General features: G+C 33.5%; 4 protein-coding genes across 9 annotated transcripts in view; 2 read left to right on the forward strand and 2 right to left on the reverse strand.

The window, feature by feature from the left end:
• Positions 1–17943: 17943 nt before the first annotated feature.
• On the forward strand, positions 17944–31930 carry LOC134275715 (uncharacterized). 3 transcript variants are annotated; one of them, XM_062757988.1, is made up of 12 exons: positions 17944–18312; positions 18723–18861; positions 18960–19116; positions 19203–19389; positions 19782–19973; positions 20031–20238; positions 20401–20450; positions 24305–24393; positions 24505–24632; positions 24778–24930; positions 27533–27669; positions 29764–31930. In XM_062757988.1, exons 1-12 carry the CDS (start codon positions 18192–18194, stop codon positions 29952–29954), a joined length of 1752 nt encoding a protein of 583 aa, XP_062613972.1. In that variant the 5' UTR covers positions 17944–18191; the 3' UTR covers positions 29955–31930. The 3 variants fall into 3 exon arrangements, with proteins under 3 accessions (XP_062613972.1, XP_062613970.1, XP_062613971.1); XM_062757987.1 differs by having other exon boundaries at positions 17974–18312; positions 19782–20238; positions 29764–29870; positions 29955–31930; XM_062757986.1 differs by having other exon boundaries at positions 17950–18312; positions 19782–20238.
• A 3219-nt stretch (positions 31931–35149) lies between these two features.
• LOC134275716 (dopamine beta-hydroxylase-like) lies at positions 35150–43556 on the reverse strand. Its single transcript, XM_062757989.1, has 9 exons — positions 43353–43556; positions 43050–43188; positions 39392–39524; positions 38389–38490; positions 38124–38294; positions 37834–38006; positions 37473–37716; positions 35990–36086; positions 35150–35852 (listed from the first exon to the last, which is right to left on the reverse strand). The coding sequence occupies exons 1-9, from the start codon at positions 43424–43426 to the stop codon at positions 35237–35239; spliced, it is 1749 nt and encodes a 582-aa protein (XP_062613973.1). The 5' UTR covers positions 43427–43556; the 3' UTR covers positions 35150–35236.
• A 4658-nt stretch (positions 43557–48214) lies between these two features.
• On the reverse strand, positions 48215–49482 carry LOC134275735 (uncharacterized). The gene is made up of 2 exons (XM_062758015.1): positions 48869–49482; positions 48215–48779 (listed from the first exon to the last, which is right to left on the reverse strand). Exons 1-2 carry the CDS (start codon positions 49480–49482, stop codon positions 48215–48217), a joined length of 1179 nt encoding a protein of 392 aa, XP_062613999.1.
• A 14997-nt stretch (positions 49483–64479) lies between these two features.
• LOC134275717 (NEDD8 ultimate buster 1-like) overlaps positions 64480–72089 on the forward strand; it is a 9930-nt gene continuing 2320 nt past the window's right edge. The window contains exons 1-14 of one of the 4 annotated variants that reach the window (XM_062757990.1): positions 64480–64536; positions 64766–65012; positions 65178–65348; positions 66000–66167; positions 66316–66445; positions 66561–66634; positions 66825–66931; positions 68888–68997; positions 69149–69225; positions 69310–69417; positions 69580–69631; positions 69771–69871; positions 70419–70507; positions 70614–70719. In XM_062757990.1, coding sequence (XP_062613974.1) covers positions 64884–65012; positions 65178–65348; positions 66000–66167; positions 66316–66445; positions 66561–66634; positions 66825–66931; positions 68888–68997; positions 69149–69225; positions 69310–69417; positions 69580–69631; positions 69771–69871; positions 70419–70507; positions 70614–70719 — 1422 coding nt within the window. In that variant the 5' untranslated portion in view covers positions 64480–64536; positions 64766–64883. Of the gene's footprint in view, positions 64578–64671; positions 64701–64765; positions 65013–65177; positions 65349–65999; positions 66168–66315; positions 66446–66560; positions 66635–66824; positions 66932–68887; positions 68998–69148; positions 69226–69309; positions 69418–69579; positions 69632–69770; positions 69872–70418; positions 70508–70613; positions 70720–72089 lie in introns of those variants that run through there. The other 3 variants (XM_062757992.1, XM_062757991.1, XM_062757993.1) reach the window with 3 other exon arrangements.

Raw genomic sequence — 72089 nt, forward strand, 5'->3', positions numbered from 1 at the left:
TTTATAGCTATTTCATGTGAAAACCACCGCATATAATAATCACAAATCAAATCATAACAATCAAATATTAGATGCCAAAATGTGGATATGGCTAATGTTGCTCCCGATTCTTGGTCCTGTGGATCAAAGCAGCGAAAAGCCTCTGTTGATTTTCTCCTGATTGAATTTTAATTTGTTAGCTACTAGCTATGCAATACCAATTAAGCATTATCAATGTTGTGACATAAATTTACAGTATTCAATTTCTTTTCAAATTTTTCTCACAGAAACAATGGATGTATTTTTACCAAAAACAAAGAAAAAAAAGTACATTTTGGTTTGCAGTTTGAAAGATCTTTTGTATAATCTAATCCGGTGATTAAGGATCTGAAATTTGACAGTGCTTGTAAAAGAGTTGTTTTGATAAGTATTTAAGGATAACCTAGCTGATACATTCCAAATCTTCCTACATTGTAGTTTATCATTGAGGACCACAAAGACATGGCCATTGTTAGGTAGTCTAGAGGGTATAGCTTTAATGTATTCCACAGATATTGTTATATACAGATTTCTATTTTATATGTTATTTTTTTCGGCCTATTGGTCATACTTAGAAGGTATACCAGAAACCTACCAAACATATCTATAGTATTATAAGTGTGCTGTCATTTTTGTTGTCATCATTGTGTGTGTATGTTTGTTTGTGTGTTCCCATGGGTTCATTAAAATCAGAAATATGTTTGTTTTTTAATCATTATAATTATTTTACCTGTACATGTATATTTTATTCTTATAAGTTGACATTCTGAATTGAGCAACATTGTCTTGAAATTTAATGATTTTGTGTTTAGTTCGTATTGTCACTATAATTGTATGCTGGTTTGATTTTTGTGCTATATTTCCCAATATGCTGTTTATGTAGGTGAATATGTTATTTTAATCATATCAAGTGTTGTCCCTTAGATTTATAAGAATATTGAGCCCTGATACTCCAAATAATTGTTATTCATTATGTACAAAGGAAATATATTCTTTGACCTATAAAGTTCACTATGTAAGCACAAATGCAATGTTGGTAAAGTGCTTGATAAATATTGTGTTTTATAGATTGTATATTAAACATTTCATGTAATGATCTGAGAACATGTTTATTTTTAGTTAATTATGATAAAGAAATATTAAGAAAGCATCTCCATTCATTATATGTAACCCCATTTTTGTACATTCCATGTTATTTCTTGTGCTTTTCTCTAAAAGAGAGAAATTATTGAATACAAACTGAAATAAATCCTGCTCTAGATTAATATGTGTATTAATTTATATGTGTTATTCAAGTACCCACAAAGAGAGAGAGAGAGAGAAAAAAGAAAATTGTGCCAGAAGAACCAATAGGCGAGAGGTCAACATTACCATAACTATGCAAAAAATTTCAACTCATTACCGCTATATTTTTTTAATTTTAGACTGATCAGCTCATTACTTCTACATATATAATCAGTCAGGTATGGTACAAAATATGAGTTCCAAACACAGTTCTCATCCTAACATTTTTTAAGCAATTGTACTGCTTCAAATATTTTAATATTAATACCTCGTCCATGATTTGTTGTATGGGATGTTTATCGCATCCTACATACATGTATTTTTGAGGTGCATGTGAATGTGGAATTTTGTATTTCAATGTATTCTTATAAAACATAGGTAATCAGAGATTACAGAGCTCACCTCAACGAATGTTGTCTTTAAATAAGGCAAAGTCACACAATTAACCAACAAAAAATGTACATTCCAAAAATGAAAATATCTAAGCAATTTTGATCTGATACTTTGAAGTAGACCAACATAAAAAATTTAAAGTAGTTCTTCTTCATGAAAATGTAATTCAGCATCTAAAGCAAATTTTAGTTTTCATCTCTTGATGCAAGTTTGGTTTATAGAATGTTATAAAAGCCTTAAAGTTTTTTGGTAATAGACCTGCAACCATAACTTTACCCTGGTCTATTATCTGAAATATATATATGTCGAATTCAGCATCCGAAGCAAGTCCATTAGTGTGCATCCTAAGATGTATTGTCCATGCAAGTTTGCACATTATAAGGCTCATACATGTAGTTAATTGGAAATGAAACATACATCAAAAACTAACATTTTCACTCATCCACAAAATGTAGGTCCGATTCAGCATCCGAAGCAAGCCTGGTAGTATGCATCCTAAATGTATCATCCATGCAAGATTGGTCATTAAAGAACTCATAGTTACTTGGAAATGAAACCTGCACCAAAAACTTTTACTTGTTCACTCAACCGGAAAAGGTAGGTCAGATTCAGCATCCGAAGCAAGCCGGGTAGTGTGCATCCTTAGATTTATCATCCATGCAAGTTTGGTCAACATAGGGCTTAAAGTTACTTGCAAATGAAACCTGCTCCAAACACTTTAACCTGTTCACTCAACTGGAAAATGTAGGTCAGATTCAGCATCCGAAGCAAGCCCGGTAGTATCCATCCTTAGATGTATCCTCCATGCAAGTTTGGTCAACATAGGGCTTATAGTTACTTGGAAATGAAACCTGCACCAAAAACTTTAACCTGTTCACTCAACCGGAAAATGTAGGTCAGATTCAGCATCCGAAGCAAGCCTGGTAGTATCCATCCTTAGATGTATCATCCATGCAAGTTTGGTCAACATAGGACTTACAGATACTTGGAAATGAAACCTGCACCAAAAACTTTAACCTGTTCACTCAACCAGAAAATGTAGGTCAGATTCAGCATCCGAAGCAAGCCTGGTTGTATCCATCCTTAGATTTATCATCCATGCAAATTTGGTCAACATAGGACTTACAGATACTTGGAAATGAAACCTGCACCAAAAAACTTTAACCTGTTCACTCAACCGGAAAAAGTAGGTCAGATTCAGCATCCGAAGCAAGCCCGGTAGTATGCATCCTTAAATGTATCATCCATGCAAGTTTGGTTAACATAGGGCTTATAGTTACTTGGAAATGAAACCTACACCAAAAACTGCACCAAAAATGTTAACCTGCTCCAAAAACATTAACCTGGTCATTCCTTTGCTAAAATTGCAGCATCTGAAACTCTGACTGGTACAATGAAACACACTAGAACCATCTTCCATGCATGTCTAATCAAATATAGGACATAGAAGTACTTAAAAAGAAAACTGCTCCAAAAAACTTAACCTTAACCCGGGACGCCGACGCCGACACCGACGCCGAGGGTATTACATAAGCTCCCCCAACTTCGTTGAGGTGAGCTAAAAAGGAAACTAAAAGCAAAATATGAAAGATGCGAAATTACAAGACAACAGTATGTCAAGCAAATGGCATTCAAAGCTTAACCAATTGTGTAAAGACAGTTTGAACACTATGAATTTTATCTATGAACAGTGCTTGATTTAAAGAAATTTTAAAGTGTTTTACGTATAAAATAAAATATATTTTAAATAATAAAAGAAATCCTGTTCAAATCCTTGACTATTTTATCTCCCCGTGGTGAGTAGGGGAAATAGGTCTTATGCATGTATATGTTGTACTTTACGTCAATCTGTACACCATTACATGTAAGTGGCTGGCTAATGAAGAGGCAATGTAGAGGTAACGTATACTTTTATATGTAGCGGTAATGAAAATTTCGAAAATGTAGCGGTAATCATACACATCCAAATAGGCATCGTAGGGGAATGAGAGGAATATTTTCTAGATGTGATAAACATCATGCCTGCTTAAAGTGCTAGGCTATTTATAGGACCTTGTGTGGTCGATTTTGACCGTTTTTGATTTCTTATAAATTGTTCATTTTTGTTTCATTTCAGCAAGGAACCATAAGTGTCGTAAAGCCACGAATGCCCCCGCAGGCAGCCAAAATTTTAAATTTCAAATTGTATATTGCACATTTTAGACGAAATAATGATTAGAAATTGTGAACTTTTAAATATTTTCCAAGTTCAAGGGGGATGAATGTCAAAAATCACTGGACCAGGAACAAATTCGAACTTGACCTGCAATTTTTTGTAAAATATCCGCATATGCAATTTCAACCTTATACATGTATAATTAAAATTAATTATACACAATTTAAATTATAGGCTTTAGTAATGACTGCAATGTAGACATTAGTAAAATCTACAGTGTTATCTTAAAGGCTTGAATGACGTCTACTGTTTTCACTATTTTATCTCCTCCTGCAAAACCACAAGGTTCTGGCTTCTACAAAACTTGCCACAAAGCATCTTTGGGTGAATAGAATTCAAGTCCATTCAAATGAAGACCCAAGTAAGATTTTTCCTACACATTATAATGTAAAAATAAACATTATAATGTAAAAATTTGATTCCCTAATGTGGCTCCACGTACTCTACCCCAGGGGGAGAGGTTGTTATGAACAATTTAGAATCTAAACTATCTCAGAAAGTTTAGACATAACTTTACCATTTTAGACTCTGTTGTTCTTAAGAAAGTTTTCAAAGATTTTTCCTATATAGTATGTTGTATAATTTGATTCCCTATCGTGACTCCATCGTAACCTGAGGTCATGATTTGAACAATTCAGAATCTACACCAACCCAGGAAGCGTCCACAAAAGTTTCGTCATATATGGCCCAGTACAGGGTTCTTGAGAAGATCTTATAATGACTCCACCCCTTTAATGCCTTTTCTTGATTATCTCTTGCAAGGGGGCTTGGCTCTTCATTTTAACATTTTAAACTCTCCTTTACAAAATCATGCTTTGTACCAACTTTTGTTAAAATTGGCCCAGTAGTTCATGAGGAGAATATGAAAAGTTAACAGATGGACGGAGATAACAGATGAACAGATGAAAGTTAATAGGAAATAACTATGGCACGCCAAATTCACAAAAATGGGCTAAACCTAGTTTCACAATTGATAAACTAGGTTTATCGACTGTAAACTATAGTTTACAAACCGTAAACTATAGTTAACGATTCGTTAAGTATAGTTTTCATCTGTAAAACTATATTTAACGGTTGTTAACTATAGTTTACGAATGATAATCTAAGTTTATCTGTCTGTAATAAAACGTTAACAATAGATTTTGTTGATAAACATAGATTCACGTCTGTAAACTATAATTTACGATCGTAAACTATAGTTAAGAGTTGTAAACCATAGTTTACAAATCGTGAAACTGTATTTATCAGATAATCTATGTTTTGCAATTGCAAATGATTGTTTTCGGTGTAAAGTATAGTTTACGGTTATGAAACATAGATTATCGCGTTAACTATGGTTTACAAATGTAAAATAGAGATTAACGTTGTTAACTATAGTTTTACAGTCCGTAAACTATAGTTTACAACCGATAAACCTAGTTTATCGACTGTGAAACCATGATTAGCTCATTTTTATGAATTTGGCGTGCTAAACATAGTTTCACAATTGATGAACTAGGTTTATCGACTGTAAACTGTAGTTTACAAACCGTAAAGTATAGTTTACAATTCGTTAAGTATAGTTTTCATCTGTAAAACTTTATTTTACGGTTGTTAACTATAGTTTACGAATGATAATCTAAGTTTTTCTGTCTGTAATAAAACGTTAACAATAAATTTTGTTGATAAACATAGATTCACGTCTGTAAACTATAATTTACGATCGTAAACTAAAGTTAAGAGTTGTAAACCATAGTTTACAAATCATGAAACTGTATTTATCAGATAATCTATGTTTTGCAATCGCAAATGATTGTTTTCGGTGTTAAGTATAGTTTACGATTGTGAAACATAGATTATCGCGTTAACTATAGTTTACAGATGTAAAATATAGATAAACGTTGTTAACTATAGTTTACAGTCCGTAAGCTATAGTTTACAACCGATAAACCTAGTTTATCGACTGTGAAAATATGTTTTGTTCATTTTTGTGAATTTGGCGTGCCATACATAACAGTTGATCAGAAAAACTCACTTCAGCTTCCAGCTAAGGAAATAACGAACAGTTACCAAGTTCAGAAGTCCATTAAAAAATACAAACCAGGCAAAAAAACCATGGGCCTCCAGAGTGTGTAAGTAAATTGCTTTACAATTAGCATGAAAGATGCATTCAAAAGTCAAACAGATTATGTATGGTTAAATCATACTGACAATAAAATTTTCGAAATGTTGACTTTAAAAAAGACTGTAGCATCCATGAGTGAAGCATTTAAGGAGGAATGCCACACCAACTTTTTATGTTATAGATCTCTGAGTCAACCTTTTTAAACAATGGTTTCAGCATTGAAAGGCCGCTCTTAATTATTTTATATGATTTTTTTTTTTTTTGGTATTTTTTCAAAGAAAATTCAAAAAATTATTTACATCCAAATAAGATGCTTTCTTGTAAAAATTTTGCTGTAAATGAATGCATCACATGAAAACCTAATAAAATATGTAAAGAAAAGCCGTATAGATATTAAATTTTTTTAAATAAAAAAGATATTTATAAAACACATAATTTGTGCCTATTTTTTAAACTTGTAGTTAAAATCTTCTTAAAACCGGTCACAACTAGGGAGAACATGTTAATTAACCATATTTTAAAAAGAAATTGAATCAAAATAGCCAAATTTTAGAGAATTATTTTTTTTTTTATTTTGGCCAATCCCGATCAAAATTAAACCGATCCCAACCATAATTGTACAATTACTGGAAATAAATAACATTTTCCCAAGAACACTAGTCTCATAGGTGCTATAAGGGTTAAAACATTATTAAACCTGACAATAAAATAGATTTCTTCATTGTAAATACATGAAGAGGCAATAAATTAGCATTCTATTCATTTTGTGTTAATTTTTATTTTCATAAATAATTTTTTTATTTAAAAAAATTTTAAAAGTCTAACCAGCCTTTCTTTACATATTTTATATGATATTCATATGATGCATTCATTTACAGCAAACTTTTAACTCGAAAACAACTTATTTGGATATAAATGATTTTTTTTTCATTTTCTTTGAAAGAATACAAAAAAATTAATATAAAATAATTGAGAGCTAATATCGGCTTTTCAATGCTGAAACCATTGTTTAAAAAGGATGACTCAAATATCTATAAAATAAAAAAATGGTGTGGCATTCCACCTTAATTAATATTCAATAAAAGATAGAACATGTCTTTGCGTATCAAATGAACTGGCAGACATAAACTCCATATGCCGGGGTAAATTACAACATAATAATGTTTTTTCACCAGTCCTATCTTATTGCTTTTTTGTTAGGTTATCATTAAATTTCTAGGGAAATCTTTAAATATTAAACAGATGTATATATGTGATATATTTTGTGTTTTCAAATTCACTGGAATAGATCGAGTTGACATATGAAAGGAAGTAACTAATTTTACTTGATAATGCGTCGTCGATGCTAGTATATCAAAATGTCGAGTTAAATTCTGCTTCGTATAAATAGAAAAAATAGGTCTACTAATCCGCGGAGCAATTGATACTCATGGAAATTCCGATAGATTGTTGGGAGACATAATTTCTAAAACCTTCATTGATATTGTTAATTAAAAAAAACGGAAGCATAATTCTAATATCAGGTCAGGGGACTTTTTTTTTTATACAATTGGATTTTTTAACAGCATTGCAAATTTCATTTTAAAAAAGGAGCTGTTTATGTTATCAGATTATTCAATGGTGTAAATAATAGCCTAGCAGTTAGTTTGAAAACGTACGTCAGTCAGCATTTTGAGTTTATGATATTTCAAGGTCATTGTATCGACCATAGAACTAACAAAATGAAGACTTTAAACGAGACTGCTTTTCTTGTTTCATCAACATATTGGCAAATAACTTTGCTCTTTAAAGAAATTGTACATACGTAGAGTTAGCTGCAGATCTGTAGCTCTCCAAAAAAATATTGATAGACCGGAGAGCTACAGAGCCACCCATTGAAAAAGCTGTATATTTATTGCGCACAAAAAAATGCGCTCGGTTATCGATTTATTTCTCCATGTTTTTCAAAGCTGTAATCTCAAAATATTACTAACCGTGTGTTCCTAACATATTCTTTGACTCTTTCCACAACAAAACATAACTCATAATTGTTGTTAATAGCCCTTCTGGTCCTGATATTGCAATTATCGGACATTTCGCTTATTTATACAGCCATTTTGGTTTCAAAGATAATTCGGTCCAATATATGCTTCGTTCAGATGTCAACTACGAGAGTACTTGATTGAGGATAAAGGAATGTTTTAAAATCTTTCCTTTTTTGCAATTGAGGTAAGAATTTGGAAGAATTAATCAAGAACCGAGCGCACTTTTTTGTATAAATATACTTTTTTTCAAATGCAGCTCTCCGGTCTATCAATATATTTTTTCGAAGAGCTACAGATCTGCAGCTAACGTAGAGTATATTCGTGCGTATCGAATTAACTGCGAGATATAGACCTTATATGCAGGTGATAAGGGTATATAATTAAGGGAAGTTGACGAATGAAAAGTTAGAGCCATCACATTTATCAGAAGGTTACCATAAACGTCTATTTCAAGAAAAATATCAAAGTAAGACACATTTGCACCAGACTCTTTCAGGCACGTAGCAACCGGGGGGTGGGGGGCTGTACCCACCCCACCCCCTTCCCCACTTTTTGGCCCGATACTACTTAGACTATAGGAAATGTTCATGGAAACTTTTTGTGATATAAAGAAGTTGTAGTATTGTAGTTAAGAGTCAAAATCAGCAAGCATCGAGCATTGAATGGAAAGTCAAAATTTTATTTTTTCAAAAGCTTTTGGTATATGAAAGATTTTGTCTTACCTAATGCTAAAACACTATTAAATTTTTTTTCTAACCTATGAAGGGACTGGTATCCAAAGAAATTCATTTCCTTAGCAACGGGTTCATAAATCCATATGAAAATCAATGATTTTTAGACATTTTTCTACGAATATTTTTTCTGAACGTGATAAGATAAGGTATTTTGGTTACCTTATTTGTTAAAAGATGGAATTACTTTATTCTCCAAAAATAGGAAAAACAAAATTTCTGTAGTGATATTGTTGCCATGACAACGGGAAAAGAACATGGCGTCAATGCTTATTTTTTTGAAAAAAGTTACATATGTTTATCACTTTATTCACAAAATCTACAACCACTGCTGGAAAAAAAATAATCTATTCATATTATACAATAAAATTTGCAGGCAACTTTAGCAGAAAAAGGTTACAAATGGTTAAAATGTGTGAAAATCTGGCATTTATAAGCTTTTTTGAAGGGGTTGGCTAATTTGTATACATGTTCAGTGTCCATTATATTGGCCATATTGGTTCTGATCAAAGCATACTCATAACTTTTTTGTTAATAAATAAAACATTCAATTTCAAAAGGAATTTTATAAAACACAAAATCACCTTGTTGATCCATATGTATGTAAAATTTTTTGTTCATAACATTTCAATGAAGTGCCACTGAAAGTTCATACTTGATATAAGAACCGAGAGATGTGTCAAAAACTTGACTCAAGGTCATTTGAACAAGTTCAAGGTCATTAAAAAGAAAAATGAACCTTTCAAACATAATGAAAAATTTTCATCTTGGGAATTATTTTTTTAGGTTTGTCATTACCTTGACCGAAATTCATTTGAACATGTTTGCCCTTGACTCAAGGACATAGCTTTTCAAGGTCACTGTAGTAAAAGTGTACTATATGAGTTTGGCACATTTACATATTTGGAAATGAAGGGAAACAATTTCAACACAACGGTTTTACTACCTATGACTTGAGTATTTGTCATAGTCATTTTGGTATGTATATCTGCACTAGCAAAATTTTAAAAGGTTTCAAATTAGTATTTAGACCTTTTTTGTAATAAAAAACATTTAATGCAATAGCAGGAGGGTTGGTATCATTTTATTAGCTTGCTCACAATAATTCTCATTTTGTGTTAATTTTTATTAAAACCATGTCAATCAGGCATGTAATTTTTTTATTTAAAAAAATTTTAAAAGTCTAACCAGCCTTTCTTTACATATTTTATATGATATTCAGAATGAGCTTTTGCAATGAAATTTAGCAGCAAACAGTTACTCCCTATGGACTAAAAACAACTTGATTTTGTGGATATATAAATGATTTTTTGTTATAACACTTTTCTTTCCACAGAATACAAAAAAATTAATATAAAATGAAATTTGAGATAACAACTCCCCGTGGCCTTATGAAGACCCCTATTGATTTTGTTTAAAAAGGATGTAAATTTATAATTCTCTCTGTGTGTAAAATAAAAAGAAGATTTTGAGTGTGCAATGTCCACCTTAATTAACCTCTCTATTCAATAGTTGTTTTATTAGTATTTATAGCATTACATGTCGCTATTTTTAGCACAGGGGCATGAGGAGAGTTATTGCGTATCAAAACAACTGGCAGAATTTATATATCACATCTACCAGAACTGTTTAATAAAGGTTGAATTAGACACCATGTTTTGTGTAAATTTTTGACGATATCAAACGTAAATATATACATGTATGTGACTTCATATTTGCATATAATTGTGAAATTGTACAGCAGTTCCGTGGCGCTTATCTCCCGCTTTTTTGAGAGGTTATCATTAACGATCATTTTTTTTTCTTTAGGGAAATCTTTTATTAAATAGTATTCAGCATATGTGAAAAAAATTTGAGGTCTAGCTATTTCAAATTCATAAAATCATCATTACGTTGTGATAAATAATCCACATAAAAAGAATCTTCTATACACATGATCAAATCATTATATCAATATCAAAATGTACATTTAAAAATTCTACAAATTCGTATAAATAGAAAAAATATGGTTTACTTTTTACTAAGCGGGGGACACAAATTCTCTGAATTAGCTTGTTAGATTTACATCAATAAAAAAATGCTAACAGACAAACAAAGAATGTTACTTTTGGATTGAACATTTTTATTTGATCCACTTTCATGAATACACTGTACAATTTATATTGTTAATTAAAAAAAACGGAAGCATAATTCTAATATCCACTCACTTCCAGCATCAATGGTCTGTACTGTTTTTCTCATAATGATATGAAAAAGTGATAAAATTTTAATAATAGCATTGCAAATTTGCCTTCAGAAAAGGACCATTTCTAGTTGAGCTTGCAATGATGATGAATGCAAAGCATGTTTATTGGAATCAATTAAATTGCAAGAGATCTCAATGGTTTAGTTTATCATTTTATTTTAAAAAGTTAACGTTTTTACTAAATGTATTATTTACATGTTTTTCCTGTCTAATTCTATATCAGCTCATCCAATTCTGTTTCTGCTTCTTTCCGAGTTTGGCTTCAAAGTGGCGAATTTCATTCTAAAAACAGAAGTATACAACACAAAGTTGAGACGGTATTGATTTAGATATTCTTTAAATTTATAAACTTGTAATAAAAAGGTCAACTAGGTTTTGCTCTTTAAAAATTTTATTTGAAATTGACTTAAATTAGTTCAGTGGTACCGGTGAAAATGTTAGCTGAATATGAATTTTCTTTCATAAGTAAACACTGGATGACATCAGCAAAAACCTTTTTTTTTAATTTATTATTTTACTGTGGTATATATATATACAATTCAGTTACCACTAGTCCACTATATTACATACTTGTCTGTATATATTTAATTTCGCACTAAAATATAAAAATGACCCCCTGCTTTTTTTCGGTCATAACAAAAGTCATTCCATTTTACAAATACTTCATAATAGTGTTTTTCAAATTTTTTGATCTAAAAAATATTATCTTAACCGTGTGTTCTATTACTATATACAGAATTTTTATTTACCCTACCATCACTCAAGTTATAATCATTATAGCTGGTGATAATTGTACACACATGCTGTGAATACAACAAATCAAAATTAAACTAAATTCAAATTAAACTTTATAATTTGGGATACAGTTATGTAACTGATCATGACCAACTTTTTATCGGCCCGCAGAAACATCTAAGTTGGGAAATTTAATTTAATTTTATCATTATTTTAGTTTAATATCGGCAATATTGTCGGGGAATATATCCTCTTGGTTCCTCAGCCCATGCATAATCTTTTCTTTTTAGTTATAAAATACTAAAGTAATGCTAACATATATAATCAATCAGAATTAAATTGAAATGTGCAAAAAAACACTTGCCAAGTGTTACATTTTTTGCATGGTTAATTTTTGTTATACATTCTTCAGAAACTGTTGTAATGGTAAATTGTAAAAAATTCAGTCACTAACCGTAATTTTTTTCATGAAAACGCCAAAACTGAGGCTCAATGCTACAAGTTTGTTTTTCTTCTAGTCTTCTGTACACTGTTATTGAAAACAATGTAAGCAATATACCTTTTATTCCTCCTATGTTAGAGAGCTATACCAAAGGGAGGTAATTTGAAGCAAAAAAGACAGAAAATTATGGATTTAAATCCGTTATCATATATAAATGCTTAAGTTGCCTGCAGATTTTTTTCTTGATTCTTCTAGGACAAATACTGTTTAATATATATTTTATGTTGATAAGCTTTATTGTGGTTGTAGATTTCTTATAGAGTACTGGAAATTTGCTGTTTTTTAAATCAAAATAAACCTCCAAAAACTAGTTTTATGTATCAAAAGGTGAAGAGAATTTCAATAATCAACAATTGTTAAAATAAAGTATTTTTAGATAAATAGAATAATAATTTAAAAAGCTTTTATTAATGACTAGTAATAAAAATATTTGTTTAACCATAAATTCAAGTGTCATGATAAAGTACAAAACACGCTATTTGAAAGGCGCGTGGTTTCCATAGCAACAATGCGAAAAATTATTTTTGGCTTGCTTTTTTCTATTATACCCTTTGTTCTGAAAATTTATATATGAGTTTTAACCAAATCTGTTTCTATGCCACTTTCCACATTTTTTAACTAAATGCTCGATGCTTGCTGATTTTGACTCTTAAAAAAGAAATTGGTATTGAATGAAGTTGGCATTGAAAAAAGTTGGCCTCTCACCCCACCCCACCCACAACGAAATAGGATTTTCGACTTTGGGCACCCCCTTTTTTTACTTGTCAACTTTTTCAGGTAAGTTAAAAAAAAAAAATTTCTTTGGCTGCCCCCCTTTCAAAAAAGATGCTACGTGGCTGTCTCTGGTATGTTTAGTTTCCAGCTCACTCGTGTCGACAAATGAATGGAAATAACTATATTACTAATTGATAAAATTTCACATTTAAGTGTCGAGTTGAAGACCACAGCAAGTGTTTTCTTCTTCTCATAAGATTTTGAATAAACTCTGCTTCATATGAATATAAAAATAAATTGGTATCAATAGAAATTCCAACATATTATTGAAAGACTGGATCTCCAAAAACCAAAAATATTGGTAATCAGAAACCCAGGCATCTTTTTAATATCAACTTCAGATCATTTGTTTTTACAATCAGAGTGTTTTTTTTTAAATAAAATAATTTGGCAAATGACCAATGACAAGAAAAAGCAGCTGTCTATGATGTCAAAAAGCCTGGAATGAAGTTTATTTTGGAGAATGGTTGTATTTGGAGTTGAAAAGTCGTAAGTTTCTATCTTGTTGATTTAGTTAAAATTTTGTGATATGAAATTTTCCAAAATTTCCTTGGATTTTTTCAGTATCCATATACACCACTTCTCGGATATTTTGTTGCACAGTAATCCTGAAGTAAAGTATATCAAACGTTGCAATATTCGATCTTTTCCATTTGTTTTGTTTAATTTTGATTTGTATTCTATGATTTTCCATTTATATTGTAAAATTTTCCATTTGTATTGTGAAATTTTGATTTGTATTCTACAATTTTCCATCTGTAATCTACATAATTTTCCATTTGAATTTTATATATATATATTTTATTTTTATTCTATATTTTCCACTTGTATTGTAAAAAAAGTGAAAAAAAAAAACATTTTAATTGTATAATTTTTTCATTTGCATTCTATATTTCCATATGCATTGTTTAATTTCTTAAATGTATTGTAAAAAAAATTCATTTGAATTCGAGAACTTTTCAAATGTATAGTTTAGGATGATTGTTTATTTACTAGTTTAAACCCCCTACCAACAGTAACACCCACCGTGTGCTCCTTGTCACGATCATTGTATCGACCATAGAGCTTACGAAATAAAGACTTCTGATATTCTTGTTTCATCAGCTTGTTTATCAATAAGAAATTACCTCATTGTTCACACGTAGAGCTTGCTCTTGCGTATCGAATCAACTGAGACATATAAACTCCGTATGCAGGTGACGAAGGTATATTAGTATATGTTTCACACCTCGAACAAAGGGTTTTTCTGCTACCACATCACTTGGTACACCCCAAGCCCAAGCTTCATGGTTGGGTGACTCTGCCATTGTGTGCATAATTATTGAGCCAATCATTACTAATGATAGGTTACAATCATGGACACAGGGCAAGGTCACAGACAATGAATAATGGACCTGGTGCGCTACATAGTCAAAAAAATATACACAGTTACAAAAATTAGTACAGGAAGAAAGATCTCTCTCTCTCTTCCCTTGTCTTTCTTCCTGAAATATTCAGTTTTAGCCAAAATGGAAACTTAAAAAAAAATGAAATTAATGTCAAAATTAAATGAGAAATGTCTAGTAATCTATTTAATTTTTATGATTTACCATTTACATTGGTACTTACCGTACTTTCAGAATTATCGCATCAAAAAGTGGGAACAATAAGATTTACTTACTCTTTGATTTTTTTCTTCGATTCCAATTAAACAGATATGGACTGATTGGGACACAGCAAAAAGTCTATTTATGATTTTTAAAGATGTTCAAATTACGCAGGAACCGTCCTATATTGTTCAAGTAGTGTACATGTACATCCAACCGTAAACTTCCTTTTCCTGCTTTTCGTTTTCAGTGGAATTCTTTGCTTTTCAGGAGAAATTTATAAATTATAGCACCAAAAAACAAATTTTTAATAATTTTTACAAAACTAAAATGCTCCATACTTAAATCCATTTAAATGACATGACTATCTTCATACAGAGATTTTTGAATCTGTAGAAATGAACCTGTATTGTGTTGAAAACTACTCACTGTAGACCGTGATATTACCCCGAGGGTATAATTATCACATCTGGTCCTGTATAAAATGGCAGCAGTCAGGGTATCTTGATTAAATAATAAGAAACACACAAAGATTTAAATAGACAGAGACACAAAGGGCTTAATTACTCGTGTGAATCATGTACTAAGTATGTTGTTAAACTTTTCCCTCGCCATTCGATTTGGTCCCTCGCTTCGCTCGGCACCAAATCTCATGGTACTCGGGAAAAGTTTACCAACATATACTTGCTGCATAGGTAAGAGAAGTTGACGATTGTAAAGTTGTAGTCAACACGTTTATCATAGAGCTTGGTTGTTAGATATAACCATCAAGTTTTTTCAAGTAAAATATCCAAATATGAAACAGATGTATCAGATTCTGTGGTATTTTATATCTCAAGCTCACCGGGATATATCGTATGACAAGAATGGATATTACCATTGTTAATTGACAATACGTCGTCGATTTATCTACATGTCGAGTTGGAGGTCACAGCAAGTGTTTTCTTCTTTTCACGTATAAGATTTTGGACACATCATGCTTCACATGAATATAAAAATTTGTCTGCTAATAACGGGGCTCAATTGGTACTCAAGGGAATTCAAATTGATTATTGGAAGACCTGGTCTCCAAAAACAACATAGTGTATATATTGTCAATCAGAAACCCAGGCATTTTTCTGATGTCAACTTCAGAGTACAAAAACAACATAGTTTAGATATTGTCAATCAGAAACTCAGGCATCTTTCTGATGTCAACTTCAGAGTACTTGTGTGTACAATCAAAATGTTCTTTAACAAAATAGTTTTGCAAATGACCAATGACAAGGGAAGTAAATTTACGAGTTCCATTTTTATTGAAAAAGCAGCTATCAATGATATCAAAAAGCCTTGACTTTAATTTTGATTTTGTAGGAAGTTGAAAAGTAAGTTTTTAAGCTGTTGATTTTGGTAAAATTTTGCTATTTCAAATGTTCCAAAAGTTCCTTGGAATTTTAAGTATCCGACATCTGATTTACACCACTTCTTGAATATATAGTTGCACAGTACTCTTGAAGTGTCTCCTTCGCTACTGTTAATTTCTTAGTGAGGAGTAAAGAAAGAGGTTTGGTTGAGCATTTACTGGAACTCACTATGTATCTTTGTTTGTAAGGATTTTTATGAAGTTAGGGATTCAATATAGATACTGTAGTTCAAATTCATTTTGGTTCTTTAGGATACTACTAGGCTACATACATTACTACTCAACATTTCTTCATCCATGAATTCAAATCCCCGCGCGAACCAAGAGTTTTTACTGAAACCACGAAAGGTTGACCCCACGAAAATATGTGATTTTACAGTACTAGTATTAAAAATATTCAAAACTGACATATGATTTGGAAGAATTTCTTCCTTAGAAAGGGAACAATTAATATACGTTGGATTATCACTTGTAAAATAAAATCCAAGTTCTTCTAAAATGCAATTTATATGATTAAATTATAGAATACAAATTGGAACCTAGAATACAAAAAACTGTACAATACAAATGATTCTTTACCAATACAAATGGAAAATATAGAATGCAAATAAATGTTATACAATTCAAATGGAAAAATATAGGATACAAATTAGTAATTATACAATCCAAATGGAAAATTATACAATAAAAATGAAAAATTGAACAATAGCAATGGAAAAGATAAAAATATTACAAGGTTTGACATGCCATACTGAAGTTCCTTTTCACTAATGTTACCAATAGGCTTAGTATAACGTATATACTAGAACACGCTATGTATATAACATTGTTTGTAAGAATTTTTATGAAATTTAGGAATCCGGTAAAAAACATAAACATTGTAAATTTATAGGTTAAAGTAGCATCAACAATTTATGCATGAATTTTCTTCCTTAACGTCTCAAATGTGTAGACATAGGGTCAGTAAAAGCTACAATGTAAATTTATGGGTTTTAATTACGTCTAAATTTTTTTATATTGCTTTAAAAAAATTCTTACATTATGCAAGACAATATGCAACTTATACTAATAATAAACAACCATTCCCCTAGGAATAATTAACAGTTAGGTTTTCGACTTCATGCATTAGGCAGCTGCTTTATAGATAAAAATGGAACTTGTAATTTTTTATTACCTTGTCATTAGTCATTTGCAAAATTATTTTGTTAAAAAAACATACTGATTGTACACGATTTGGTTCTACAAGTGTTAATCCATCTATTGCTCATAGCTCCACTTCAAAGAAAACGAGTCTTCAAAATTATATGTAAAATAAAAACATGTATATTTTCAATATTTGTAACAAGAAAATTGAATTTGAATTTGAATTATTAAATATTAAATTAAATACTATAGTAAACAAACTTACACATGTACTCAGTTCCAACTCTTAAGATCAGTCTATGTACTCAAACCATTATTTATACAGAGGTACACTGTACATATAAACTTCCAAGGGATTATTAAAGATCTCTAAAACTGGTGCGATAAAACTAATAAATTTATATATAGTCGATGTTTACAAAAATTATATAAGGAACATAAAGTAACTGAAAACAGTTGTAAAATAACTTGAGGAAAATAAGGATTACATGTATATTTTTAACGAAAACAGTAGGATTTGTTTCTGAATATTTAGTAGAAATAGAGAGTTTTTTTCCTATTATTAATGTAATGTAAGTTAATACTGGCTAGCTAAAACTAATAAATGTTATTTTGTCTCTGTGTATTTAAATTATGCCGAATTATTCTTGCATCTTTAAAGAATACCAAGGTAGAGGATTAATATTTAACGTATAACACTTGCAAATATTCATCGAGTGAGTAATTGTCACGGCTTTGTTTGATTTCTTGCATTTCTGATAATATTATCAAACCTACGCAGCAAGAAAATAAGGGTTGTGCTGTGTGAATTAATAAAATAAAATTTACCATTACTTCCGTTTTTTGCAGCTTATATGTTCGGCTCATAACGGGATACTAAAGATCGACATCTTAAAATTCATCTATCATGTAGCAATATCAAGATATATTGGCAAGCTCTGACGTCATCGCTCTACTCCGTCTCCCCGCTCTGAACCCCCTATGCCGAAAAATAACCCATCCTCTGCAACAGAGAAAATGGCGTCGTGAGTGAAAATGAACACAAACAACAGTAGTTTTGAGCACAGCCCGTCGGTGAGTGAGGATGCTAACAGTTCATGGGTCCAGTCCTGTGAATACGAGCTCACGGCCTTACCCGATCTTCACTTGGGGGCAGGTTTGTAACAGCCATATCTACAATAAAGGAAACTGACATTATTCTATATTTTTGGTTTCATTGAATGGTGTCTCACCTCGCACCATGTTGTGTATTACATAATAGCAATGTAGAAATTCCACGAGAGGCGAGATTACAAACATTCTTTACCCGAATTATGTGGCTTTGCTCGCAGAATTTGACTCTCATGGCATAGTTTTTATCACGGTGTTTACTGTTACATATGAGTCACAAATTTATAAATATTTGATTTTTGTGTTTTGGTTCTTTATTTATATTTCTCGAAAACTCGACAGCTTTGTTTTTTGCCTTGAATTATTTGGAATATCATAAATAAAGTCTTTGAAACTTTGATTCTGTTGGTATAAATTCCGATGATTTATCTTTTTTAATATTTTAACGTCATCCAGAGGGCAGTGTTGAACTCGGCAACCTGGTGGAAGATAAGGAAATAGCGGCACGTGCAGTGGCCTTTGTTGTCAATAGCACCAGAAAGGGCATAGTCCCTCTCTGTGCTGACGTGGCCAATCTTCTGAGAGCCAAACGAAGGTAACAGGTCAAAGGCCAAAATGGTACTTCTCACGTTTAAAAGAGCTATAATAATAAGTTAAAAAGAACTCCTTTAAGTACATGTACATTCATTTCAGACTCGAAAAGAAAGTGTTCATCTTGAAGAAAGAGAAGGATTTTCTCCATTCAGCGTCCTCGTTAAGTCGACAGACTAGTCATTCCATAAGTCCAACTCCGGCCTCCTACAGCTCAGAGAAAAGTGCCCAGGCAGAGTTCCTATTTAACCTCCCCTCTGTACGTGTAAAATGTACCAAGACACGAACCTCAGATTTGTATAAATAACACCGTAATTTACTCAACTGTTATCCTCCATTTTACAGGATAGAAACAGACCTTGTTCTCGATGCAGTCAGTGTTCAACCATCAGCAGCTCTCCAAATTTTGATAAAAATCGACAAAGACTCTCCAGTCTGCAGTACTCACCCGCCAGTAGTCATGGAGACGAACCAATTAACAGACGACAATATTCTCTTCGTGGAAAGCGTTCACGGTCTGAAAGCTGTGATGGTAAATTGTCTAGATTATTAAAAATAAAATAATATAATCGTTTGTTCGAGAAAAAATATAAAATATAAAACTGTGGCAAGTAATAGGAATTTTTTTTTACCCAAACTGACCAAGGGTGCAAGATTGGAGATGAAAGCAGTAAAAAAAAGAACCGTCTTAAAATTTTGCAAAATGAGAAAAAAAAATCACAGGGAAATAAATGTCATCTTCAAAAATTTAATATTGTTCACACAACTATCTAAAGTTTAAATCATAACTATGAAGTTTCAGTAAGATTACTTTAGCCATCTACGAGAACTAGTAAAAAATTACCCGACTTCGAATAATATACCTGTAGATCAAATTAGAGAGTTTAAAAATAATTTTTTTCAATAAAAACAAACTTTTTGCAGCTCTCAAAGAGCATCCTTTTTGCACAACGGAAGCAGAGGTACATGCGGAACCAAAGGATATTGAATTCAATTTCACTGAGGTTAATGAAAATGGACAATTACCAGACGATAATAGTTTGAAAGATGATATATTCGAATGTGATAACACGGACGATAAGTCGGAGATGGAAAATAAAAATCAAAATGAATGTGAAATGAATGAAACTGTACAGAATACAGAATCTGAGAGAAAATTTACACAAAACGAACAAACTCCAAAAAGTGATTCTTCCAATAAAGACGGTACTGAAACTTCAGCGACGGTGAAATCTAAGGGAACAAACTCCAACAAGAAGAAGAGTGCATCATCCGACAGAGACTGCGAGAGTAGTATACAACATAATGAGATGGATTACAGAGAAAGTGAAATGTGTGAGAGACAAGGCTCGGGGGAGCTAATTGTTGAAAAATATCAATCGTAAGTTGGAGCCGTCAGTTCATAGAATGCTCTAGAATGATAGTGTATTTTGATATTTTCTGTATAACTCTCCAATAAAACACAAAAATACATAATAACATAGTATTTGATTTTTAATTAAAGTACGTTTTTGAAGAGTTGCATCCATTTTTTTTCTTTCAGAGTCACAACTACAACAGCAGAGAAAAGTTTAGAAGACAAATTTGCTCAAAGTAAGCATAAATAATCAAATACTAACGAAACGATACCAAGTAGTGCTGCTATATTATACATATATATCAATATATTAAACATATCACATCCTTATTTTTGAAATATTTTAATGAATATTTTTTATAAAGTTGGAAAAACATTCAAAGTCTATATACAGCACACTCTATTGTGTTATAGATCGAGGCAGAGACAAAGGGTAATTTTTGAACATAATTAACATGGAGTTAATGACACTGGAGAATGAAGAAAAAATTATGAATATGATTCCCTAAAATATTTACTTAAAGATATAATTCAACTAAATTTACGCTTAGAATATTTTTATCAAAAAGGTCCTAAATATAGGGAATCCCGATCCTTCAATTGGCGTCGGAATTTCATAAATATTATGGATTCTGTTGAAGATTACGCCAGGCGATGGGCCATATATGAAAAATAAGACATTGACACTTTGTCAGAATGGATTAAATGTATCAGATCCATGTTAAAATCACGTATTAAAAGATTGAGGGACAATATGAAAACCATCTATCCTACTGTATTCAATAATCCAGAAGTGAAAAAAGAATAAGATTAATAACATGATCAGTACGTACTGGTCCCTGCTGACAAAGCAGGTAACAGCATCTTTGTTTGTAAGGCTCATTATATAAATTGTATTTTAGAAGAACTTGGATTTAATTCTACAAGTGGTAATCCAACTTATACTCATAGTTCCCTTTCTATGGAAAAAATTCTTCAAAATCACATGTCAGTTTTGAATATTTTTAATATTCCAAAGAACCAAAATGAATTTAAACTACCATATGTATATGGGATTCCAAAACTTCATAAAAAAAACCCTTACAAAGATACACAGCGGGTTCCAGTAAATTTTCAACCAAGCCTCTTTCTTTGCACCTCACTAAGATATTAAGAGTAATAAAGGAGAAACTTCAAGAGTAATGTGCAACAATATATTCAAGAAGTGGTGTAAATCAGATGTGGATACTTTGAAATTCCAAGGAACTTTTGGACCATTTGAAATCACAAAATTTTACCAAAATCAACAGCTTAAAAACTTACGACTTTTCAACTTTATACACAACCATTCCTCACGAAAAATTAAAATCCAGGCTTTTTGACATCATTGACAGCTGTTTCTTTTAAATAGAAATGGAACTCGTAAATCTATTTACCTAATCATTGGTCATTTGCAAAATTATTTTATTAAAAAGCATTCTGATTGAACATACAAGTACTCTGAAGTTGATATTAAAAAGATTCTTGGGTTTTTGATTGACGATATCGATGTTGTTTTTGGAGACCAGGTCTTCCAACAATATATTGGAATTCATATGGGTACCAGTTGCGCTCCTTTTTTAGCAGACCTATTTTGTACTCATATGAAGCAGAATTTGTGCAAAATCTTAGGCGTGAAAACATGAAAACACTTGCTGTGACCTTCAACTCGACATTTAGATATATCTACGACGTATTGTCAATTAACAATAGTAATTTCCATTCCTACGTCGATACTGGTGAGCTTGAGATAAAAGATACCACAGAGTCTGACACATCTGTTTCATATTTGGATATTTTACTTGAAAAAGACGTTAATGGTAATCTAACAACCAAGCTTTATGATAAGCGTGATGACTTTAACTTTTCTATCGCCAACTTCCCTTACTTACCTGCATCACCTGCATACGGAGTTTATATATCTCAGCTGATTCGATACACAAGAGCATGCTCTTCGTATGAAAAATTTCTGAAACGACGTAAATTACTGACAAACAAGTTGATGAAACAAGAATATCAACAGTCGCGTTTAAAGTCATCATTTTGTAAGTTCTAATATCGATACAATGACCTTGTCAGCAAGTACAATTTTTCATTAAGACAAATGCTGACTGACGTTTATTAGTTCAATATTTATACACTGAATTGACGACGGATTTTTTCTGATCATGACAATGAGCACACGGCGGGTGTGACCGGTCGGCAGGGGATGCTCACTCCTCCATGGCACCTGACCCCACCTCTGATGCTTTGGAGGTCCGTGTTTGCTCTGCTCCTATTTTGTATTGCTGTATGGACTTTTGATCTTGAATCTTCGTTATCTCCATATGTTTACATCCGCTGAATATTTTCCTTTATTTCTTAAGAAAACCCATTGCGTTAATCACTGCATGAATTACAATCGGCATGTCGCCTGCACAGATTTCTTGGTCAGTGGCTGTTCCATCAATGAAACGTATAAAGACGTTCGCATCATTAATACAATAATTAATCTTTTTAATCTTACTTTGAATAATTATTTAAACAGATATAAATATAAACAATAAAATGGTAAGCGGGTTATGTAAATTTTTTCTGCAATAGCTGCGACCATTAATTCTAGTAATAACAAACAAAGAAAGCATTTTATTGTTTAAATGTTTCATCAATAACATCAAAAGGTATGACTTTTCAACTTGATGCAAACTTACCCCCACGATAAGTCCATGTTTTCAACATCACAGCAAACTGATTTTCAGTACAAATGAAGTAAAATTACATATCCAGTCGATGGCCATCTGCAAATATTCTTTTAAAAATTATACATACAAGGGGCCCGAAGTTAATATTAAAAAGATGTTTTCTGGTTGTCATTTTTGGAGATCAATTCTTCCAACTATCTGTTGGATTTTCCATAGGTATTAATTGTACCCCGTTAGAGGCAGACCTTTTTTTGTATTCATATGAAGCTAAATTTGTTCAAAATCTTATACATGAAAAGAGGTCTCTCTCTGTGGCCCTCAATTCGACTTTAGATACCGCTAATTGATGACGTTTTATGAATAAACAAGATTCATTTCCATTCCTACTTTGATTCGATAGGTCCTTTTGAGCTCAACACCACAGAGACCGACGAATTATTTAGATATATTACTAGAGAGGGACAACAATATCAAAATAACATGAAAACTTTATTTTAAAAACTTTAAGGCTTTAATTTTTCTGTCGTTTACTTCCCTTATTTAAATCACAGTGACACGGTATACTAGCTATTACTATCTGCATGTAAAGGAATGTCTCCAAGTCGATTCGGTACGCAAGAACATACATACGAATAATTTCTAAAACGAGACAAGCTCATAATATTTAAGTCGATGATACAAAGATTTTAACAGTCTCGTTCAATGGCAACATTTTGCAAATTCTATTGTCCCAGTAATTAAATGGTGAGATAATACAATCTATCTTTAAGTAAAATATTTACTGACCTTTTCATACAAATTGTAAAGCAACTATTTCCACACTGAACCATCTACTGATTTTCCCCTTTGCCCAGTCAGGATAAGGTGTGATCGATTGACAGGAAAATCGTATTCCTCCATAGATCCATAGAACCTGATCCCACCTCTGATATTTTTTACTCTGCTCTAAAGCATACTTTAGAACACTATTACTGTTCGTTGTCTTCATACTAGTATTTCATTTCCAGAAGACTCGAGCTTGATTATTGTTCATTATCTTCATTTTTCAAATTTCACTCTTCTTTGACTGCATATATTCAGGATCTATAAAATTTCAAATGAGTAAAATGAGGGAAAAAGTACACTTTATCATCTTTTGTTTCATGTAAGTAATTTTATTAGTCATCACATTACTACCCTACAAAATATCGGAAAAGTCACAAACAGAAGACTTTTTGAGTATTTCAGACTGTGAACTCTCGATAGTTTGGATCAGAAAAGCTCTATACATTTTGAAAATTTGGCTTTCCGTTAATGTGTGTTAAGAATATGATTTACTTCTACATATCTTATTTTATATATTTTTCTATGTTTAACGAAATATTGTAATTACAATTTTCTTTTAAATGTAGGTATGTTGCTGAATTCAAAATTAACTGAAGAATTGGGTGCTGCGAAGAAAGAAATAGAGATTCTGAAGAAACGATTATTAGAACTAGAGGTTGGCAATTTTAAAGCAATACATGTATAAAAAAAGTTCTTTGGAGTTATATATTTTTTATCTATATAGACGGATTATTTGATTTTACTTATTTCTATTTAATCTACATAGCCCTACAAGATCGATAGTTGTACGTACGATAGATTGATAATTGAAAATGAAGTAGGGGGAACCAAACTTGAATACCTGGAAAAGAAATCGCTTAACAACAATAATCGACAGACTAAATGTAATGAAAAGTAAGTCAGATTATGTTCATATGAAACATCATGTAATTAGAATTTAAATACATGTATTTCCACCGTTACAACTGCAAGAATGTCAAAAAACAAGGATGAATTTCAGGGTGTACATTTGTCGGGATGTAATGTTTTCTTTGTTCAGGTATCTGAAACATAAGGTGACACCAATATCTCCCTACCTGTCCCAACCTCTGTTTGGCTGTAAATGTAGTGCGTGTGAAGCCGTGTTCTCGAGTTCGGAGTACATATGGGAAGCCGACCAAGCTTTAACAGAGAAAAGAACCTTCTCAGTCAGGTCTGGTATTAAATGTATTCATCTGAGACTGTGAAGATTGTCAGAAATATAGTACTTATACACTCCTTCTGCATGTTACTAAAGGGTGTAGCTATTAATTCATTGACATTAAATTCTCTCTTTAAAACAGTCATTTTTTATTTTACCAATTTATCATCTTGAACCATATAAATGAACATGCTATCTCAGCGAATCTTATGCATTTTTAGGTCACCTGAGTAAACTCAGGTGACCTATTGCTATCTGTTTTCGTCCGTCGTCGTGCGTCGTGTGTTGTGTGTTGTGTGTTGTGTGTCGTGCGTTAACATTTGAACATTTTCATCTTCTTCTCTGCAACCACTGAACCAATTTCAACCAAATTTGGCAAAAAGCATCTATGGGTGAAGGGGAACAAAAATTGTGAATTTCATGGTCCCTGCCCCCCTGGGGCCTGGGGGGTGGGGCAAAAACCACTAAAATTAATGCAATCTTTAAAAATCTTCTTCTTTACTCCTGGACATCAAGCAGTTAAATTGTTTGCATGATTGTAATCAGCATGGAGTCCTCTACCAAAATTGTGAAATTCATGGCCCCAGGGTCAGGAGTTCTAGTGCTAGGGCGGGGCTAAATAAGTATATAGTGAAAATGCATTATTTCTTTTTAAATCTTCTTCTCTGCTACTGGGTATTAAATAAACCAACTAAGTACATAGTTATGATGAGCAAGAGTGCTTCTACCAAAATTGTGAATTTTATGGCCCCAGGGTCAGGGGTTCTGGTGTTAGGGCGGGGCTCTATAGATTATATAGTGAAAATACATGAATTCTTTGAAAATCTTCTTCTCTGCTCCTGCGCATTAAATAAACTAACTAAGTGCATAGTTATGATGAGAAAGAGTGCTTCTACCAAAATTGTGAATTTTATGGCCCCAGGGTTAGGGGTTCTGGTGTTAGGGCGGGGCTCTATAGATTATATAGTGAAAATACATGAATTCTTTGAAAATCTTCTTCTCTGCTCCTGGGTATTAAATAAACTAACTAAGTGCGTAGTTATGATGAGCAAGAGTGCTTCTACTAAAATTGTGAATTTTATGGCCCCAGGGTCAGGGGTTCTGGTGTTAGGGCGGGGCTCTATTGATTATATAGTGAAAATACATGAATTCTTTGAAAATCTTCTTCTCTGCTCCTGGGTATTAAATAAACTAACTAAGTGCATAGTTATGATGAGCAAGAGTGCTTCTACTAAAATTGTGAATTTTATGGCCCCAGGGTCAGGGGTTCTAGTGATAGGGCGGGGCTCTATTGATTATATAGTGAAAATACATTAAATCTTTGAAAGTATTCTTCTCTGCTCCTGGGTATTAAGCAGATGAACTACCTATATAGTTATGATGAGCAAGGTTGCTAATCTTCCAGAATTGTGAATTTCAAGGCCCCAGGGTCAGGGGTACCATAGGGGGGACTGTACTTATATACTGAAACTGGATGAATTGTTTGAAATCTGCTCCTTGGTATTAATCAAATATTTTTGAAAAGCAAGGGTGCCTTTTCAAAAATTATGCAATGTGTGTATCTAAGCTTAAGGGTCAGGGGTTGATGTGTGATAGGGGCATTACTGATTATTGCTGAATATTACTGATTACTTGAAATGCATTTTTTGTTCCCCTACCCTGCCTATGGGTATTAAGTAAACAAACTAAGCAACTGCTAAGTGTATTGTTATGATGATCAATGGTTCTTTCAAAACTGTGAATAGCATAGCATCTGGTTTAAAACATGAATCAAATTCAATCACTGGAAAGTTGTTGCATAATGCTCAGGTGACCTATAAAGCCCGTGGGCCTCTTGTTATATCTAGTGGATTATATTTTTCAGTAAAGTTTTTATTGTTTCATGTCTTTTACTTTTTTGAAGGCGTAAATAAAATGGTCATATAAGAGTTGTTGTTAACATTCAAATTTGATTGAACGTATTAGACTGAAAACAGCTAATTTGGAAGAGAATAATTGAATTTCAACTAAAATGGTTAAATCAGCTATAAATAGGGCTGGGCAATAATATCGATATTTCAATATATTGCAATACAATGACAAAGAATATCGCATCGCAATACGATTTTGTAATATCGATATATTGGTAATATACTTACATTAAGAAAATTTGTCATTAAAAATAAAAATGGACTTATGAAAGTTTGTTATTAAGCCAAACAGTAAGTCAGAAGTTGTTTTGTTGGAACATTTCAGAGCATAACTTAACTGAAATCAACAAGATTTTTTCCATGTTGGTTACTTATCATAGTTATGTACATTCTGCATGTAAATTAAAGTAAATTTAGTACGAAAATGCCATTTTTATTACCTTGAAAATATTGCAATACATATCGCAATACGGTTTAAAATATCGCAATACCAGGTATATCGCAATACGAAATCTCGGGCCAATACCCAGCCCTAGCTATAAACTAGTGGTATTAAGCATCATGTACAGTTCAAAGACATGGAACCCAAATAAAATCCTGGGAAATACGAATTTTCTTCCGAGACATTCACAAGAGCATGACTGCTAACTTTAATCTTACAATAAGCTTCTAGAAAATTGTAGCCCTATGATTTGTATTTTTAGTCACAAACTACAAGTACAGCTGAATGATCACGTGGTCGCTAAAGGTGACCGAAGCGGCCAAATTCGATATATTGGTCATCTGGACAAACAAGCACAATCCAATCTGTTGTTCGCTGGACTGGAACTGGACCTCCCAGGTAAGATGACCACCAAGTCAAAGGCAGAGTATTCACGGCGTTAATGTAAGTATGAAATAAAACAGACCCAGTCTAAGGCAAAGAAACCAATGCATTCACGATGCAGTTGTAAGTATGAAATAAAATAGACCCTGTCCAAGGCCCAGAAAATGCATTCACGGTGTTATTTTCAGTAGAACTCGTAAATCTACTTATCTTTTCATTTGTCATTTGCAAAATTATTTTGTTAAACACAATCTGATTGTGTACGCAAGTTCTTTGAAGTATTTAAAAAAAAAAGATGCTTGAGTTTCTGATTGGCAATATCTGTGGATTTTGTAGACTAGGTCTTCCAACAATCTATTGGAATTCCCATGGGTTCCAATGGGGCACCATTATTAACAGACCTTACTTTTTGTATTCATATGAAGCAGAATTTGACCAAAATCTTATACATGAAATAAAGGAAACACTTGCTGTGGCCTTCAAGTCGACATTTAGATATATCGACGACGCATTGTCAATTAACAATAGTTACACTATATTAGTGTTTCCATTCTCATGTCAATACGATATATCCTGATCAGCTTGAAATAAAAGATACCACAGAATCTGACACATCTGTTTCACATTTAGATATTTTACTTAAGAAAGACGTTAATTGTTATCTAATTACCAATCTTTATGATAAGCGTTATGACTAAAATTAATTTCAATCGTCAACTTACCTTACTTATACTGCATACGGAGTTTATATATCTCAGTTGATTGATACACAAGAGCATGCTCCACGTTTGAACAATTTCTAAACGAGGTAAATTATTGACAAACAAGTTGATGAAACAAGAATTCAGCAATCTCGTTTAATGCCATCATATCGTAAGTTCTACAGTTGAAACTATGACCTTTTCAGCAAATACAATTTATCATTGAGTCAAATGCTGACTGGCGTTTTTCATACTAATTGTTAGTTTATTATATATACACTGAATACCCGATCATGACAAGGAGCACACGGCGGGTGTGACTGGTCGGCAAGGGATGCTTACGCCTCCATGGCACCTGATCCCATCTCTGATGTTTTGGAGGTCCGTGTATGCTCTGCTCCTACACTGAATTTTGTATTGTTTTATGAACTTTGATATTGAATACTGTTCGTTATCTCCATATCCTTCATGCAGCAATATACTTGCTCATCTCCTGCATATGGGGTTTATATCTCTCAATTGATTCGATACACAAGTGCATCATATGAAATTGCTCACAAGCAAGAGCTATGTATGAACAATTCCTTAAACGAGGTAAATTATTGAAGAATATTAGCAGTCTCGTTTAAAGTCATCATTTCCAAAGTTCTATGGTCGATACAATGACCTTGTAAAAAATATAATTTATCACTGAGTCAAATGCTGACTGACGTTTTTCATACTAATTGTTAGTTCATTACATATACACTGAATTGACGACGGATTTTTCCGTTATTTCCCGATCATGACAAGGAGCACACATCGGGTTTGACCTGTCGGCAGAGGATACTCACGCCTCCATAGCACCTGATCCCAACTCTGATGTTTTAGAGGTCCGTGTTTGCTCTGCTCCATTTTTTTGTATTGTTTAATAGACCTTTAAGCTTGAATATTGTTCATTATCTCGATACTTTCAAGAAAAAACATAGGTCCAGTCCTAGGCAAAGAAACTTATCCATTCACTGCGCTATTGCAATGAAATCTAAAAAAAAATAGTCCCAGTCTAGGGAAAACAAACCTTCTTATTCATTTTGCTATTGTAGAAAATAATGAAATTTATAAAAGCCCCAGTGTAAGACAAAGAAACCAATACATTCACTGCGCTATTGTGAAAATGAAATAAAAATAGTCCTAGTCAAAGAAACCAATACATTCACTTCGCTTTTGTAAAAATGAAATAAAATAGTCCCAAAGCAAAGAAAACCAATGCGTTCACTGCGTTATTGTAAGTATGAAATAAAATAAACTCTGTCAAAGGCATAGACACACTGAATTTTAGTAAGTAGGAAAAAGTGTACATGGCAAGCCTGTATTCACTTGACTATTGTGAAAACGATATGAAATACAAATACACAAAATACTTTTTCAGTGGGGAAACATGATGGAATCCTCAATGGCAGAAGATACTTTAGTTGCCCCAAGGACCATGGAATTTTTATACCACTTCAAGAAATCTTATGTAAAGTTGGCAAAAAGGTAAAGACTGGAATTTTGGATTTTCTTTATGATTTAGGGGTTGTCTGTAAAGTTTCCTACTCCGTATTGCTTGTCTCTTTTTAGGTACCCAAAAAGACTCCAGGGCGGGAGGAATCTTCAAAGCTGCATCGAAAAAAGAAAAATGATAGACTGTGATCAAGCAAGTAGCACTGCTGTGGGGGAAGGAATTCACAAAATCGAGTCATTGTCTTGCATCGAGTAAACAAGTTCTGCTTTTATCTTGCAAAAGTGTAAACTGAGAAACAAAATAGCATTTACTTAAGTCATTCATTAATTTGTCTTTCATAGATGATTCACAATGGTATTCTGTTTACTGGTATATCGATAAAAGATGATACTTAAAAACATATCGAAATTGTTTATATTTAAGTGAAATGAAAATCTAAAGACTTGCTTGATTTGTGTAAGCAATATTCATATAAAAGGCATTCCTGAAATGTTGGAATGCGCTGAATATCGAAAGTGTTTGGAAAAATAAGGTTCTAGAGATAAATAATGTTAATGCTTTATGTTAATGGTCATGTGCAGTGCATTTTTAATAAATCAGCTGTAGATTTTTTGCATTTTTTAGGAAAGAACGAGATTTTATTCCTTAAACTTTTTACCATTATGTGAAAACAAATTGATTGAATCGACTTTTTGGATGACAGAAATGATCATAACTCGGTGCATAATGCTGAATAGATTTAAATGTCATTACTTTATTGTGTATAAGAGGTGACGAAACAACAAATGGTACCAGTTCCTTTGTACAGATTTTTACAATCTATACATTTTAAAGTGACATTTTAATTAATCAAGGTATTAATTACTTACATTGATTTTAAACCACACGTTTATGAAGTTGTCAACTGTTTAATCATACTGACCTTAACATTAATATTTATCTTATTTTCTTTAATAGTTGAATGCAAAATTGCATTTTTTCCCTTCAATTATTAATGATATTAATTATCTATGAGTAAGATACATCATAAAATCGATTAATTGTTTGGTTTTTGTCAGATATCAATAACAGTCACGATTGTCTTTGTGATGGTTGTGTCCAGTACTGTCACAAAATATTCTCATAATAAAATATCCTACCGATTTCGTGTTTTCAGGAAGGATGTTTTTCTGCTTGTGAGATTCCTAAACGTTCTTTTTGTAACTCAGTTCCATTCTTCAGTCAAATTCTATGTATTTTTTCTGAATTAATTTCTTAGATTTCCACTCTTGACTTATTTGTTTACGAGGGGTACTATTCGATTGCTTTTCCTATGATATATCTTTGATCAAGTATTAATTTTTCATCAATATGAAATATCGACATATATCCATAAATTTTCAATACTGTTAAAAATATCAGTGTTCAACAAGTATTAGTTTAAATGTTAAATCAAGTAACGCTTCAAAGTGATTACCATTGCACGTTTAAAGATCACTATTAAGTGAAAACCATTATATCTTTGTATAACTCCGTCCAGCTACATATCCTAGTAGCAAACAAAAAACATCACTGCAATCAACTAAGCATCACTATACAAACAAACAAAACATAATTGTATGGACAAACAACAAAACATCACTATATTAACAAACAACAAACATCACTATATTTACAAAATATCACTATAAATAATAAAACAATCAAAGTAAACAGCCAACAAAACAAAACTATAAACCAAACAATAAAATATCATAAATAGATAACAAAACGTTACTAAACAATCAAGCATCTATAAAAGACATACACAGAATAAAACAAATTAAAAAACCAATAGACAAGCATTAATATACTGCATAGGCAAAAAGCTGAACGATACTTTACACACAAACTATGAAAACCAACAACAGAACCTTGCTATGAAAACAACAACAAATCGTCAATATGTTGCTTAAACAAACAAGAATACATCAATATATATAATAATACAATGTAATAAAACAAATAACAAAACCTCACTCTAAATAAACAACATAATAACATAGATAGAACATCAATACATTAGTAAACAGCAAAACATCAATGTATTATAACATAGGACATCAATACAATTTTAAAAAATCTCTCTTTTGAACATAATGGAGTTTTATCTTTAACATGAACTGGCCAAAATATTTATTTATAAATAAAACAAGCACTTTAAAAAAGTAACAATAATCATCACGACAACACTATTAAATCAACCATCTATTTTTAAAAATCATACTGTAAAAGAACAAAACATAAAAAATAGCACAACAATCAACCAACATCATTGCAAACAAACAATCAACCATCACTGCAAGGTTAACACTTTACTTGATTTTTTTTTTTTTTTTTTGCTGCGAAGTTCTCACATTTCACTGTATGCTGATAATGATGTATTTTTTAAACCTTTAGTTTAAACCAAAAAAGAGAGAGATTAGCACTCATCCTTTGAATTATCTTGTAATATATGAACAAATTGATTTTGGAAACGATTTGTAATTGGTATGAAAACGAAGGCTGAATTTGAAGCCTGAATCATTGATACCACCCGAGCTTTTGTTTGATATTAATTTATTGTAGTCCGTAGTTCCTCACAGAGTTTGTATAATGACCAAAAATCATATTTTTATGATTTTCATTTTAAATATTAAAGTAAAGCTTTTTGCTTTCTGTATATCAGACTGCTTTAAATTTTGTCAAATTTGGTGACTTTGACATTTTGTACAATGTATAGTTACAAATATCAATAAATTGTGCATTAATACATTGGTTTGTGTTATATTTGGTGTACGTTCACCAGAAAGTTGTTCACAATGTGAAAGTATATAGTTAAAATTCTTATAGTAGGCCTTTTTGGTAGCCTTCCTCTGAAAAGCCAGTGCTTAATCACCCAGTACGATTTGGTCAAAGCATTGAAGGGTTAATTAAAGATTTCTGGGGAAATACGATCGACCTGCCTTTGAAATGAGTGGGTCTTTTGAATTTTATTATTAAAATGACAATTTAATGTCTTTTGTTTACTGCGCAAGACATCTCAATTTTAATGTACTTTTTTATCTGTATTTTACTACATTGCAAAATGGCCTACCACTAATGGTAATCCTTTGGTCTTTGTTTCTCTTCCACCAATAACAACAGTTTCCAAAACTACATTTCATAGTCTTAGAAATGAACTGTAACTGTTTAGTTTGCTTAGATGTAAATATGGGTAAAACACAAGATAAATACTGCTTAGACGTCTTGAAATGAATATATACATATGGACTATAGAAATAAAAAAAAAACAGCATTCAAACTCAGAGGTCCGTGGGAACAAAACATATCGGGAGCAGAGAGAACGGGGACCTCTGAAGATATTAGAGGTGGGATCAGGTGCCATGGAGGAGTAAGCAGACCCTATGACCGGTCACACCCGCCGTTTGCTCCTTCTCATGATCTTGAAAACAGAAAATCCATACAGATTTAAGTGTGTACAAATAATGGCCCAACAATTAGTATGAAAAACGTCAGTCAGCGTTTGACTTAATGATATACCAGTATTATAATTGTATTTGCTGACAAGGTCATTGTGTTGACCATAGAACTTGCGAAATGATAACTATATACGTGTATTCTTCTTTTTATTAACTTGTTTATCAAAAGCTTACTTCAATTTATAAATTTTTCACACGTAAAGCATGCTTTTGCATATCGAATTAACTGGGAGATGCATGTGATTAGGATGTATTGCTACAACAGAAAGTTGACGATAGAAACGTTGGAGTCAACAAATTAAATTTATCATAAAGTTTTTTGTTTGGTTACCATTAACGTCGTTTTTAGTCAAATATCCAAATATGGAACAGACCAAAAGACTAGAGCACAAATACAGACACATTTTATGTGTTTACTGGAATTACAGTAATTTGATGCTTACACCTCATTGAAAGCAATGAAAAATATTTCTAAGCTTGTCATCAGCGAGAGTTGACGTTTGTTGCTATAAACGATCTGTCAAAGTCATCGTCAAATATATACGGAACATGCCGATGCATGCAAAGATAGAAAAGATTAGGCCATTTTTTTTAAAAGCTATAGAATACTAGTAAATCTATTTTTTCAATAAGTGCAAATATTTCATTATACCAAAAAAACCTTGTTTTATTTAAACTGAGTGGAATTTTGTTTAATAATCTTGTTTTTGAGTGGTAATTTCTGTAGAAACGTAAAGCCCATTATGTACAAGATTTAGATTATTCTTTTATCTTACATGAAAACAGAAGGCTTTCCAGACGTGCAAGAACAGAATGCTACCTAAGGAGTCTAAAAATCAATTCTATAAAAATGCAAAAATCAAATGTCTATAAATATATTTATTCATAACAACTTTCACAAATCTATGTACATAAAATCACATTTGCTTTCCAATACATTAAAAGTATCACATTTCAAAGTTTCTAGGAAGTTTGTTGTCCACGAACAGCAGATATTTATATCACATATCTATAATACTGAAATAACAGAAAAAGACATTTACAAATTTCTTCTTCCAGTTCTTTATTAAGAAATTTCCATCTCAAGGACCATGGAAGGACTCTATCACTTTTACAGAAGGGTCCGGCAATTTTCAGTGTATGTAGTAAAATTTATAAACTTGAGAAGAAGCAATTACATTTACTAATTATGACTTTTTTGGCATCAATTTTACACTACATTTTGAAAGTTGGGGTTTCGTCAAAACTTTTGAACACATAATTGCTATTTAACAGACGATGATAAAATAACAGAAAGTATTCCTTGAAATTTGCCAAACCGGACCAAAAAGGCAATCGCTTTAATGGACCTCATGTTAAAAATATCTTGTATTCATGCTGATACATGGGGAAGATTCTTTAATCGTTGTGAAATCATTTATTAAAGTTTGCAATCTCGATTCTTTATAAATAACTTTAAATACCAAATTATAAGCAATATTTAAGTTTATTTTTAATAACGAATTGAGACTGACAACTTTACGTTTAATAAAATGAATGAAGATTTTTCTCTTAATGAGAATAATAAATAATTAAATTGCAGGAAAAGAGAGAGAACAACATTGGAACGGGATCCATTGATGATCAGCAAAAAATGTCTGGACAATGCTGATCAAAATCGCGATGAATGTTCTCATATTTCACCAAAACATGCTGAATCCTGAATCACAATCAATCACTTCATCGCTGTTTGAGATGTGAAGGATCAATCTGCAAGGGGTAGTAAGAGAATATTTCAAAAAGAGAATAAACAGCAACTGGCCGAAGGGTTAGGTAATATGAAAAGCAAGATGTTATTCTGACAAGGACTTTTATTAACAGCAGAGCACACAAAGTAAAAATAAATAGATGGTATGAAAGCAAGCAGGACCAAAGCAGGGTTAACGATCTCCGCGCTTAGACATAAGCCGTACAATTCCACTTACAAGATGACCCGGAAGTGATCCTCCGATACCGGAACTCATAGACTCCTGTGTATCATTGTTGAGATTATTTCGACCTCGTCTCCTTGATTGGCTTGAATGCTTGGGTGGTGTGTATGCTCCACAGAGTTCAAGTACGTTAAAGAAAACTTTTAATTTCTTATTGGGAGCTGTTAAAGGTGATCGCAATAAATCCATACTATCTCCATTCAAACAAGGGTGTGACGTAGCTGCTTTAGCGAGTGTTCGACATGCTGGTGTGCATACATTTAAATTGGTACAGTTCTGAAACAGGGAAGATGTTCTTTGATCTTTATGTAATGCACCAAAGAAGCCATTAAAATCGCATCCATTAGCCACGCCAGTCGTTTCTAATTTACACAGCGGAATGGATTTAAAGCTGGAACATGTAGATCCCATCCAGTTGCCTTTCGGGTAGTATTCTAGTGTAGAAGCACAGATTTCATTGGTTGAAAGAAGACCCCATTTGACCGGATGTTTCAGTTCGCGAGTGTCATAAACACAGGTGATTCTAAGAATGTCACCGGGAAGAACTTGAACTGGACTCGTGTGCCTATGAAAAAGAGGGTAAGTTGAAAATACTGTATATTGTGACACCTTTGGTTGTATCATTTATGCTAACATTCTCAAATCGGGATAAATAAATGATTTAGTAATGTTTGGAAGTAAATTTTTCAGTATCTAGCTTACCAAAAGGTTTTGGGTTTATGTATGTCGTAAAACCTTTCGTCTGTGATTAGATTGACAACACGGCCATCTCGAATAACTTCAACTCTTTCTTGTTTTCCTGTAAAAAGCATGTGCAATTATGTATTTTGTAAATAGAACAAGAATATATATCATTACAAATAAATTTCTTGCATAACATTCTACAATAAATCAAATGTACAGTAAACACGCCGCTAGTTAATTAACATGATCTAAAGATCTCAAATCTCTTACACTCTGATTATTAATGCTTTAGAGCCGCTGCTGTGCATGCTAAAGCGATTTCGTGTCAATTTATATACATGTTTAATAATATGAATTGCCTTGGTGTCAATGGTATATTGTTTTCAAGACCCATATTTGTCCCAAATAAAATGATAGATGTTCGCGATTGATACTATCTCAGATAAAATTAAATTATTTAATTATGTATGAAGGTAGTCTTTAATGTTATTTAGAAATAAAACGGTTTCACGTACTTTTATTTTAACCCCTTTTGGTTGTTGTTTTCTGTGTTTGTGTTTCTTCTGCATGATCTTTTAGCGCATTCAACGCTCATCAACAAAACAACAAAATATTTCGCATTTACCTCCATATAGTAAATTGGACATCATGCTATATGAACCATCTTCTAAATTTAATTCAGTTAAAAAGTATGGGGTTGGGTACATGTACAGAAGAAAGTTTATCGTGATAAGCATTTATCATACATGTATTCTGACGTCTGTATTTAAACAACTTAGATTACTGTAAACGTATTACATTTAGCGGTGTATTCTTTTTAGCCCTTTTGGCGGAAAGATTCCTCCGCTAATTCAAGTACATCGCTTAATGTCTTAAACATTGATACATAAATAAGAACATCAAGAATTGCGCTAAATCAAATCTACGCTAACATGTTAAAAATCATTTTCCGCTAAATATCGTACACGCTAAATATAATACATTTACAGTATTTGAATTAGACGCCCGTAAGCAACAGATTTAACCCGAGTAACATTTTTGAAAGTGTATATCCACCTATAAATTTATTACCAAGTTTACCTAATACAGACTTGTCATTCTAAACACACTCTACATTATTTCATATAAAACTGTGCTGCAACGACTATGTCTTGCAAAAGGGTGAACGTACTCTACTTGAGATTTGCAAAGCAGTGTAAAGATAATAATGGTTAGTTCATCTTTAAAGGGGAGATTTCAAAGAATCGTTCTGTGAATAAAACGTTTACTCTGTATAGAGTTATTGCATTGAGGAAGTTCTGGTTTAATTAAGTGAATTCCCAGAGGAGCTTGCATTGTGTCAGACAATCACAGGACCTATTAGATCAAAAGAACCCGTATATGCTTAAAGTTTGGTAGATGATAAGGCGACATCATTTAGAACACAATTAATGTTATTAGTAGGCATAGAAGAAATGCTGAAAATGCTGTCATAAGCAAAAAGAAATAGTGGTTTCCTTACCATAGTTATGCATGTGGTTGAAAGCTCTGGTTATGTAGATGGGAGATTTAATTTGCATTTGTGAACATTCGCTGGGATAATTGGATGTTATGGCGTAGATTGGTCTTGGTGCAGGAATGGTAAAATGAGTGGAAGAAAAGATCTTTGTTCCAACGTCAAATCGGCGAAGTTTGTTGGTGTAATAGAGAGCAATACCAGAGGAATCAAACATATCTTCGTATTCTTCTGGATTGTTCCATTTAATCTGTTCAGAAAATCAAAAAGAAATCCCTAACAGTGATTTTTTTTTATTAAAAAGACACTTTCTTTTCTTGGTAAGAGCAATTGTAGATTGCTCTTTTCATTATATCCGAGATGTTACCTGAATGACTATTTGTCTACATCCAGTTCTTCCAATGCGCATGCCCGCGTTTCTATGGTAACAGATCCCTGGGATGTCCTCTGAATATCCTCCAATCAAGTGTCTGCAGTCTCCGCGAGTCTTTAACCCACATTCATAAGGATGTTTCGAAGCAGGAGTATAAGTACTTGATTCTGTGTAACAATAGTAAAAGTTAATGTAAAATTGTGTATAGTTGTGCTTATTTTTACAATACATGTAACTAGATCTTAAATAAAAACAACTATTTGTACTAGTATACTCTAGCTTACCACAAGCGAAGACCATAACCCCGCCCATTGTGGCCTGGTTGTCGATGATTGGTAAACCTGCGGTCAGGTGGTAGTCGTCCTTGTCAGGGAGATCGTATTCCAGACAAATGTAGCTGTGCTCCTTGGCGGGCACGTGCAGACGAGGAAGACGAATCTCCAAACGATGGGCACCTGTAGAATGTGTGCAAGTATTTTAAATTAATTCAAATGAAGTCAGAATGAAATTAACAAAATGATTGAAAAGTACCCATTGAATAAATCATACCTGGCTCAGTTGTGGCATGGTTGCATCTCTGGGCAAAGTCTGGACATTTCAACCAGTTGTTTTTCCCTTCACATTTGGGACTTTCTAATGGGTCGCAAATACCTATCAAAATATCAGAAATTCATAATTTATTATTCATTTTTCCCAACGAAAACTCAATATTTAGAAAAAGCATCCTATACTGCAAGCCAAGTATGAAATGATTGCATAGTTTTATATAAAATAAGTAACTTAACACGGGTTTTGTGGCATCTTTCTCATTGATGAGTACTGTTATACAGAGGGATATTTCTTTCCAAATGTCGCATTTCTTTCAAACAATTATTAACCCTCTTACAAGTACAAAGTACATAAAGTTGGAAATACAAATTAGTACGAGAAAAGAGGCACAAGGAAATGTTTAGAAAAAGGGAGAATGAGTGCTGTTGAATATCTTAATCAAAATATTAAATGTTAACTGAATTCTTTGTCGGGAGGACACACATCTTTCACACGACAGGTGTTGTGTGGTACCACTGTTTACAAATCTATTATGTGATAATTATTTGATGATTTAAAGTTATTAGAGCTGACAGCAAGGTCAAATAGAAGACACGATGTGTGGAGAACTCGTCATCTGACAGAAGGAAGTTTCTTATCGATGTGGTTAGCCTCAAATTGTTCATTTGAAAATCAATTTTGATGAATGTGTCAAGAAAAAGTTGATTTCCATAAAATAAAAGTAGATAATCTTCCAAGCTATGTGTGATCAGAAGAGCGCTTCGGAAAAGAAAATAAATTTTTAACCTGCAGAATGCAAAAGAAACCAGACCAAAAGAATTCCGTATGGCTCTGGAAACGAATGAATACACAAGGAGATTTGTGGTTTGCTTGTTGGTATCCTATTGCCCCACCTGGACAAGAGATTATTCAGGGTGGGAGTTTATTAGCCTTACCTGGGTGGGAGGTGGCCAGCTGGAGGGGGTGGTTATTGTCCGGGGTCCACTGACAGGGTAGGACTTACCTGGGTGGGAGGTGGCCAGCTGGAGGGGGTGGTTATTGTCTGGGGTCCACTGACACCAGGGATCGCCCAGCTCGATACCGTTATGTCTGCCATCACCGTCAGAGTCCATAAAACACAACTTCTTGGTCCATTCCTTGTCAAAACATAATAATTGCTATTTAATTACATGTAAATGTTTATTAAGATTTGGCTATCATATAACGCCACCAACAAAGTTAGAAAGATCCTATTTTTCTCCAGTGTTTGAATAGATGCTCAATATCTACAAGATTTTTCAAGAAACTCCGGTATAGATAAGGTCTTATCCTCGATTTTCGAGGATAAGACCTTGTTTGGCCCATTGAAAGACAAGTACCATTTACAAGTGGACTGTTTTTCCTCGTTCAATTTATGACTGAAAAACATTGGTAGACCTACTGAAATTCGGAAAAGATGTTTAATTGTCAGCAGGCTCTTTTAAAGTCATAAAGTCATAATTTCGTTAAGTTCCATGGTCGATACAATGACCTTGTGAATGTCAGCAAATACAATTTATCACTGAGTCAAATGCTGACTGACGTTTTTCATACTTAATATTAGTCCACTATTTATACACTGAATTGACAAAGGATTTTCCCGTTATTTCCTGATCATGACAAGGATGCTCACTCGACAGGGATGCTCACTTCTCCATGGCACCTGATCCTAGCTCTGATGTTTTGGTGATCCGTGTTTTCTCTACTCCTATTTTGTATTGTTTTATAGACTTTTGATCTGGAATACTGTTTGTTATCTCCATATGTTTCAAAGTGGAAGTTTGAGATAGCTGTGTTATATTGATTATTGTACTTGACAAGATTATATAGTAAAAAAAAGCATGTGCATTGAAAATATCACATATCTTCCCTATCTATCCGGTGGAATCAGTTATGTATATTTTACCAAAAAAAAACATTATTGCTGACCTAACAACAAAGCTAAATGATAAACGTGATGACTTTTAATTTTCAATCGTCAACTTCCCTTACTTATGCAGAAATATAACCTTATCACTTGCATCCTGGGTTTATTTCTCTCCGTTGATTCGATACGTAAAGACAAATTCCACGTCTGAACAATTTCTAACTACGAGGTAAGATATGAACAAACAAGTTGATGAAACAATAATATCAGCAGCTTCATTTGAGGACATCGTTTCTTAAGTTCTGTGGTCGGTACAATGATCTTGTAAGCAAATACAATTTATTAAGTCGGTTGCTGACTGACTTTTTTCATACTTTGTTAGGCAATTATTTACATACTGAATTTTCAAGACTCTGCTTTTCATCCCAAAAGATGCTTAAATACCGAGCTAAATCCCTCATTATATTCATTCAATCACAGATCGTAGGAGATTTATATCAATATCCACCAATTGGGAAACGTCTGCAGCTACGACATATCCCGCATACAAATGAAAACTTGATCCTTGTACAAAGACCATTGTGTTAATAAAGTTAAAAACCTGCTAGATAGATTAAGTTATTTATTCTAACTAGGTGCCAATTAAGTACAATTGTAATGTTCACATTTTTTATTTTATTTGTTATGTTTTAACTGGCTTCCTTTGTTTAGCCTTTTGTTATAGATGTTTTTGTAAGTTTTCCAATTTATTTATTTTATTATTTATTTATTTATTTATTCATTTTTCATTTATTTATTTTTAATATCTAGAAATCATAGAGTGTGTAGAGAAAGGTTTGTCTTTCTGCCCATGAATGAAAAATATTAACAAAAGGTTATCTTATTTTAATGTACAAGAATAAGTTTTTTTTATTATCTATAGATTTATTTAAAAATCTGGTCAAATTCGTCATATGACATGTAGGCAAACTTTACGTGTTACCTTGACAAATATATTAATTCTTAATCAGTGTACTAAATGCGTGATTTGTATAATGCCTATCAAATTTTTGTGAAATGGTAATTTGTCACCGAATAACATTTATTAAGTGCTAACAGAATTATGATTAAAAGGAGTTTATGGTAAAAAGTTCAGATGTTGTCATTTTGTCCAGAGTCCGCGAATATTAATCAGTTTTGTTTGAAAATTCTAAGAATCTGACTTTTTGAAAATGTCCAATTTCCATGTTAGATTTTTTTATTGCTTATTTAATAAAATTTGCCTCAATCTAAACTCAGTATTTCTGCATTGATAAATGATTTTATGCAAAAATTGGATGTTGTTTGCATTTTTCATGTAGCTTCTTCCCTTTAAACATATTAAATGCACTTTACCTTAAATGTATTAGCATCCTCTCTGCATTTAAGAGTTAATATAAATTTGTAATTTCTTAATTTTTAGACTTAATTAATGACAATTAATTCATCCCTTGTCATTTTTACATTACATTTTTATTCATAATACTGGGAAACATACGGGAAAATAGTATTTCAACAAAACTTTGCAGGAAATAGGTAAATTTCAGTAGAAAGTTACATAAATCCCCAACCTTTTATTTCACTTTCCATCAAATGGGATGGATTTGATGGGATTTCCGACAATTCCATCAAATCTTTTAGAGGTAAATTGAAGCTTTTCATATGCTATTTATTCCGAGGCCCAAGTCTTTATAAAACATACGTGTATGCCTTTACTATATAAAGACTTTTTCATTCTATAACAGCATTTACAGAAATTTGTGTCTTATTTCCTAATCATATTAATACTACAATAAAAGTTTCAACATTTTCAACTTTTTTATCACAGATCTTTACTTAATTTGTTTTCTAAATTTTATATGCAAAAGATATACAAGTATTTGAAAAGCAGTGCATCAAAAAATATATATAATAAACTGAAAAGTCTTTGCTCTGCGTTTCAGCAACATATATGCATTTAACGAGAACTTGACAATAGCTAAAAATTCTACAAAAAGAATGTTTCATCTTGCAACAAAAAACATAAAATTGCTTCGAGAATTTTTTTTCCAAAAAGAGTTAAATAATCAAGTCATAAAAAAATCTATCAATTTTGTATCTGTGGAAGGTTCGGGGGAGATTAGGAGTCTGGGTTAAATAGAGAGGTTTTTTGGAACTTGAGTTCAATGATAGAATTAAATTTAATCACAAAATCAATTTATGTGGAAACTAAAGAACAAGTGATTGACTGATGTGACCAAAAAAAAGCCAAATATATTATCCAAAATTGTGCAGTGAATCTTCAGTAATGCAAATTTTAGTTCTAACGAGTAATTAACATTGTCAATCATTGACATTTAATTGTGGACGGTGCATAGAGGCATTATTACACACTTCATGATATAAATTCGTTTTATAAGGAAGTGTCATACAGACATGTAAAACTGACTATAATCACTCTTGCAAAATCACATCTCAATTTTTTTAAGAAAGAAAAAAAAAGATAATGAACATTTTAATGTAAGCCATATTTTGACAATTATCGCATTTCAAATCATCAAGTTGATTCTTCTTTAAAAAAAAATTATTTTTGATTCAAAATAATCATTACATTAACAAAATAATAATATTTCAGTTAGTATTAGTTCACTGACGTAAAATAATCCTTTATGGTGCAAATTATGCCTTATTAGTTTCAGAAAAGTTGTCGCTTTTCCACTGATTGACTTAGAAAACTCTATATGTATGTATGTATATTTTAGAATAAAAACAAACTTACTTGGCCATTAGCTGCAAAGTCGTCACCGAAGGGATTTCTTGGTCCCCTACCCCCGGGCAGCATGTGCCCCACACCTAACCACTTATCTGATGTCGGGTTACAGGGATGAGGAACTTTATGTCCATTTGGTATTCGACCTCTGCAATTATACAAAAAAGTTATGCTCAACCTATTTTTTTTTTTAAATTTCCAGTTTCTCTGACAAAGAATCAATACACAATCAAAAGCATACATGTTTTATTAACAGTTTTCTTTGCAGTGAACCAAAAAATATTTTTTTTATTTTGAAGAATTTTTTCCTACCTATAGTATGCATAACCATGTACACAAGAAATGAAAAGAAGAAGAGTTCCAAATTTGATACAAATTCCCGCCATAATTCCCGTGTTCGTCTTTCTGAGAGCGCGTGTTGATCTGCTCTGGCAAACTTTCTCCTGAGATAATTATTTATTTTCAGGAACCGCCGTCCCTCGTCTGGATTTGTCACTCAACTGTCATGACGACATAAATTTTTACCTTCCATGGATGATTTACTCCTTTAACCTTAACTATTGAAATGTAACCAAATTCGACAGACTTTCATGCTAATTCATCTTCTGTTTGAAATTCATTTGTAAATCATTAAAATGATTGTCGTGTGTGTTTTTTATTAATTGCATATCATTAAAAAATCTCGTCCATAACAATATCTTGAATACATTAGGACCATCATCATTATTACAATAAATAACTAATCATAGTCGTTTTATATTGATATGCTTATTAAATCATTCATTAATTGAACAATATGAAAGCTGCGTTGGTCATGAAGAAAATTTGCATGCATATTACGATAGTATGGCAGCAGTGTCAACCATTGGTTTAAACAATGTGTATTTTTTTCTATGTATGTATTGTTCTATAGTGAAAGAAGAAATGAAACATATGGAGATAACGAACAGTATTAAAGATCAAAAGTCCTTAAAACAATACAAAACAGGAGCAGAGCAAACATGGACCTCTAAAACATCAAAGGTAGGTTCAGGTGCCATGGAAGAGTGAGTATCCCCTGCCGACCGGTCACTTTTCATGATCGAAAAATAACGGAAAACCCGTCGTCAATTCAGCGTATAAATAATAATGGACTAACAATTAGTATGAAAAACGTCAGTCAGCATTTGACTCAATGATCAATTGTATTTGCTGACAAGGTCAATGTATCGACCATAGAATTTATGGCTTTAAACAAGACTGCTGATATTTTTTTCATCAACTTGTTTGTCCATAATTTACCTCGTTTTAGAAATTTTCATACGTAGAGCATGCTCTTGCGTATCGAATCAACTGAGATATATAAACTCCTTATGTAGATGATTAAGGTATATTGCTGCATAAATAAGGGAAGATGACAATAGAAAAGTTAAAGTTATCACGTTTATCATAAAGCAGCAAAATAAAGTAACAAAATAAAGAAAAGAATAGATTTTTGTCAGAGCATTCATTTTTTTTCTAAAATAAGTATGCCTATCTTAGCAGATGACTGCACAAAAATAAATTTGAACAAAGGACTACCCTCTCCAAATCTCTCTAGTTGACCAGTTGTTGCATTTCTTTTCTTCAGCTTATGATAAGGTGTCTATCTTCTTTTTGAACAGGCTTTTTAATTTCTTACCCGCTTATGTTGAAATGTGTCCGAATGAAAAATGCTGGTTTATAACTATTCCATGCTCTAGAACCTAAAATTTAATTTTATAAATAACAAGTACCGACTTTTGAAATTCAAACACATGGTATCCCTTATGAGAAGGGGTGGTACGGTGGAAATTTCTTCCTTGAAAAATTGTTGAGAAGAAAAAAGGAAAAAAATATCCAATTCGAAAATTGTGAAAAAGGGTAAGGGAATGAGTGCGTAGGTTCTAACTTTTTCCATGGATGATTTGTCAAACGCTTTTCATGGGGATGTAAAAGGCCTTTTATTACCATTTTCATCAGGAAAAGTTAGGGACAGCCCCCTCCCCTCCCCCTGATACTACGTGTCTGGATTTGGTTAGTAGATGCATGTGTTTGGTTAAAGTTTTCCCCCATAAACAGTACTTTAATATACTAGTATTGCACATACTTGCACATTGTGTAATACTTTATTTAGCCATTCTTTCTCTTAAATCCGGAGGATTCACATTATTTTGCTAAGTATGCATATGTTGCCAAATATCTAATGGAATCCCCCAGTTATTAAAATAACCAAGGTAAACATTTATATTTAAATATAAACTAAGAATGAGTAATGAAATAAATATAAATATTGAGATATATAATAATAAACAAGAGTATATTAATTACATAGATAATTAATGTACATTAATTTTTAATTTGTAAGAAATGGAATAATTGACATTCTAGTGGTCTGTGAAGGGGAGGGGGTCAGAATTTGACTAATTTTTGAACTGAGAAATTTTCTTCGATCCCGATAGAATCTGAAAGTCTAATTCCATGTCTGTTTAATTGATGACACTCCAAGACGAAAAATAAATATGCATTAAATACTTAATCAGAGATCAGGAAATTAAACTGTGATAGAATTATTTTAAAGATCGTGCCAGTCAATGCACTTTCAGAGAGAAAGTACTGGAGAATGTTTTTAGATAAGTATTTGTTTTGAGAAAAAAAATGACTGGCCCGGGTTTTGTTGATAAAATAATGTTGTTTTTTTTCTATCATGATTTTTGGTGTATTATACTCCTTTATGACTTCTCTAGTAACATAATATTTATACAATACAAAGTTAAAAATGTAAACATAATAACGTTTTTAATAATCAAACACGGACCTCTGAAACATCAGAGGTGGGATCAGGTGTCATGGAGGAGTAATTATACCCTGCTGACAGGTTACATCGTGTGTTCCTTTTCATAATCAGGGAAAACGGAAAAGATCTTTCTAGAACAAATCATTTTGTAAATAATGGCTTAACAAAAAGTATTAAAAAAACTTATTTAGCACTATACTTAATAGTAATAGATTGTATTTGCTGATAAGGTCATTTATAGATCATAGGACTTGCAAAAAGATTACTTTCATAGAGGTTGTTCACAAGTATTCTTGTTTCATTTTCTTATTTGCCAATAACTTGCCTCATTTTAGAAATGAAAGAGCATGATGCTGCGTATCAAATCAACTGAGGATCCTTAACCCCATATGCAGGTGATGAGGGTATGCTGCTACATGGAAAAGAGTATGGAAAGCTGACGACTGAACAAGAGAAGTCATCACATTCATCATAAAGCTTTGGTAGATTACCTTTCACGTCTTTTTCTTGTAAAATATCCAAATATGAAACAGACGCTGTGATCTGTTTTATTTCAAGCTCACTATGATATTTCGAGTCGACATATGAATGTATTGTTAATTGATAATATGTCGTTGATATATATCTAAATGTCCAGTTGAAGGCCACAGCAAGAATCGTCTTCTTCTCATGTATAAGATTTTTGAATAATTTCTGCTTAATAGAATAATTTTGAACAAATCTAGAGGCACTGTTAATTGATAATGTCCATGTGTTGCTATATATTGTTTTACGGTAATGTGTAAAGAGGAATAACTCGTCCTATCAAATGTTATCCAGAATATATATAGGTAAACATATAATGGCAATGTCCATGTTTTGCTATGGGAAACCTAAAATACGTGTCGAATAAGAAATTAAAATAGGAGGTGCACAATGGCAATATGTAATAATAAAGATTCTTGAAAGTTTCATTAAATTTCACTCAGTAGTATAAGAGGAGTTGCGGATAAGAGATAAAGCGTAACGGACAGACGGACGGACGGAAATAATTATATTCCCACTTTTCAACGGAGAAAATAATTTTGTAAATGACCAATGACAAGATAAGTGAACCCAGGCGTTCCACCTCCTCAAAAAATTAGATCTCGCTTACAAAAGAAAACGATTTACAATGTTAGCAACATTTGATTACATATATGCTGTTTGTACATGTTAATGATTCAAGAACTTGGACCGGACGGTATTCTTATAAAAGGTCTTTTCATGAAATGTTAAATTTTTAATTCTCCTGAACTTTTTTATAATTTATGGCCTAGAAATTAATGACAAATTATGAACACACCCGCGAAACAGCGATGAATCAATAAATCGATTTATCATCACATCTTAAATCACTTTAGGCTATTTATAAATAAAAGTGTTTCAAGGCCGATTTTGTCTCAAATAAAGTACGTGTACACTCTATTTGAGTTTTTTTTTAATTATAGAATGTTTTACACTAAGCACCGCAAAAATAATTTAATAATGGAAATGATGAATGCATCGACATCATAATTCTCTATTACGAAAAGCTAGCTTTTCCCTTAGAAAACTTTCCTGATCTGAAATGTTAATTACAAAAAAGGTGAAGATCGATCTCGAACGATCTATGCAATCAATATAAAACTGTATTTAAAAAAAAAAATGAATAAATAAAATAAAAAACATAAAACACGGACCCCTGAGAGTCCAAAGGTGGAATCAGTTGCACATAAGTAGGGAAGCATCCCCTGTTAAGTGTTGACAGATCGTATTCTCCGAGATCCCTATGAACTGATCAGGAAGACAGAACATTCAGTTATAGTACTGGTATAAAAACAATGGTGAAACAATCGGTATGACGAAAGTTCAACCCAATGATGGGTAATATTTCTTAACATACTCATTGCAACGACCATAAATTTTAGGAAACGCTGAATTCAAACGAGGTTGTTGAAATCTCTGTAATATCAACTTATCTGACAGTAGTTTGCCTCTGTTAAATTGATCATACTCAGAACATACTCTGACGTACATATAATATGCTCACTTCTCAATGGCACCTGATTCCACCTCTGATTTAGAGGTTCGTGCTTGCTCAGCTCCTGATTTGTATTGTTTAATTGACCTTTGAGTCTGAATACTGTTTGTCATCTAAATTACTTGTATACATCTTGATGGAAAGATGCGTGGTTTCATCCTCAGGTGGATCCTCCTTCATCGGCTGTTTCGGCGCTGTCCACTACAACCTCCAGAGGTGCGCCGACTGGGGTGATCAGGTCCCAGCCTGGAACCACTTGGCTCTACATCACTGCTGTACTAATTCAGTGACTGTCTTACTGTTGTTTATCACTGCTGTTCTAATTTACTGTCTATCTCACTAATGTTTATTGTCTTTCCACTTATCCGCTCTTCTTCTTCTCCACAACCACATGGACGCTGATTCCGCCTCCCTGCACAAACTCCCTATCAGTCTCCTTCTCTCTGCTCCAGTTATGCCAATGGCTCTCAGTGCTCTCCACATAGACTGTCCCACGAATCCTCTACAACCCACTTCCACTGCAAAAAACCAGACCTTCCATCCGGTCTGCGGACAATCTTTCAGTAGGTCTTGATACTTAGGATTTTTCCTTTCGTAAGTATCCTCCATCCTATCTTCCCATGGCACTGTTAACAAAATAATTGTCTGTCTTGTAGCCATTGACCAAAGGACTACATCCGGCCTCTTGTTTGTGGCTGTTATTTCAGATGGAAAAACTAATCTTTCCTTGAGGTCTGCCTGCATCTGCCAATCTGTTGCTGTCCCCAGCAGACCACTTCCTTCAACACTAACTTTATGTCCCTTTTCACCTTCTTTCACAAAGTTGACAAATCTCAGGCTCTCTGTGTTCTTCTTTGGCTTTTTAATACCTTTCTCCAAGGTGTCAGCTATACTGGCTAGGACTCTATCCAAGTGTATCTCCCATCTTTCAAAGCCTCTGAGCATGCTGATAATATGTGCTCCAAGTTTGCTGGTTTACCACAGAGGACACACTTTGGATCATCTGTCACTCCCCATGTTACCAGGTTAGTTGGGCTGGGAAGAACATCATAAACTGATTTCAGCTTAAACTGAAGTCTGAATGGTTCCATCTTCCAAATATCATTCCATCCCAACTTCCCTTGGCGTGCGTTTTCCCAGTTCACCCAGCTACCTTGTTTCTTCATTCCAACTGCTTTGACCATTCTTGAATCTTCCTCCATTGCAAGCACCTCTCTCTGCACCAAACAACGCTTCTCTTCTTCCGAAGCTGTACCCCATCTTGCTGTTGGTGTGACATCAAGTCCCTGCCTTCCTATTGCCAGTCTTCCCACAATGTCACTGTGTCTCAAGCGGGAGTCTGCTTCTTGTATAGTTTCTTTTACTGACCACTTTCTCCCCGTCCTGATATCTACTTTTGCTGTCCGAACCTTCTCGTCTTTGCTATTCTGTAACATTAAGTGTTGACGCACCTTTGTCACCTTGAATTCCTCAGTTATTGACTTTAGAGTTAACTGTAGCTTAGTCCCAGAGCTATATAATCCAATGCTGCTGAAACTTCGTGGTATCCCCAGCCATCTCCTCAGGTATCTGCTCGCTGTTGTTTCCATCCCTTCTACTGTGCTCATTGGTACCTCATACACAGCAAGCAAGGCAGTATCCCATGTTGGTATATCCAGGCATTATATTTACCAGGCAGTCCACTTTTATCCACAGTTTTCATCCATTCATCCAGCTGTCTGCATGTTTCTTTCACATTTTGTCTGTCTGTTAATGTGTCATTAAAGAATTTCCCTAAACACTTTACTGGCTTCTCTGAGACTGTTGGTATTGCCTCTCCTTCAATCTTGAATCTTACTTCTTTTACTTTTCCATTCTTTATAACCAAGCTACGAGACTTGCTTGGTTTTACTTTCATTCTTGCCCAAGAGATAGCTGATTCTAGTTCATGTATTGTCCACTTGGCTTCAATAACTGTTTTAGTTGTAATTGTCATATCATCCATGAATGCTCTCCCTGGTGGTTGGCGTACTCCTGACTTCATCCATGGCCCTCTGCTCTTCTTCTCCACTGACTTGACTATCATGTTCATTGCTGCTGAAAATAGGATTACGGATATGGTGTATCCTGTGACTATACCAACTTCTAAGCGTTGCCATGGTGTTGTGTAATCCTGTACTGTGAATCTTAGTTGAAGATGGTCAAAATAGTCTTTTAAAACTGCCCTCGTCTTCTCTGGTACATGGTATTTTTCGAGTGTCAGCTCAACTAGATTATGGGAAACTATCCCATATGCATTGGCTAGATCTAGCCAGATGACTGCCAACTCCCCTTTAGACTCCTTGGTTTCCCGGATTATCTGTGTCAGTACACTTGTATTCTCCATACATCCTGATACTCCGGGTACTCCTCCCTTCTGCACAGCGATATCAATATACTGATTTTCAAGCATGTAATTAGACATTCTCCTCGCTAAAACTGCAAGGTATATCTTCCCTTCTACGTTCAAGAGTGATATAGTCCTATATTGTTTCAGTGCCTCTGATTTCTCTTCTTTGGGAATAAAGCAGCCTTCTGCTCTGTACCAGCTATCTGCCAATCGACCTCTCCTCCAAATCACTCTTATCAGTTTCCAGAGGCGCTTTGTCAATGACAATTCTTATAAACTTTATACGGGACTCCATTTGGTCCCGGTGCTGATGCTGCTATGGCCTTCTTGATAACATCTGCTGCTTCTTTTAGTTTTGGTGGTGATTCATCAAAGGGTTGATTTGGTTCTTCCGGATGTATCAACTGCTCCCACTCCCCTATGTGGATCGCGGTGCATCTCCCTCAAATACTTCTCAACGTCTTCCTTCGAAGATTTCAATGATCCGGACCCTTTATTTCCTAGTAATCTTGATGTAAACTGAAATGGGTCTGCAGTGAATCTTGCTCTTGCTCTATCTCGCTGTTTCCTTCTAGCTTCTATTTTCCTGTCAATACTGCCTGCAAGGGTTGTGTTCAGAATTGCATCCACATCTTGGTCAAACTGTTCCCAGTAACTTTTGTTGTTACTGTTTGGCCATTTTACTTTCCTCTTTCTTATATTACTGTCAGTACCCCTGTTGTCTCCCATCTCTTCTTGCTGTTGTTTGCTGCCCTGTGATTGGTTGTTGTCTTTGTTGTCATGGCTTTCACTGTATGAAGCCTCATCATTACCTAACACATGGAGGCTGCGGTCACTGTGGTTTTCGTCCTGAACCACTTCCTCCTCCGTCTCACCAGGTTGCCCTGTGCGTCGTGTTAGCTGCTGATCTGGCTTACACCCCATCCTCCCCATGTGGATTTTCAGCCCCTTTTGATTCTTGCATACTTTCCCACAGCTGCATACATTTCCACTGTTCGTAATCGTCGTCGTTTTTCGTTGCCTGGTTGTATCCTAATTTTCCGTCCCAACAGGTCGCTCATCCTCCCCCGCTCTCGCGCGACCTCGGGGGTATCTAAGTATGTATCTGTCCATAGCGTGATGAAATGGGTCCTCCCTCACGAAAGTTGTGCTTTGGCCTGCCGAGCCTCCACACCCCTGATCCCAGTCTCTCCTGGCTGTCTCCTGTCTCTTCAGGTTGTCACTGACCTTTCTCAGTTGTCATCCAGACTTTCCTGGCTGTCACTGATTTCCCAGATACTAGTATTCCCTGCTGTTGATAGCAGAAAATTATTACATAAATAAGGAAATATGACGATGGGAAAATTGAAGTTACCGGTAAAATTGTTAGTTGGTCGTTATCGTCTATAGTCAGTAAATATAAACCATGTGTGGCATAAACTTTTAAAATTAAATGGGGTATATCGAGTCGACCTATGAATGGAAGTACTTAACACATTGTTAATAGATAAAAGGTCCATTTATCAATTTATAAATTTAAAATCACTGTTTATTGTAAAAAGTATACGTCTGAGATTTTGTTGACAATATTTATAAGTGATTTGCATTTACTAGGAAATTCGTAAATTGTCAGGCGATATTGATAACTATGATAGCCATTCACACATAGGTCTCAGGCATTGTAATTCCAGAATCATAACAAATTAGTATTCTGCCAAAACAATATGTTAAAAATGTGACATTCAAGAGGTATTTTTACCAAGGAACAGTTTTAAGGCACACAAAGAATTTGCTTACACCTTTGACATTAAGTTTATTTATTTATTTTATATTAAGTTGAATCTTGGCTTGCTTGGAATTTTTCGTAAAATATTTTTATTTACAAATTTCCATTCTTTTCAGTGGTTTCAAAGAAACCGTCACATAAAGGAACAGTAACCTTTGACATGTGTTGATTAGAAAGTTCCCCTCACCTGTTAATCGTGTTAGTAATGCTCTGCACTGCACTGATTTGGTTTTCAGGACATCCTACGGATTGGGACGATTATTAGATCAGTGAACTAACCTGTCATATAGTCTCAACTAGAAGACTTGACAGAGGGGTTAAGGCGTGTAAAACTTGGGTTTAAGGATCATTCTTATTTTTTGAAAAAGTTTCTATAAATTTTCGCCATTTTTACTGCGTAGAGATGTCCTAGGTGTTTTGTAAACAAATCATTTTCTAATAAGAATTTTTAATTTTAATACTGTTCAAATTTTGATTTTTGAGATTTAAATAAATAAATTGCTTTCCTGAAAAGTTCAATAAATTGCTTTCCTGTAAAGTTCATTTTAATCATCTTTCATGCTAATGTTTGTGGTCTCTCTGTTAGAGAACAATACATGAACTGCCATGTGCGACAACCAACTGGTGTTCCTAGTGCAAAATATATATCTATTATGCCCCTGTAATCGACGGAGCTATGACTTTATTATAGCAGAAAGGCATTTCTTGTAACAAGACCTTTCCTTGAGTAACAACATATTTGACCACTTTATCCTACAGTTTGGTCCACTTTTGCAAAACTTTACCAAACATTACCCTTGGCTATAACTTTTTATTTATTGGTTTTAGGGATTCAGTCTTTCATACTTTATATTTCACATCTATTTACATGTATTGTGATAGGAACTTTCCTTGGGTACCTTATTTTTTACCTTAAACTTGGAATTTTACCTACTTTGAAAGAAATTTAACCTTTGCAATAATTTTTGAGGAGTTGGTGCTAGAGCTTTCATATTTCAAATATAAATATCCCTGGAGATATAAATGTGGAGATAAGGAAGCTCAAAAGTTAATTAAACAATACAAACCTGGAGCAAGGCAAACATGTACCTCTAAAACATCAGAGGCGGATCAGGTACCATGGAGGAGTAAACATCTCCTGCCGACCGGTCACACCCGCCCCATGCTCCTTGTCATGTTCGGGAAAATCCATTGACAATTTAGTGTATACGTAATGGTCTAACAATTAGTATGAAAAAGCCAGTCAGCATTTGTCTTTATGATAGTTTGTATTTGCTGAAAAGGCCATTGTATCGACCATAGAAATTACGAAATGACGACTTTAAACGAGATTGCTGATATTCTTGCTTCCTCAACTTTTTTGTAAATACCTCACCTCGTTTTAGAAATTGTTCATACGTAGAGTATGCCCTTGCGTATCGAATCAACTGAGAGATATAACCCCCGTATGCAGATGAAAAGGGTATATTACTGCATAAGTAAGAGATTGATTGTATATTGTTTAACGTCTCTTTTAAGAATATTTCACTCATACGGAGACGTCACCGTATGCCGGTGAAGGGCTTCAAATTTTGACCTATACTCGGCACTCAGGGCCATTGAGCAGTGAGGGTTCTTTAACGTGCCAGCACCTACCGTGACACGGGACCTACGTTTTTAAGGTCATATCCGAAAGACCCGTGACTTTCACTTCTAGTGCCGAGCGCTTGGCGAAGGAGCAGTCACTACCTTTGTTTACGTCTTAGGTATGACGCGGCGCCGCGATCGAGAATCGAACTCGGGCCTCCCGATCACGAAGCGAACGCTCTACCACTAGGCTACCGTGACCGGTGATAAGTAAGAGAAGTTGACGAGTCATCACGTCTATCGTACAGCTTTCTTGTTAGATAATCATTAACGTCTTTTCTAGTAAAATATCCCAATATGAAACAGACATGTCAGATTCTGTGGTATGTTTTATTTCAAGCTCATCAGGATATATCGTGTCCACATAAGAACGGAAATAATCATTGTTAATTGACAATACGTCGATATCTCTAAATGTCGAGTTGAAAGCCACAGCAAGTGTTTTCTTTTTACGTAAAAGTTTTGAACAAATTCTGCTTCATGAAAACAAAAATAGGTCTGCAAATAACGAGGCTTTAAAGTACTTCTGTGTACAATCAGATTGTTTTTAACAAAGTAAATTTGCAAATGAAATGACCAATGACAATCATGTAAGAAAATTTCCGAGTTCCAACTTTATTGAATAAGCATTGAATAAGCATTTCAGAAAGCCTTGACTTTAATTTATCATGGGGAATAGTCAGGTTGGGGGGAAATGTAATTCCGCTATAATAGTGGTATCTCACTATTATAGTGAAATTACGCTATATTTCCTGCCGTAGATACCATCAATTTCATTCGATACCATGCAAGGTGTTTGAACCGCAAGTCATGGTAGGTATTAAAATGATCAAAAACTGTCATGCTTGCATGTTTTGTATTTCAATAAATTTTCTACCGTTGCGTTTAAAAATGCGAGCACTCTTTTTTTTTTAACGGAAGTTGCATTTTTAACATAGCAACGGATGATTACAGGGTATTTAAGCCTGTTTGAATCTCATTTATTCCTCATTAAAGTGCACAAATTGATGCTTGTTACAACTGTCAACTCGGACTGAAAAGGGTTTATTTAATTAAACAAGAAAAAGATTATTTCTGTCTGCATGGTTACGGGTATGGAGGCTCGTTATGGTAAACGTTAAGACCCAATATGGAAAACATAAAAAAGAGTTTATTGATAAACTCGATTATATCCTCTTTACAAATTCAATTTATAATAAATAATCCAAAAATTACTTATAAAAACGATCGTAAAAAACATATCTAATTTTTAATTTCGGCTGGTTAATTGTTTATTTCAGAAAAAAGACTTAATTAACTTTGGTGTCGGGAATATTTTACAAGAGTGTCTGTAACCTTATTTTAACAAATGTTCAAATAATTATTAATTGACAATCATTTCAACTCCGCACAAACATATCTTACTTATTAATGCTTTATGTTTATGCACTTTGGCAAGAACGATTTAACTTTAAAATCTGAGAGAAAAAGCGATAGTTTTTTTTCTTGTTATTCGAAAAATATATAAATTTAATTATATTCATATGAAATGAAAGTATATCGCAAAAAAATCGCACTAAAAGTATCAATTTTTCAGACTTCTAGATCTATACCAAAGTGTTGTTGTTTAAACCACAAGGAAACATCAAATAACCAATCGCCACTGCTCAATAAGTGTCTAAAATATCATTGACTCAATTCAAATTTTCAACAATTAAAAATTGATGCAAAGCATCAAATCGGTCGAAAACATTTAGCATTTGTTAAAAAAAGTACTTTCACAATTTTGAAAGCATGCAATGGAAGCACAAGATATTCAAAGCTGAACTAGAATCTTTAGAAGCGTATATTTTCATCTTCAATAAATTCTTAATATTATTCATCATTGACTTTATTACATCGATGAGTCCATCTGATGAGCAAATGCATTAAATTCTCTATTTACTTAATTTTTTTCAATTATTTATTTATATTGCTTTGAAGACAGACAAAACTTAAAAAGACCGAACAACGTGCAGATACCCTGGATCTTTATCACGTGATAATGCTCTTGGTTTCTGCAGAATAGGCTATGCTGAAAGGCGCTTTGCAAAATGTAGAAACAAAAGTATCCTTGTATCATTCGCAGCTGTAACATATTCAAAACAATTTTTACTAGTTGAAGAGTTTTTCATTTTTTTTAACCATGCACTATGAACCACGTCATTACTATCCGGAAAATCATAACTTCCTTTTATATCTATATAGTACCTTTTGTAAACTCTTTTTATATAGTCAAAATTATCAAATATCCTGATGAGAAATGACAATGAAATTGAAAAATTATCACAACAATTAATATTTAGTTTAAATCAAATTTTACTTATGATTTTCTACATGTTATCAATGAAGAATTACTTTACTGATCTATTACAAAAGTAACTTTTCATTTCCCATGTGCACTATCTAATACAACCACAAGATGATCGGCGGTAGCCGCGTCGACCGATAATAATGGTTCTTTACGTTTACCATAACGGGCCTCCATATCCGTAACCATGCAGACAGAAATAATCTTTTTCTTGTTTAATTCCATAAACCCTTTCCAGTCCGAGTTGACAATCGTAACAAGCATCAATTTGCACACTTTAATGAGGAATATATGAGATTCAAACATTAAATACCCTGTAATCATCGGTTGCTATGTTAAAAATGCAACTTCCGTTAAAAAAAGAGTGCTCACATTATCAAACGCAACGGTAGAAAATTTATTGAAATTCAAAACATGCAAGCATGCAAGCATGACAGTTTTTGATCATTTTAATACCCACCATGACTTCCGGTTCAAACACCTTGCATGGCATCGGATGAAATTGAGGGTACGTATCTACGGCAGGAAATATAGCGTAATTTCACTATAATAGTGAGATACCACTATTATAGCGGAATTTACGTTTCCCCCCAACCTGATAGTTGTACATGTATATAAAGTTGAAAAGTAGAAAACCTTTATGTTTATTTCGGTAAATCTTTGCTTTTTCAAATGCTCCTTGGAGTTTTTTTTTTTTTAGTATCCACATCTGATTTACACCACTATTTGAATACTAATATATATAGTTGCACAGTATTCTTCAAATTTCTTCTTCCCTACTGTAACTATCTTAGTTAGGAGTAAAGAAAGAGGCTTGGTTGAATACCTGTATTTACTGGAACCCACTATGTATCTTTGTTTGTAAGGTTTTTTTTAATGAAGTTTAGGAATCCAGTATAGATATAGTAATTCAAATTCTTCACTTTCGTTGCTGGGAATGTAAAAAGTATTCTAATCTCAAACTGACATTTGAAGAACCTCCTCCTTTGAAAGGCAGCTGTGAGAATAAGTTGAATTACCACTATAGTAGAATTAAATCCAAGTTCTTCTAAGATACGATTTATATAATGAGCCTTACAAACGGAGACAATGTTGTTTCTTGCTTGCAATGTCAGCAGGGACCAGTGGGTACTGATCATATTACCTATCTAATTCTTTTTTTTCACCTGGATTATTGAATACAGAAAGTAAGAAACACCAAAATACATGGTTTATCTACACTTTATATAAACAGGCTGTTAGATATCAAAGAAAATGCTTATTCAATCATAGACAACTGCTTCACGTCGAAAATTGATTTCAGAAATATATCAAAATCACTTTGTAAAAATTCTACGCACAATTGCTCTGAAATTGATATTAAAAGGATGTTGAAGTTCCTTCTTTACAATATGCTTATAAATACTGTAAATCATGATTCAGTATTAGAATGCTGTTGTCCATTAATCGTGCTTCTTTATAAACTTAACTGTTTTTTAAACATTCCAATGAAGCAGAATTAAATAAAAACTAAGAAAAAAAAAGAACGTCTGTCGTGGCCTTCAATTCAACATTCAGAAGTATTAACGACGTCTTTTCAATAGTTTAACAATAGTTAATTCTTTTCATATTTCAACACGATATTTCCCAATGAATTTGAAGTAAAAGTATTCAGATATTGTCTTACATCTTGTTCCGTATTTTGGTTTTTAACTGACTATAAAGAATAATGACCAAAAAATTACAGTTACCTTGTATTTACTCAGTACATGTAGTACAAAAAACAAGACGACTTCGGCTCTTCCATAGTTCCCTATTTATTAGTAATATTCCTGTATCACCTGCATGCTGAGATAATGCCTCCAATTTATTTGATATTCACAGGTATACTCTGAGTATGACCAGTTTTACTGACAGATAAGGTAATGTTATAGGAAATTTAAATAACCTCGTTTCAAGTCAACTGTTTTCAAATTATACGATCTTTTGTAGTCAGAATTTTGTAATTTCTGTGGTTGTTGTAATGATCTTGTTAGCAAATACATGTACTACATATCATTGGGACATATTTTTGCTGACATATTTCATACCGACGCCTATGAATTGTTAGATAGTTATCTACACATAGCATTGTCAGCGGAATTTTTCGTTACTTCCCGATCATTATAAGGAGGACTTGGCGGGGTTGAGGATGCACTCCTCCATAGTACCTGATCCCACCTCTGATGTTTTGGAGGTCCGTAATTGCTCTGCTCCAATTTTGTATTGTTTATAAAGTTTCAGTAGCCCTTTTCACAAAAATTCTTACGACTACGATTAAAATTTGATGACCTTGTAATTTCATTGGTTAATGAAGAAAATTTTTACATCTAAAGAATAATTCACAATATACTTCCATGTAATAGAAATATTAATTTTTTTGCAATTTACAATAATCTTGAGGCGTATAAAAAAAACTTGGAAATTTTAATCTTAGTCGTAAGAATTTTTGTGAAAAGGGCTACTGGTCTTGAATATTGTTCGATATCTCCATATCAAGTACACTGTAGATTTTCTTTTTCCAGATCGACCACTGCTCATTATACTAGTATCTTTTCTATATTGTTTTGGACTTGTTTGTGGAATAAGAACCAAAAAATGTGCAGCATTAATGGCATATGATTGTTAGCAATGCCAGTCTTGTTAGAAATGACCTTCAACAGTTAGTGGTGACAGCCTACGGTTGGCAGTCGCACTAGCCTGTGGTCCGAAATATCTGACGTTTTCCTGGCCTTTTTCTGATTATGATATTTTATGTGATAGGAAAACGTCAGAACCGCGCCATTACGAAAACTGGGAATTCGCGATTTGATTTTGGATAGTTGCGAACGGAATAAAACATCATACTCGCAAATTATCAATAGTATAATACTTTTAGTACTCATAAACATTATTTTATGGAGGGTTTTTTAATACCGCGGTATATAGACCGGTGAAGAAAATTTATCAGAGGTGTCGAAGTTTTTTTTATTTCTGCATGTTTAAAATATAGCAAGATCTGTATCGAAATGTGGAGATCTATTTTCGTTTCATCGATATTGGTGAGCACTAGAAGCATTTTTCTATTGATATCTTTTGAGTTTAGCATTTAAATCGGTTCGCAAATACCGAAAATCAGCTCTAGAAGGTTAAAGACGACAAAATTCCCAGTTTTCGTCATGGCGCCGGTTCTGACTTTTTCCTGCCTCATACTCAAACATATGAACAATTTCTAAAACGGGGTAAATTACTGACAAACAAATTGATGAAACAAGAATATCAGCAGTCTCGTTTTAAATCGTGATTTCATAAGTTCTATGGTCGATACCATGACCTTGTCAGCTAATACAATTTATCATTGATTCAAATGCTGACTGACGTTTTTATACTAATTGTTAGTCCATTATTTATTCACTGAATTGACGACGGATTTCCCCGTTATTCCCCGATCAGGAGTGTAATCAGCGGGTGTGACCAGTCGGCAGGGGATGTTCACTCCTCCATGGCAGATCTCCTTTATAGATCCGTGTTTGCTCTGTTCCTATTTTGTATTGTTTTGTGGACTTTTGATCTTAATCTTGAATGTTCGTTATCTGCATATGCATGATATGTTTCACATAAAATTTCAAAATCGTAATAAGGCCATGAAAACGTCAGATATTTCGGGCTATTAGCCTGCAGCATTATATAAGCATCGAAAGTAATATCGTTATACATGTACATGTATATAAAATATATTCTTATAGGAGACCGTGAACAATTGCCAACTTACACTCATCACAAGCTTATCTTTTAAAAAGATAGGTGACCTAGCGCTGTAGCATAATATAAGTACAGACGAAGATATTTGAACCATATTTTAATTTGCTGAATCAATTATTAATAGGAAGACACATTGGTGTACCGGGGGTGTCACAATTCAGAGTGGTGAATCTAAGAGTGGGCTTCACGTAAGCAATCGATAACTTTTTACTGAGTAACTCTTAACAGAATTCTGTATTATGCTGTAATTTCACTTGCGATGTGAAAAATAAAAAGTCATTAGAGACATAATATATTCTAGTGTGGTATACTGTTTTTTTAAGCAATCACATCTTCTCGGGCCTTTCCTGCAAGCTCGAAAAACATATCCGATGTTGCTGTGGTTTTTTGAGCTTTCCTGAAAGATTCATGAAGGTAGATTAGAAAAGCTAAGTATTTATTACAATTTTAGCGATAAAAGATTAAGTCTTGGTTCTATAAAACCCGAGTTTCTGTTACTTTTTGACATTTACATGCAGGTTAGACAACAGAACTCGAAACTTTTTATATGTATTTTCAGATGATAAAACGAAACTGACGCCTCTTTACGATATACAATATGACATTGTTTTTTCCGTGTTTCGTTGTCCAGGAAGGTAGTACAACTCTAGGGAAAGCTAGATGTCTAGAATTTTTAGCAGTATAAATTTTTATGACCTAACTTTTTCATGCACTTTTTATAATGTGTAGGTTAGACAATAGATTTAATAAAAATTCAGTATGCTGATTGTCATACAAAAATAGATACACTGGCAATACCAGTCTAACGAAATTGTTTATCGTACAGTCTATCTTCAGTAGTTTCCCCAGAATTCCCGACCGTAAAATGGAGCTTGCGTATTCAAAAATATTCATTAACGTTGTTGCTACGTTCTGTCGCCATTACAGCATTTTGATGGCATACGTGTCAGGCACGTAGCACGGGGGGCAGCCCCCCCCCCCCAACTTTTTGTGATATAAAGGAAATGTAGTATTGTAGGTCAAAAAATTGGTATTAAAAGAAGTTGGCATTGAAAAATGTTGGCCTCTACACCCCCCCCCCCCCCCCCCCAAAAAAAAATAGGGATTTCGACTTTGGGCAATTTTTTTTTCTTTTTTTTTTTTTGCTTGCTTGCTTGTCAACTTTTTCAGGTAAGTATTTTTTTTTCTCTGACCCCCACCCCCCCTTTCAAAACGATGCAACGTCACTGCTGTAACTTATTTATTTATTTATTTATTTATTTATTTATTTATTTATTTGTAGTGGTAGTGAACGTAGTGAATTATTACGAAAGCCCATTGAGCTCATTTTCGTAGGACTAAGGTTAATTTTTTTTTTCGCGTTTTAACGCGAAACTTTCGCGAATAAATGCAAAACGCGTTATTTCGCGAAATTATATCCATATAGTAATATTTTTCAGGTACCTTGATCTGAACGCTGATAGCTGCAGATCTGTTGCGTTATGGTGTTATATTTGTCTTTGACCATAACGCTACAGATCCCGTAATGCAAAAAGGTGCCATTTACGGCGCAATATTTTTTGCGCACTTTTGGGGAGAATTTCTCTACTTTCCAGTAGGGCTGGGACGATACAACTTTTTCTATATCGATACGTATCACGATATTTGAGCCACGATACGATATGTATCACGATATGTTTAATTGCTTATAAAATCTTATTTTGCATTGAATTAAACAAATTATTTCTTTGCAAATAAGAATAATTTATTCAAAATAGTTGTTTATATGTTGTAAAACAAAAATATTTTACTCAAATGGTGTTTATTATTATTTAAATTATTTCATGTCTTTATTTATATTTAACTTATTTATTTTATATATGAAACCCCAAATGTTAAATAAACAAAGAAAAATAGAAGTCAGATTTTCATGGGCGATATTTCGATATTTCTTCATTTGTATCGATATGCGTATTGTCCTCACATATATCACGATATATCGATATCTCGATATATCGTCCCAGCCCTACTTTCCAGCATAGATCAATTAGCTACCTTTCACACCCGAATTCTAGGCACATTATTTAACTAATCTGTATATTTTATCCATCTCCCAACCCTTTATATTCGTCTCTGCAAGTGATAAACTCGCTTGATTAAAATTTTTTGTTAGATTGCTGAAAATTCACTTCAAGCGAGTTTATTGCCTGTAGAGACAATTATAAATGGTTGGGAGGTGGATAAAATACACATATTGGCTACAGAATGTTTCTAGAATTAAGGAGTGAAAGGTAGTTGATTGAACAATGCTAGAAAGTGGAGAAATTCTCCCCTAAATGTGCGCAAAAAATATTGCGTCGTAAATGGCACTTTTTTGCATTACGGGATCTGTAGCATTATGGTCAAAGACAAGTATAAAACCATAATGCTACAGATCTGCAGCTAGAACGCTGACAGTTACTTTCATGAATTTTTTGATAAAATATCATTTCCTCAGAAGATGTCCTGGAGAAATGATGCGGGAATAGGATAGACTAGTCATTACATTTTTTCTCAAAACCTCTACCAATTTATATTGTACTTTCTTGTATATGTTTTTCAGTTGTTTAATTCAGAAATTCTTTAGACTGATTATTTTATTTAAGAAAAATCTCCACTTGACACTTTCTCAAGCTAGCTGCTTTTTTATCAGTAAAATTCACCACAACTGGACGACTAGTAAATTAAGTAATCCATCATTTGGAACTAAAAATCATAGCTAGTAGAAACATAGCTTAAAAGAGAGTGTGTCATTTCATGAGTTCAACGTGCTATAAAATGCTTTTTAAGTAATAAATATAAATGGATATTGTTAATTACAAATTGATCGAGGAGGAGGGGTCTACTTTTCTTATTTTTTCTCCAATATTTATACATCCGAGGGGTTATTGAAAAGTTCGTGGTCTAGCACAATAAATCAAAACTATTAATGAATACAGCAAAGAGTTAAAAATACACTTTGAGTCAATGTTTTCGTCAGCAATGGAATAACCACGTGGCGCAACCTCAAAATACGATGCCGTATTTCTACAGTGAATTTAACGGAGACAAATGAAAATTTACCATTCAATTTTCACCCATGTGGTGGGACACAATTGACAAATTTACCTTATTTTGTCAATTTTCCGAGATCTTAATCTTAACAATTTTATTTCAAATTCTCTTGAGAGTGTATGAAAAGACGCCTGAAAGATTTGATTTTCCCCCCGAAATTCATAATAAAGAAGTTTAACTTTTGAAAAACTTGCATTAACTTTGAATGGTTTGAATTAACAGCGTTAATTAAGAAGGACAAAATATGACGGTTATAATGGATTCATTAGCAAGAAAACTTAAAATTGTAGCGTGTGGTGGACGAAGATTAAAATAGTCATTTGCTTTTCTTTTTAATGTATAATCTAGATCACAAAACCAAAAGAAAGTTAAGACTTATGCAAATGTCTTGGATAAACAGCAAACGTTTATATCGTGAAAGTTTCGCGTTATATCGCAAAAGTAACGCATTTATTCGCGAAAGTTATGCGTTTATTCGCGAAAGTTTCGTGTTATAACGCCAAATTTTTTTAACCCCCGAAAATGAGCTGAATGGGCTTTGGAATATTTTTAAGGTCGTAGAGCCATCATCAATGCCAGCCCCTCCCCCCAAACCTCTCCCCTCTTCCAACCCAATTAAAAATCATCTTCTATTTTTAAATTCGAAATTTTGACATCAATTCAAGTTTTTAAACATTAAATTCAATCATGCTACAATATTAAAACTTTTTTGCAATTTTTTTTTTATTTGAGAAAGTAATAACTAATTGCGTTTTGTTTTTGTTTTTTTTTTTGTTCTGAAAAACATGCATTAATGACAATCTCTACCCAGAGTTATCGTTCCAGTGTTGTAGCGTTCAGCGAATGACAACTTTGTGTAGAGATTGGCATTAATGATAGAGAGAATCGACGTGAATCACCCGTGGGTTACCGACGATGCAATGTAGTTTTCTAAAACAAAACAAGATGTGTTTGTGAAACACTATGCGCCCGGCGGAACAAAGTTAAAAAAAACTATTTTTTGCAGATAAGTCACAGTCAAGGTCACAATGTCATCGACCTTGGTGTCATTTGAAAGAACTTCATTAGTGGAGTATGCATATCAAATATGAAGTATCTATCTCTCATTGTTCAAAAGTAATGGCAAAAAAGTCTAAAAAGCTATTTTTAGCATATAGGTCACAGTCAAGGTCACAAGGTCATGACCTTGGTGTCATTTGAAAGAGCTTCATTAGAAGAGTATGCATAATAAATATAAAGTTTCTACCTCTCATGGTTCAAAAGTTATGGCGAAAGTTTGAAAAAGCTATTTTTAGCATATAGGTCACAGTCAAGGTCACAAGGTCATTGAACTTGGTGCCATTTGAAAGAGCTTCATTGGTTGAGTATGCATACCAAATATGAAGTCTCTATCTCTCATGGTTCAAAAGTTATGGCGAAGGTTAAAGTTGACAACAGACAGACAGACAAACAGATGAACAGACAAACAGACAGGATAAAAACAATATACGCCTCGGATCTATCGATTCGGGCGCATAAAAATAAATAAACCAAAAAATCATTTTGAAGAAGCTGTCCTAATTATACACACCTCTCATTAATAATATGCATTTGATTCTTAGATTATCATGTTATCTATTTGCTTTTCATTTTTATTTTTTGGTTTTTAAATAGTTCTCGATCTTGCTTTCATACTTTTTGACTCTGGTATTTAGTGCCCCCGAGATACGAAACTACGGTAAAACGTAAACATGAAAATGAAAGTACGTTGACGCTGCACATTTGATTAAAATAATCCTTGCAGGTATTGTGAGCAATATCTATTTTAGGATTTGATCGAAAATTAACATTCATACATAAATCTTTCAGGGAACTTGGAAACGGTTTTGATGAGTTTCTGCACATTTGATTAAAATAATCCTTGCAGGTATTGTGAGCAATATCTATTTTAGGATTTGATCGAAAATTAACATTCAAACATAATTCTTTCAGGGAACTTGGAAACGGTTTTGACGAGGACCCCTTTCAGTTTGCCTAAGGAAAGATTGGATTTAATTTCAGTTGCAACGATTTCTGCTTGACAGCTTGATGCTTTTTTAGAGTAATAATTATGGAGAAAACAGCATATACAATAGAAATGCAGCTTCAGAAAGTCAGACAGAAACTGAACGCCGAGAAAATAAAGCTTTGGCTACCCCCATATACTACAGCAGAAAATAACCAAGGGAATATACCGCAAGTGAGTTGCGGAAAATGTGGGACGAGAAAAGTAGCTTGTCCCTGGTTTTAATTAACAATAACAATTAACGACAGTGTGTTATTATTTATTATTTAATCATTTTCTTTTTTATTTGATATTTCGTTGGCGTTTTTGATTTTAATGAAAATATTCTTGTATGTTTAGACCTTATGCGAGGAATACTCAAAAGATTTGCAGATCCCTGCATTTGAAATCAGAGAAATGCTTGAGCACTTGCGACAACATGCTTTACAAAAACTTTCTGAAAGAGAGCAGTTTCAAAAGACAGGAAAAGCCACATTGAAAATCAAAGCTTCGGGCCAAAGAGAAAATAAGGTACTTCAATAATACATTTTATTATCCTTCAGAATTATACAGTCAATCTGATTGGTTTAAAGCATGTCAGGTGAGGTGAGACAATTCGTGATGTCTCCCTCACGCGCAGGGTGACAACTGTTGTCACCCTCCAGATGACAATGAAATAGCGTAAGTGAGCAAGCAGGGTTACAACTGTGTTGTCACCCTTTGAATGAAATTACAGTGGTTTAAGCGAGATAACTCTTATTTATGATTATACAGGTAATATAGTATTACTAATATGCGGGATCAGTAAACAATAAAGTCTAACGATGACGTCAGGTCGAGTTGTCTGTTGACATATTTTAAAAGTATGTAATCAGAGCAGAGACGGAGATATAAAAAGTTTGATTACTATTTTCTACTCTATCTAATTGATAATTATATTCTTCAGGATAATAAAACTATTATGGACTGTTTAGATGGGAGACATCACCAGTTATCAGGTCTGAGTAGGGTTGTCACCCTCAAGCGCCCGCGCCCTCGGGTGACAACCCTACTCAGACCTGATAACTGGTGATGTCTCCCTTCTAAACAGTCCATAATTGTATAATGTCTTTTGGCCATTTTAAACAAATTTGTTAAAAAGTAGTTTTGACATTTTTAAGCATGAAGTGTCAAATTTTTCAGGAAAAGATAACAGTAACAGAGACAGTGGAGATACAACTGACATGTACAGGCCACAATCTGAGACAGATATTGTCAGAGAGACTGGGCCTTCCAGAACATCATCTCAAGATCATCTGTCACGGTCATGTGATCAGCATGAATAAACAACTTCAGGAACAGAATGTAAAGGTCAGATTGTAGTTCTGATTATGTAGGATTACTTGCCTTGTCTTATTCTATATTGTTCTTGTCTTCGTATTTTAAAGTAGATTGACTAAATTCTACTCTCCTTGAAATAATAAGCAAAACGTATAAGTGTTGAATATTTATTTTACAGCATGGGTCTCAGATGATGTGTCTGTGCCTGTCTGTATCTGAAGCAGAAGCAGCACGGAAAGAAGATGAGGTTCTACAAATGATGAACACTCGCCAGGCTGCAGAGCTTCTCTCCAACAAAGTGGGAAAAGGTGACCACAAATAAATTACTTGACATTCATATATTAATGCAATACTTTAGCGGAATTTTCAATGTGTTGTGCTTTTTATCACTAGGTTACTTTAGCATATCTGTATTATTTTTAGATGATTATGATGTTAACATTCAGATAGCTGACCAGTCAGGGCGCCCTTTACAATTGCCACCAGAGGAAAAAAAGGTCTTAATTTATCATTTTCTTTGTAGATCAATCAGGGTATTTTGATTGTACTAATATACATTTATTAAAAATCTGAATTTCAACATATGTGAATACTAGCTGAAAATTTATATTCAATCTTTTTATAAAGTTTATGTAATAATTTATAGTATAAACATAACAGTTTTAAAATTTTTTTCTTGTGATTTAGGCTTTAACCCTAGCAATGACATTGCATGAGAAAGGACGAGTGGCTCTAAAGAAAAAAGAAATCACAAAAGCTTTATTATTGTTACTGGAGGCTGACAAGGAATTCAGGTGACACACAAATTTTTATTTTGGAAAAATAATTGCTCTCATGAATTTTACCATTTAATAAACTGGAATAAACTTAATAATTTTTTTTTAAATGAAATATAACACTGAAAGAATGAGATTAGTATTTTTTCCCAGTATTTATTTTTAAAAAATTCTAGATTTATATATTTTTTCACAAATGATCAATAAATACTGTTTGAACAATGCTACTGAAACTCAACTGGACAGAGAAAATTTTTTTAGGTCACCTGAGTAAACTCTGGTGACATACTGCTATCTGTTTTCGTCCGTCGTCGTCTGTCGTCCATCGTGTGTTAACATTTGAACATTTTCAGCTTCTTCTCTGAAACCACTGAACCAATTTCAACCAAATTTGGTATACAGCATCTATGGGTGAAGGGGAACAAAAATTTTGAATATTATGGTCCCCGCCCCCCTGGGGCCTTAGGATGGGGCCAAAACCACTAAAATTAGTGCAATCTTTAAAAATCTTCTTCTTCTTTACTCCTGGACATCAAGCAGTGAAACTGTTTGCATGATTGTAATCAGCATCAAGTCCTCTTCCAAAATTTTGAAATTCATGGCCCTGGGGTCAGGGGTTCTAGTGCTAGGGCGGGGCTAAATAAGTATATAGTGAAAATGCATAATTTCTTTGAAAATCTTCTTCTCTGCTCCTGGGTATTAAGTAAACTATCTAAGTACATAGTTATGATGAGCAAGAATGCCTCTTCCAAAATTGTGAAGTTTATGGCCCCAGGGTCAGGGGTTCTGGTGTTAGGGCGGGGCTCTATTGATTATATAGTGAAAATGCATGAATTCTTTGAAAATCTTCTTCTCTGCTCCTGGGTATTAAATAAACTAACCAAGCACATAGTTATGATGAGCAAGAGTGCCTTTTCCAAAATTGTGAATTTTATGGCCCCAGGGTCAGGGATTCTGGTGTTAGGGCGGGGCTCTATTGGTAATATAGTGAAAATGCATTTATTCTTTGAAAATCTTCTTCTCTGCTTCTAGGTATTAAATAAACTAACTAGGTATATAGTTATGATGAGCAAGAGTGCCTCTTCCAAAATTGTGAAAATTATGGCCCCAGGGTCAGGGGTTCTGGTGTTAGGGCGGGGTTCTAGTGATTATATTGTGAAAATGCATTAATTCTTTGAAAATCTTCTTCTCTGCTCCTGGGTATTAAATAAACTAATTAGGTACATAGTTATGATGAGCAAGAGTGCCTCTTCCAAACTTGTGAATTTTATGGCCCCTGGGTCAGGGGTTCTGGTGATAGGGTGATTGATTATATAGTGAAAATACATTAATTTTTTGAAAATCTTTCCTTTGCGTCTGGGTTTTATGCCAATGATCCAAGTATATATATTTATGATGAAGAAAGGTGCATCTAGCAAATTGGTTATTTCCCCCCCCCCCACCCCCTCCCTGGGTCGGGGGGGGGGGGTACATCTGCTCTTTGGTATTAATGAACTATTTTATGATAAAATTTGCAAAATTTTGACATATTTGGCCCCAGGGTCAGTGGTTCCTTAGGGATGAGGTGCACAACTGGTTATAAAGTGGAAGTGCATTTTCTCTTTGTTACTCTGATCTACCTCTGGGTATTAAGTAAATAGAGTAAGCATGCTAAGTCTATAATTATGATAAGCAATAGTGCCTCTTTCAAAATTGTGAACTGCGAATTTCATGGCCTCTAGTTTAAAACATGAACCAAATTTAATTGTTTGAAAGTTGTTGCACAATACTCAGGTGACCTATAAGGCCCATGGGCCTCTTGTTGAGATATCCAAAGATTCAAGAGTTGAAGACATCAAGGTTAAAATACTTTGAGAAAGAGTAGTTGGGACTTCCAACTATCCTTGACATATCCAGGGTATCTGAGATATCAGTGTTCAAGAAACCAAAGTTCAAAGTAAACCATACATGTATATAAAATGGTATTTTTTGTAGGAAGTGTGGAGCTAACATTTTGAATGCTGTAGATAACTATGCAGTTTTATGTTTGGACATTGTGTGGTGTTACCTGTGTTTACAGAATGTAGAAGAACTGCCAGATGCAGGTACTTCTGAGAAAACTGTTTCTTTACATAAGTCAGTGCAATCAACCACAAATGATTATGACTTTTACAGTATTATTGCACAGGCGCTTGACGAGCAATACTTATGCATTCAAAGAACAATAACTCCTCTTACACCAATCTTTCTTTTCAGACCAACGACTGAGGTCCAGTGAGGAATGCTTTATAAGAAGTTATGGAGCCAACTTAGAAAGAGTGGCTGCTGTCAAGGTTTGACTTTATTCTCCAGATAAAACTTTGCTTTGACAGTTAGAGATCTTGCTTTATTGTTTCTATTTCCTGTTGTCATTGTAGGGGGAGTCAGGAACACAGTTAGCTTTGTACATGAAACTACATCTTCTACAAGGCATCGTGGCCTTCCACCATCACAGGATAGCAGAGGCACACTCACTGCTTAGAAAGGTAAAACTGATTCATGATCAAAAGGGGTGGGGGTGTGAAAGATGTTTTTCACATTTAATTTAGAAAATTGCATAAAGAATGATACATCAATTTCAAAGAAAGAATTTTTTGAAAGTGTTTAGTAAAGAATGATAGCAAATTGATAAAAATGTTTTATGATAGGCTGAAGAAGAACTGAACAGGCTTAAAGTTGATGAAAACAAACTTTCACAGGGTAGGTACTACTTTCACCAGTTTTTCCATAGTACCTATGGTGTCAGTTTGTTGTGTTATTGTAAATGCATAATTTCACATAACATACTTAGTATTTAAATTGATTTGGTTGTGAGTGTAAATATGAATATTTTGTTTAGTTATGATGATGGGATTTGATGAACGAGAGGGCCGTCTTGGGTTAAGAGCCACTAATGGAGATGTCACCAAAGCAATACAGCACATTATTGAAAAACGGAAGGTAATTTTTTTTGCAATTGATAATTAAGAAAGTTTTTAAAGTTGTTTTTTTTTTTACCACAATCTCTGTTAAACACAATGAGCATATAAATTTTAAATTTTCCAATGTAATTAGAAAGTTGAACTGCTCAATCTTAAATTAAAGGTTGTGATGCAAATTGTCACCAATTGAACTCAGTTGTAAATTTTTATTTGAGCATATCAATTAGGATTGACTTCTCTGTACAGATTGCATAAAAAACAATACCTGCAATAAATCCTGTGAACAAAAAGCTTAAAATTGGTACAGTTAACGAATGTACATTTTAGATAGCAAATTGAGAATAAATCCACACTAATTTCATGACTTTCCAATTTATTTTTGATATTTTAAAATTCTGATGGACTTAGAAACTCAGTATCCTAAAAATTTGAATTTCCCTTACCCACGGATGCCTTTCATCAATTTTAGGAAAATTTTGTGCTGAATAAAATTTTAAGTATTCTCTGATTCTTACAAGTAATCCAAATATTTGTTAAATCAAGCTTCATCATTTTAAAATCAATAGGAGAAAGAAGAGATTGAGAAGAAGGTTAAAGAGGAGCGAAGAATGAAGAAAATTCAGAAAGATTTGGGAGAAACAGCCTCAGGGAAAAGGTGAGCAGTGTTTCTCTTGAGAGAGAGCATAAAATCTGGAAAAGGATGAACAGGTAGTTGCTGTTAAGAAGGAGTTAACAGAATGTTTACATTTCGATGATTTCAGGGTAAATGTATCCCTGTATGAAAACCTGGTTAGCATGGGGTATGGTAAAGGAGCTGCAGCAGCAGCACTCAGACAGACAGACAACGATCTGAACCAGGCCTTAGAGGTGAGAAAACAATATCTCATACTGACCTCAGACAGACAAACAGAAAATGACCTGAACCAGGCCTATAGGTGAGAAATATGTGTAATACTGACCTCAGACAGACAAACAGACAAGGACCTGTACCAGACTTAGAGGTGAGAAATATATGTAATACTGACCTAAGACAAACAGACAGACAATGACTTGAACCAGGCCTTAGAGGTGAGAAATATGTGTAATACTGACCTAAGATAGACAGACAAACAATGACCTGAACCAAGCCTTAGAAGTGAGAAATATGTCTTAAACTGACAGACACACAGGCAGACAACGACTTGAGCCAGATTTTAGAGGTGAGAGATATATGTACGGTAATACTGACCTAAGACAGTCAGACAAACAATGATCTGAATTAGGCCTTAGAGGTGAGGAATATGTCTTAAACTGACAGACACATAGACAGACAACGACTTGAACCAGACTTTAGAGGTGAAAAATATATGTAATACTGACCTAAGACAGACAGACAGACAATGATCTGAATTAGGCCTTAGAGGTGAGAAATATGTGTAATACTGACATAAGATAGACAGACAAACAATGACCTGAACCAAGCCTTAGAAGTGAGAAATATGTCTTAAACTGACAGACACACAGACAGACAACGACTTGAACCAGACTTTAGAGGTGAGAAATATATGTAATACTGACCTAAAACAGACAGACAAACAATGACCTGGACCAGGCCTTAGAAGTGAGAAATATGTCTTAAACTGACAGACACACAGACAGACAATGACTTGAACCAGACTTTAGAGGTGAGAAATATATATACGGGTAATACTGACCTAAGACAGACAGGCAGACAAACAATGATCTGAATTAGGCCTTAGAGGTGAGAAATATGTCTTAAACTGACAGACACACAGACAGAAAACGACTTGAACCAGACTTTAGAGGTGAGAAATATATGTAATACTGACATAAGACAGACAGACAGACAATGATCTGAATTAGGCCTTAGAGGTGAGAAATATGTCTTAAACTGACAGACACACAGACAGACAACGACTTGAACCAGACTTTAGAGGTGAGAAATATGTGTAATACTGACCTAAGACAGACAGACAAAAAAGATCTGAATTAGGCCTTAGAGGTGAGAAATATGTCTTAAACTGACAGACACACAGACAGACAATGACTTGAACCAGGCTTTAGAGGTGAGAAATATGTCTTAATCTGACCCTCTGTATAAGTGATAAATATGCTTTACAGTATGTCTCATTGTCATTTAATAAGTTCATCTGGGGATTGCCACTCATCATGAATTGAGGTCAAGCAGATAGCTTAGCTCAAGACTACAGAAGATTTGCTTTAATGTTATTAATTTT

Source organism: Saccostrea cucullata, unplaced genomic scaffold (assembly GCF_032062105.1).
Source record: "Saccostrea cucullata isolate Sc308-1 unplaced genomic scaffold, CSIRO_AGI_Scuc_v1 ctg419, whole genome shotgun sequence".
Lineage (NCBI taxonomy): Eukaryota > Metazoa > Mollusca > Bivalvia > Ostreida > Ostreidae > Saccostrea > Saccostrea cuccullata.

What these genes read in the sequence shown, in the direction of transcription:
- LOC134275715 (XM_062757986.1), top strand. Translation starts at nt 18,192, where the DNA reads ATGAACACAAACAACAGTAGTTTTGAGCACAGCCCGTCGGTGAGTGAG. An exon ending in AGAAGACAAATTTGCTCAAA is followed by an intron (nt 20,451 to 24,304) that starts GTAAGCATAAAT and finishes TTTTAAATGTAG; the next exon opens with GTATGTTGCTGAATTCAAAA. An exon ending in CAGACTAAATGTAATGAAAA is followed by an intron (nt 24,633 to 24,777) that starts GTAAGTCAGATT and finishes TTCTTTGTTCAG; the next exon opens with GTATCTGAAACATAAGGTGA.
- LOC134275716 (XM_062757989.1), bottom strand. Translation starts at nt 43,426, where the DNA reads ATGGCGGGAATTTGTATCAAATTTGGAACTCTTCTTCTTTTCATTTCT. An exon ending in GCTGGCCACCTCCCACCCAG is followed by an intron (nt 38,491 to 39,391) that starts GTAAGTCCTACC and finishes ATATTTTGATAG; the next exon opens with GTATTTGCGACCCATTAGAA. An exon ending in GGTTATGGTCTTCGCTTGTG is followed by an intron (nt 38,007 to 38,123) that starts GTAAGCTAGAGT and finishes ATTGTTACACAG; the next exon opens with AATCAAGTACTTATACTCCT.
- LOC134275735 (XM_062758015.1), bottom strand. Translation starts at nt 49,482, where the DNA reads ATGAGCACAGTAGAAGGGATGGAAACAACAGCGAGCAGATACCTGAGG. An exon ending in GGAGTGACAGATGATCCAAA is followed by an intron (nt 48,780 to 48,868) that starts GTGTGTCCTCTG and finishes ACACTTGGATAG; the next exon opens with AGTCCTAGCCAGTATAGCTG.